Genomic DNA, 59,602 nt, shown 5'->3' with positions numbered 1-59,602 from the left:
TTCTGATATATCACAATGGCATTTTCAAGAATTCTTTAGAAATAATTCACAATAGGCCAAAAATAATATTTTAACCCACATAGCATTTTGTGGCTCCAATGAATAATTCAAACAAATGTTTGCTTCCAAATAATATCTAAACACAACAATAAATATATCTGAAGAATAATGTTACAAGAAGAACATACAAAATATGACTGACCAAATAGTCCAACTCCACGTACTTAAATACAGACATAAGGACTGAAAACTCATTAGCTACTACTCACTACGTGACAATGAACAAATATCCCTAAAAGCTCCGGTGGCCTAGTAATTACAGCGTACGCCTCGGATGCGGGAGTTCGTGGGATCGATCCCCGGCCGAGTCATACCAAAGACTTACAAATATGGTACTAACAGCTGCCTTGCTTGGAGCTCAGCATTAAGAGGTTAGTGTTAGGACTGGTCGGCCGGGTCTCAGGATAAAGTGACTGGGTGGGACATCATGCCACATGTCTGCGGCATGATGCCCTAGTGCTAGCCATCACTATAAACTGCCACACTGCAGACATCGTAGCGATATGACTGACAAATTCTTAAAAGCTACCTTAAAAATACAAATCACATGCACACACAAACACACACACACACACACACACACAAATCTCCCATGTCGTAGAAATAAAACCACCACATCTAACACACACCTTCCGTATTTATGTATTTTCTCCTGTACCGATCCATAGAAGAAAATCACAAATATGTATAGAGAACAATTAATTGGAAGCAAGTTTATCAACTTACAGGTGCTATTTAACTGATTATGTAGTGTGTAAGCATTGCTTTCTCTGGAAACAAAAAATTTCAAGATAGGTGATTTTCACATGTGTAATTAACTGAGAGAAATTAAGGAAAGAATGCGAAGATTTAAGAGAAGAGCAGAAGGATAGTGTTTGTGTTGTCCGGACTGTAAAATCATAACTGTTAACACAAAGAAACAATGACTAGTCTTAACTTTAACAACTTGCTCGGCTAATGACACATTTGTGCATTTCCTTATGCAGCAAAATTTAAATTCCTCCGTGAATGGTTGATTGCCATATAAACTGGATGATTGTTTCCATAAGGGGCTAACATCTAAGATCCAATCAATCCTAGACGCTAGCTATGTGAAGTTGATGAGATAACGATTAACCATGTTGCGCATAACTACCCGAGCCAACATTCGACCATGCATTAACAAGTAGCCCGCCTAGCTCAGTCGGTAGAGCATCAGACTTTTAATCTGAGGGTCGTGAGTTCGAGTCCCACGAAGGGCGTAGAATTTTTAATACCATTACAAATTTATACTACACTTTGTACACGCGTCTATTTAGCTACAAATAGGTGTGATGGTAAATGTCCCACAGAAACGTTTTTATTTTCTCATATAATCATTTTTATGTTGAATTTTGATATCCTCTTTTTCAAATTCATTAGCTTGTCAATGTCTTTCTGGTTTCCACACAGCCCTCAGAAAGGTACTGATTATGGTAGTGACCCTGTATGTACCCATCCAGATAAAAAGTGAATGAAATATGTAAGTTCATTTACATATTCTATATACTTCTATTAAAGCGTTTTGTTTTGTAATTCAATAGTGTTGGGATTTTTCTATCCTATCCTTGTACTGGTGTATATTTTTGTTTGTTATCTAATATTTTCGAGCTCTTAGCGCTTTAACGTCTTAGGCGCTGTACTAAGTCCAAATAATTATTATTATTATTATTATTATTATTATTATTATTATTATTATCATTATTAATATTATTATTGTTATTATTTTTATTATTGTTATTATTATTATTATTATTATTATTATTATTATTATTATTATCAATTGTGGGAATTTCCAAAATACTGATAAACAATTCTTCCGAATTATTTCTTCATTTTGATTTAGCAACTAAAATTGTAAGTCAGCAAAAATTCATTTTTACGACTAACATCTTTCTTTCTTTCCTTTTTTTCTTTTGGTCATTTTTTTTTTATTCTTCTTTTTTGTCTTTTAACCATTAATATCACCGCACCGGATTGCGCGATCCTTGTGGCCACTGCTTTCGAGTGTCCGATAGCCCGTAATCATACTTCCCACAAAACTGTGAACTCATTATTGTAACCTTCATGACTTGATCTAAGATAGGTTTCTTTCACATATGTACTGTGCAGTCTTTATTTTCTCCACGTTGCAAAGTTTCATCTAACTCATCAGAACAGGAAAGAACTGACAGTACCTTGCAGTGCTAGTCTCTTTTCTTCTCTTCTTTTTAAGACATATTAACTTTTAGTCGCAGATTTTAAAATTCCTTTGAGATTTGTGTTACATTGCGAATTACATATTATGTTATTGTTTGAATCGTAAAATTAATGCATTTAATTCTCAAACGATGCATTGCATTCTTTAGCTTACTTAAATCGAGAACTATTATCAAAACTCGCAATTGATAAATCATTTTTAAAAAATCCATATTTTCATTCATTTAGATTGAGCATCCGAAACTGGACGGCAACAATTTAATTTTAAGACTTAGTATTTTCACCAATACAATCATCGCATTCTATACCGCGATGTTGTGACCACCGAATTCAGGTGTCCGAGAGGCGGTGATCGTACCTCCATTAAAACCGTGAACACATCCTGCATGCATATCTCATGCAGTTATTGTTGATTGAAACGAGAAGTGTTTATACGTCTTCACGGTGCATTCTTCGTTTTGTCTCCATTACAACGTTTGAATAAACAATTTAGAACACGAAACAACTGATAGTAGCTTGCAGTGGTAGTGTCTCATTACTTTAAACATATTGTCTGTTAGGTGGAGCTTTTAGACTGGCGTTGACTTTTGTGCTTCTGTCCGTATATTTTAATAATATTCGTATCATAATATGAATGCATTCAATTTGCATATGATATAGTGGATGCGTTAGATTTACTGGAATCAAGAAGAAATGCTGACAGAATGATCAACATCTCTTAGAGTTGATTAAATTGGGTACTCTATCCCCTTCGCATGGACATGTGGATACGCTCTCATTTAGGGACATCTTAGGAAAGGAGAGAAATACTTGCAGGTATATCTATATTCATTTTGACAACAATTGAAAATCAGTGGAAGCTAAATCATAACCACCTACCCTCGGACTTTCACCCATGACCCTTAGATTAAATGTCGGATGCTCTAGCGACTGAGATTGGGGCACTACTCATCCAAATTCTGTCAGTTTGTCAGTCTCGGATTTTGCTGCGTAGCCCTTTCCATTACGTATTTAAAGGGTGCGGCCATATTTGTATCACATGACGTTTAGCAGTTATGGTGCAGATAGATGCCCAGAGCTCGGTTCAAACGAAAATGCTTTTCTTTACATTTCACGTCAATATCATTTCATTGCACAAGTCTTTGGAATTAAGAGTTTTTTGTTATGAAAACAAAATTCAGTAAATGCGTCCCCCACTGCTGCCATCATATTTGCATTTCCAGTAATGCTGCATATTAGTTCGTTAACTGAGAAATGAATGAGTCATAATTACCCAATAGTATTACGAATCTATGGTCATACACTAAAAAACAAACCTAAGCAAAACCAAAACGGTTTGTAATACTGAACAAATAATTCAGTTAACAAAGTTGTAAAATGAAAATGTAAGTGGGACTTACAGCATTATGAATTGCATCCAAAATCATCCCAAAATGTTATCTTCAAGTCCAAAGGAATAGAATTTTCCGAATAAAATCTACATCCTCAAATGCATTGGTCTACCAACAGTTCTGATATATCACAATGGCATTTTCAAGAATTCTTTAGAAATAATTCACAATAGGCCAAAAATAATATTTTAACCCACATAGCATTTTGTGGCTCCAATGAATAATTCAAACAAATGTTTGCTTCCAAATAATATCTAAACACAACAATAAATATATCTGAAGAATAATGTTACAAGAAGAACATACAAAATATGACTGACCAAATAGTCCAACTCCACGTACTTAAATACAGACATAAGGACTGAAAACTCATTAGCTACTACTCACTACGTGACAATGAACAAATATCCCTAAAAGCTCCGGTGGCCTAGTAATTACAGCGTACGCCTCGGATGCGGGAGTTCGTGGGATCGATCCCCGGCCGAGTCATACCAAAGACTTACAAATATGGTACTAACAGCTGCCTTGCTTGGAGCTCAGCATTAAGAGGTTAGTGTTAGGACTGGTCGGCCGGGTCTCAGGATAAAGTGACTGGGTGGGACATCATGCCACATGTCTGCGGCATGATGCCCCAGTGCTAGCCATCACTATAAACTGCCACACTGCAGACATCGTAGCGATATGACTGACAAATTCTTAAAAGCTACCTTAAAAATACAAATCACATGCACACACAAACACACACACACACACACACACAAATCTCCCATGTCGTAGAAATAAAACCACCACATCTAACACACACCTTCCGTATTTATGTATTTTCTCCTGTACCGATCCATAGAAGAAAATCACAAATATGTATAGAGAACAATTAATTGGAAGCAAGTTTATCAACTTACAGGTACTATTTAATTGATTATGTAGTGTGTAAGCATTGCTTTCTCTGGAAACAAAAAATTTCAAGATAGGTGATTTTCACATGTGTAATTAACTGAGAGAAATTAAGGAAAGAATGCGAAGATTTAAGAGAAGAGCAGAAGGATAGTGTTTGTGTTGTCCGGACTGTAAAATCATAACTGTTAACACAAAGAAACAATGACTAGTCTTAACTTTAACAACTTGCTCGGCTAATGACACATTTGTGCATTTCCTTATGCAGCAAAATTTAAATTCCTCCGTGAATGGTTGATTGCCATATAAACTGGATTATTGTTTCCATAAGGGGCTAACATCTAAGATCCAATCAATCCTAGACGCTAGCTATGTGAAGTTGATGAGATAACGATTAACCATGTTGCGCATAACTACCCGAGCCAACATTCGACCATGCATTAACAAGTAGCCCGCCTAGCTCAGTCGGTAGAGCATCAGACTTTTAATCTGAGGGTCGTGAGTTCGAGTCCCACGGTGGGCGTACAATTTTTAATACCATTACAAATTTATACTACACTTTGTACACGCGTCTATTTAGCTACAAATAGGTGTGATGGTAAATGTCCCACAGAAACGTTTTTATTTTCTCATATAATCATTTTTATGTTGAATTTTGATATCCTCTTTTTCAAATTCATTAGCTTGTCAATGTCTTTCTGGTTTCCACACAGCCCTCAGAAAGGTACTGATTATGGTAGTGACCCTGTATGTACCCATCCAGATAAAAAGTGAATGAAATATGTAAGTTCATTTACATATTCTATATACTTCTATTAAAGCGTTTTGTTTTGTAATTCAATAGTGTTGGGATTTTTCTATCCTATCCTTGTACTGGTGTATATTTTTGTTTGTTATCTAATATTTTCGAGCTCTTAGCGCTTTAACGTCTTAGGCGCTGTACTAAGTCCACATAATTATTATTATTATTATTATTATTATTATTATTATTATCATTATTATCATTATTAATATTATTATTGTTATTATTTTTATTATTATTATTATTATTATTATTATTATTATTATTATCAATTGTGGGAATTTCCAAAATACTGATCAACAATTCTTCCGAATTATTTCTTTATTTTGATTTAGCAACTAAAATTGTAAGTCAGCAAAAATTCATTTTTACGACTAACATCTTTCTTTCTTTCCTTTTTTTTTTTTTGGTCATTTTTTTTTTTATTCTTCTTTTTTGTGTTTTAACCATTAATATCACCGCACCGGATTGCGCGATCCTTGTGGCCACTGCTTTCGAGTGTCCGATAGCCCGTAATCATACTTCCCACAAAACTGTGAACTCATTATTGTAACCTTCATGACTTGATCTAAGATAGGTTTCTTTCACATATGTACGGTGCAGTATTTATTTTCTCCACGTTGCAAAGTTTCATCTAACTCATCAGAACAGGAAAGAACTGACAGTACCTTGCAGTGCTAGTCTCTTTTCTTCTCTTCTTTTTAAGACATATTAACTTTTAGTCGCAGATTTTAAAATTCCTTTGAGATTTGTGTTACATTGCGAATTACATATTATGTTATTGTTTGAATCGTAAAATTAATGCATTTAATTCTCAAACGATGCATTGCATTCTTTAGCTTACTTAAATCGAGAACTATTATCAAAACTCGCAATTGATAAATCATTTTTAAAAAATCCATATTTTCATTCATTTAGATTGAGCATCCGAAACTGGACGGCAACAATTTAATTTTAAGACTTAGTATTTTCACCAATACAATCATCGCATTCTATACCGCGATGTTGTGACCACCGAATTCAGGTGTCCGAGAGGCGGTGATCGTACCTCCATTAAAACCGTGAACACATCCTGCATGCATATCTCATGCAGTTATTGTTGATTGAAACGAGAAGTGTTTATACGTCTTCACGGTGCATTCTTCGTTTTGTCTCCATTACAACGTTTGAATAAACAATTTAGAACACGAAACAACTGATAGTAGCTTGCAGTGGTAGTGTCTCATTACTTTAAACATATTGTCTGTTAGGTGGAGCTTTTAGACTGGCGTTGACTTTTGTGCTTCTGTCCGTATATTTTAATAATATTCGTATCATAATATGAATGCATTCAATTTGCATATGATATAGTGGATGCGTTAGATTTACTGGAATCAAGAAGAAATGCTGACAGAATGATCAACATCTCTTAGAGTTGATTAAATTGGGTACTCTATCCCGTTCGCATGGACATGTGGATACGCTCTCATTTAGGGACATCTTAGGAAAGGAGAGAAATACTTGCAGGTATATCTATATTCATTTTGACAACAATTGAAAATCAGTGGAAGCTAAATCATAACCACCTACCCTCGGACTTTCACCCATGACCCTTAGATTAAATGTCGGATGCTCTAGCGACTGAGATTGGGGCACTACTCATCCAAATTCTGTCAGTTTGTCAGTCTCGGATTTTGCTGCGTAGCCCCTTCCATTACGTATTTAAAGGGTGCGGCCATATTTGTATCACATGACGTTTAGCAGTTATGGTGCAGATAGATGCCCAGAGCTCGGTTCAAACGAAAATGCTTTTCTTTACATTTCACGTCAATATCATTTCATTGCACAAGTCTTTGGAATTAAGAGTTTTTTGTTATGAAAACAAAATTCAGTAAATGCGTCCCCCACTGCTGCCATCATATTTGCATTTCCAGTAATGCTGCATATTAGTTCGTTAACTGAGAAATGAATGAGTCATAATTACCCAATAGTATTACGAATCTATGGTCATACACTAAAAAACAAACCTAAGCAAAACCAAAACGGTTTGTAATACTGAACAAATAATTCAGTTAACAAAGTTGTAAAATGAAAATGTAAGAGGGACTTACAGCATTATGAATTGCATCCAAAATCATCCCAAAATGTTATCTTCAAGTCCAAAGGAATAGAATGTTCCGAATAAAATCTACATCCTCAAATGCATTGGTCTACCAACAGTTCTGATATATCACAATGGCATTTTCAAGAATTCTTTAGAAATAATTCACAATAGGCCAAAAATAATATTTTAACCCACATAGCATTTTGTGGCTCCAATGAATAATTCAAACAAATGTTTGCTTCCAAATAATATCTAAACACAACAATAAATATATCTGAAGAATAATGTTACAAGAAGAACATACAAAATATGACTGACCAAATAGTCCAACTCCACGTACTTAAATACAGACATAAGGACTGAAAACTCATTAGCTACTACTCACTACGTGACAATGAACAAATATCCCTAAAAGCTCCGGTGGCCTAGTAATTACAGCGTACGCCTCGGATGCGGGAGTTCGTGGGATCGATCCCCGGCCGAGTCATACCAAAGACTTACAAATATGGTACTAACAGCTGCCTTGCTTGGAGCTCAGCATTAAGAGGTTAGTGTTAGGACTGGTCGGCCGGGTCTCAGGATAAAGTGACTGGGTGGGACATCATGCCACATGTCTGCGGCATGATGCCCCAGTGCTAGCCATCACTATAAACTGCCACACTGCAGACATCGTAGCGATATGACTGACAAATTCTTAAAAGCTACCTTAAAAATACAAATCACATGCACACACAAACACACACACACACACACACACAAATCTCCCATGTCGTAGAAATAAAACCACCACATCTAACACACACCTTCCGTATTTATGTATTTTCTCCTGTACCGATCCATAGAAGAAAATCACAAATATGTATAGAGAACAATTAATTGGAAGCAAGTTTATCAACTTACAGGTACTATTTAATTGATTATGTAGTGTGTAAGCATTGCTTTCTCTGGAAACAAAAAATTTCAAGATAGGTGATTTTCACATGTGTAATTAACTGAGAGAAATTAAGGAAAGAATGCGAAGATTTAAGAGAAGAGCAGAAGGATAGTGTTTGTGTTCTCCGGACTGTAAAATCATAACTGTTAACACAAAGAAACAATGACTAGCCTTAACTTTAACAACTTGCTCGGCTAATGACACATTTGTGCATTTCCTTATGCAGCAAAATTTAAATTCCTCCGTGAATGGTTGATTGCCATATAAACTGGATTATTGTTTCCATAAGGGGCTAACATCTAAGATCCAATCAATCCTAGACGCTAGCTATTTGAAGTTGATGAGATAACGATTAACCATGTTGCGCATAACTACCCGAGCCAACATTCGACCATGCATTAACAAGTAGACCGCCTAGCTCAGTCGGTAGAGCATCAGACTTTTAATCTGAGGGTCGTGAGTTCGAGTCCCACGGTGGGCGTACAATTTTTAATACCATTACAAATTTATACTACACTTTGTACACGCGTCTATTTAGCTACAAATAGGTGTGATGGTAAATGTCCCACAGAAACGTTTTTATTTTCTCATATAATCATTTTTATGTTGAATTTTGATATCCTCTTTTTCAAATTCATTAGCTTGTCAATGTCTTTCTGGTTTCCACACAGCCCTCAGAAAGGTACTGATTATGGTAGTGACCCTGTATGTACCCATCCAGATAAAAAGTGAATGAAATATGTAGGTTCATTTACATATTCTATATACTTCTATTAAAGCGTTTTGTTTTGTAATTCAATAGTGTTGGGATTTTTCTATCCTATCCTTGTACTGGTGTATATTTTTGTTTGTTATCTAATATTTTCGAGCTCTTAGCGCTTTAACGTCTTAGGCGCTGTACTAAGTCCACATAATTATTATTATTATTATTATTATTATTATTATTATTATTATTATTATTATTATTAATATTATTATTGTTATTATTTTTATTATTATTATTATTATTATTATTATTATTATTATTATTATTATCAATTGTGGGAATTTCCAAAATACTGATAAACAATTCTTCCGAATTATTTCTTTATTTTGATTTAGCAACTAAAATTGTAAGTCAGCAAAAATTCATTTTTACGACTAACATCTTTCTTTCTTTCCTTTTTTTTTTTGGTCATTTTTTTTTTTTATTCTTCTTTTTTGTGTTTTAACCATTAATATCACCGCACCGGATTGCGCGATCCTTGTGGCCACTGCTTTCGAGTGTCCGATAGCCCGTAATCATACTTCCCACAAAACTGTGAACTCATTATTGTAACCTTCATGACTTGATCTAAGATAGGTTTCTTTCACATATGTACGGTGCAGTCTTTATTTTCTCCACGTTGCAAAGTTTCATCTAACTCATCAGAACAGGAAAGAACTGACAGTACCTTGCAGTGCTAGTCTCTTTTCTTCTCTTCTTTTTAAGACATATTAACTTTTAGTCGCAGATTTTAAAATTCCTTTGAGATTTGTGTTACATTGCGAATTACATATTATGTTATTGTTTGAATCGTAAAATTAATGCATTTAATTCTCAAACGATGCATTGCATTCTTTAGCTTACTTAAATCGAGAACTATTATCAAAACTCGCAATTGATAAATCATTTTTAAAAAATCCATATTTTCATTCATTTAGATTGAGCATCCGAAACTGGACGGCAACAATTTAATTTTAAGACTTAGTATTTTCACCAATACAATCATCGCATTCTATACCGCGATGTTGTGACCACCGAATTCAGGTGTCCGAGAGGCGGTGATCGTACCTCCATTAAAACCGTGAACACATCCTGCATGCATATCTCATGCAGTTATTGTTGATTGAAACGAGAAGTGTTTATACGTCTTCACGGTGCATTCTTCGTTTTGTCTCCATTACAACGTTTGAATAAACAATTTAGAACACGAAACAACTGATAGTAGCTTGCAGTGGTAGTGTCTCATTACTTTAAACATATTGTCTGTTAGGTGGAGCTTTTAGACTGGCGTTGACTTTTGTGCTTCTGTCCGTATATTTTAATAATATTCGTATCATAATATGAATGCATTCAATTTGCATATGATATAGTGGATGCGTTAGATTTACTGGAATCAAGAAGAAATGCTGACAGAATGATCAACATCTCTTAGAGTTGATTAAATTGGGTACTCTATCCCGTTCGCATGGACATGTGGATACGCTCTCATTTAGGGACATCTTAGGAAAGGAGAGAAATACTTGCAGGTATATCTATATTCATTTTGACAACAATTGAAAATCAGTGGAAGCTAAATCATAACCACCTACCCTCGGACTTTCACCCATGACCCTTAGATTAAATGTCGGATGCTCTAGCGACTGAGATTGGGGCACTACTCATCCAAATTCTGTCAGTTTGTCAGTCTCGGATTTTGCTGCGTAGCCCTTTCCATTAAATATTTAAAGGGTGTGGCCATATTTGTATCACATGACGTTTAGCAGTTATGGTGCAGATAGATGCCCAGAGCTCGGTTCAAACGAAAATGCTTTTCTTTACATTTCACGTCAATATCATTTCATTGCACAAGTCTTTGGAATTAAGAGTTTTTTGTTATGAAAACAAAATTCAGTAAATGCGTCCCCCACTGCTGCCATCATATTTGCATTTCCAGTAATGCTGCATATTAGTTCGTTAACTGAGAAATGAATGAGTCATAATTACCCAATAGTGTTACGAATCTATGGTCATACACTAAAAAACAAACCTAAGCAAAACCAAAACGGTTTGTAATACTGAACAAATAATTCAGTTAACAAAGTTGTAAAATGAAAATGTAAGAGGGACTTACAGCATTATGAATTGCATCCAAAATCATCCCAAAATGTTATCTTCAAGTCCAAAGGAATAGAATGTTCCGAATAAAATCTACATCCTCAAATGCATTGGTCTACCAACAGTTCTGATATATCACAATGGCATTTTCAAGAATTCTTTAGAAATAATTCACAATAGGCCAAAAATAATATTTTAACCCACATAGCATTTTGTGGCTCCAATGAATAATTCAAACAAATGTTTGCTTCCAAATAATATCTAAACACAACAATAAATATATCTGAAGAATAATGTTACAAGAAGAACATACAAAATATGACTGACCAAATAGTCCAACTCCACGTACTTAAATACAGACATAAGGACTGAAAACTCATTAGCTACTACTCACTACGTGACAATGAACAAATATCCCTAAAAGCTCCGGTGGCCTAGTAATTACAGCGTACGCCTCGGATGCGGGAGTTCGTGGGATCGATCCCCGGCCGAGTCATACCAAAGACTTACAAATATGGTACTAACAGCTGCCTTGCTTGGAGCTCAGCATTAAGAGGTTAGTGTTAGGACTGGTCGGCCGGGTCTCAGGATAAAGTGACTGGGTGGGACATCATGCCACATGTCTGCGGCATGATGCCCCAGTGCTAGCCATCACTATAAACTGCCACACTGCAGACATCGTAGCGATATGACTGACAAATTCTTAAAAGCTACCTTAAAAATACAAATCACATGCACACACAAACACACACACACACACACACAAATCTCCCATGTCGTAGAAATAAAACCACCACATCTAACACACACCTTCCGTATTTATGTATTTTCTCCTGTACCGATCCATAGAAGAAAATCACAAATATGTATAGAGAACAATTAATTGGAAGCAAGTTTATCAACTTACAGGTACTATTTAATTGATTATGTAGTGTGTAAGCATTGCTTTCTCTGGAAACAAAAAATTTCAAGATAGGTGATTTTCACATGTGTAATTAACTGAGAGAAATTAAGGAAAGAATGCGAAGATTTAAGAGAAGAGCAGAAGGATAGTGTTTGTGTTGTCCGGACTGTAAAATCATAACTGTTAACACAAAGAAACAATGACTAGTCTTAACTTTAACAACTTGCTCGGCTAATGACACATTTGTGCATTTCCTTATGCAGCAAAATTTAAATTCCTCCGTGAATGGTTGATTGCCATATAAACTGGATTATTGTTTCCATAAGGGGCTAACATCTAAGATCCAATCAATCCTAGACGCTAGCTATTTGAAGTTGATGAGATAACGATTAACCATGTTGCGCATAACTACCCGAGCCAACATTCGACCATGCATTAACAAGTAGCCCGCCTAGCTCAGTCGGTAGAGCATCAGACTTTTAATCTGAGGGTCGTGAGTTCGAGTCCCACGGTGGGCGTACAATTTTTAATACCATTACAAATTTATACTACACTTTGTACACGCGTCTATTTAGCTACAAATAGGTGTGATGGTAAATGTCCCACAGAAACGTTTTTATTTTCTCATATAATCATTTTTATGTTGAATTTTGATATCCTCTTTTTCAAATTCATTAGCTTGTCAATGTCTTTCTGGTTTCCACACAGCCCTCAGAAAGGTACTGATTATGGTAGTGACCCTGTATGTACCCATCCAGATAAAAAGTGAATGAAATATGTAAGTTCATTTACATATTCTATATACTTCTATTAAAGCGTTTTGTTTTGTAATTCAATAGTGTTGGGATTTTTCTATCCTATCCTTGTACTGGTGTATATTTTTGTTTGTTATCTAATATTTTCGAGCTCTTAGCGCTTTAACGTCTTAGGCGCTGTACTAAGTCCACATAATTATTATTATTATTATTATTATTATTATTATTATTATTATTATTAATATTATTATTGTTATTATTTTTATTATTATTATTATTATTATTATTATTATTATTGTTATTATTATTATTATTATTATTATTATTATCAATTGTGGGAATTTCCAAAATACTGATAAACAATTCTTCCGAATTATTTCTTTATTTTGATTTAGCAACTAAAATTGTAAGTCAGCAAAAATTCATTTTTACGACTAACATCTTTCTTTCTTTCCTTTTTTTTTTTGGTCATTTTTTTTTTATTCTTCTTTTTTGTGTTTTAACCATTAATATCACCGCACCGGATTGCGCGATCCTTGTGGCCACTGCTTTCGAGTGTCCGATAGCCCGTAATCATACTTCCCACAAAACTGTGAACTCATTATTGTAACCTTCATGACTTGATCTAAGATAGGTTTCTTTCACATATGTACGGTGCAGTCTTTATTTTCTCCACGTTGCAAAGTTTCATCTAACTCATCAGAACAGGAAAGAACTGACAGTACCTTGCAGTGCTAGTCTCTTTTCTTCTCTTCTTTTTAAGACATATTAACTTTTAGTCGCAGATTTTAAAATTCCTTTGAGATTTGTGTTACATTGCGAATTACATATTATGTTATTGTTTGAATCGTAAAATTAATGCATTTAATTCTCAAACGATGCATTGCATTCTTTAGCTTACTTAAATCGAGAACTATTATCAAAACTCGCAATTGATAAATCATTTTTAAAAAATCCATATTTTCATTCATTTAGATTGAGCATCCGAAACTGGACGGCAACAATTTAATTTTAAGACTTAGTATTTTCACCAATACAATCATCGCATTCTATACCGCGATGTTGTGACCACCGAATTCAGGTGTCCGAGAGGCGGTGATCGTACCTCCATTAAAACCGTGAACACATCCTGCATGCATATCTCATGCAGTTATTGTTGATTGAAACGAGAAGTGTTTATACGTCTTCACGGTGCATTCTTCGTTTTGTCTCCATTACAACGTTTGAATAAACAATTTAGAACACGAAACAACTGATAGTAGCTTGCAGTGGTAGTGTCTCATTACTTTAAACATATTGTCTGTTAGGTGGAGCTTTTAGACTGGCGTTGACTTTTGTGCTTCTGTCCGTATATTTTAATAATATTCGTATCATAATATGAATGCATTCAATTTGCATATGATATAGTGGATGCGTTAGATTTACTGGAATCAAGAAGAAATGCTGACAGAATGATCAACATCTCTTAGAGTTGATTAAATTGGGTACTCTATCCCGTTCGCATGGACATGTGGATACGCTCTCATTTAGGGACATCTTAGGAAAGGAGAGAAATACTTGCAGGTATATCTATATTCATTTTGACAACAATTGAAAATCAGTGGAAGCTAAATCATAACCACCTACCCTCGGACTTTCACCCATGACCCTTAGATTAAATGTCGGATGCTCTAGCGACTGAGATTGGGGCACTACTCATCCAAATTCTGTCAGTTTGTCAGTCTCGGATTTTGCTGCGTAGCCCCTTCCATTACGTATTTAAAGGGTGCGGCCATATTTGTATCACATGACGTTTAGCAGTTATGGTGCAGATAGATGCCCAGAGCTCGGTTCAAACGAAAATGCTTTTCTTTACATTTCACGTCAATATCATTTCATTGCACAAGTCTTTGGAATTAAGAGTTTTTTGTTATGAAAACAAAATTCAGTAAATGCGTCCCCCACTGCTGCCATCATATTTGCATTTCCAGTAATGCTGCATATTAGTTCGTTAACTGAGAAATGAATGAGTCATAATTACCCAATAGTATTACGAATCTATGGTCATACACTAAAAAACAAACCTAAGCAAAACCAAAACGGTTTGTAATACTGAACAAATAATTCAGTTAACAAAGTTGTAAAATGAAAATGTAAGAGGGACTTACAGCATTATGAATTGCATCCAAAATCATCCCAAAATGTTATCTTCAAGTCCAAAGGAATAGAATGTTCCGAATAAAATCTACATCCTCAAATGCATTGGTCTACCAACAGTTCTGATATATCACAATGGCATTTTCAAGAATTCTTTAGAAATAATTCACAATAGGCCAAAAATAATATTTTAACCCACATAGCATTTTGTGGCTCCAATGAATAATTCAAACAAATGTTTGCTTCCAAATAATATCTAAACACAACAATAAATATATCTGAAGAATAATGTTACAAGAAGAACATACAAAATATGACTGACCAAATAGTCCAACTCCACGTACTTAAATACAGACATAAGGACTGAAAACTCATTAGCTACTACTCACTACGTGACAATGAACAAATATCCCTAAAAGCTCCGGTGGCCTAGTAATTACAGCGTACGCCTCGGATGCGGGAGTTCGTGGGATCGATCCCCGGCCGAGTCATACCAAAGACTTACAAATATGGTACTAACAGCTGCCTTGCTTGGAGCTCAGCATTAAGAGGTTAGTGTTAGGACTGGTCGGCCGGGTCTCAGGATAAAGTGACTGGGTGGGACATCATGCCACATGTCTGCGGCATGATGCCCCAGTGCTAGCCATCACTATAAACTGCCACACTGCAGACATCGTAGCGATATGACTGACAAATTCTTAAAAGCTACCTTAAAAATACAAATCACATGCACACACAAACACACACACACACACACACACAAATCTCCCATGTCGTAGAAATAAAACCACCACATCTAACACACACCTTCCGTATTTATGTATTTTCTCCTGTACCGATCCATAGAAGAAAATCACAAATATGTATAGAGAACAATTAATTGGAAGCAAGTTTATCAACTTACAGGTACTATTTAATTGATTATGTAGTGTGTAAGCATTGCTTTCTCTGGAAACAAAAAATTTCAAGATAGGTGATTTTCACATGTGTAATTAACTGAGAGAAATTAAGGAAAGAATGCGAAGATTTAAGAGAAGAGCAGAAGGATAGTGTTTGTGTTCTCCGGACTGTAAAATCATAACTGTTAACACAAAGAAACAATGACTAGCCTTAACTTTAACAACTTGCTCGGCTAATGACACATTTGTGCATTTCCTTATGCAGCAAAATTTAAATTCCTCCGTGAATGGTTGATTGCCATATAAACTGGATTATTGTTTCCATAAGGGGCTAACATCTAAGATCCAATCAATCCTAGACGCTAGCTATTTGAAGTTGATGAGATAACGATTAACCATGTTGCGCATAACTACCCGAGCCAACATTCGACCATGCATTAACAAGTAGCCCGCCTAGCTCAGTCGGTAGAGCATCAGACTTTTAATCTGAGGGTCGTGAGTTCGAGTCCCACGGTGGGCGTACAATTTTTAATACCATTACAAATTTATACTACACTTTGTACACGCGTCTATTTAGCTACAAATAGGTGTGATGGTAAATGTCCCACAGAAACGTTTTTATTTTCTCATATAATCATTTTTATGTTGAATTTTGATATCCTCTTTTTCAAATTCATTAGCTTGTCAATGTCTTTCTGGTTTCCACACAGCCCTCAGAAAGGTACTGATTATGGTAGTGACCCTGTATGTACCCATCCAGATAAAAAGTGAATGAAATATGTAGGTTCATTTACATATTCTATATACTTCTATTAAAGCGTTTTGTTTTGTAATTCAATAGTGTTGGGATTTTTCTATCCTATCCTTGTACTGGTGTATATTTTTGTTTGTTATCTAATATTTTCGAGCTCTTAGCGCTTTAACGTCTTAGGCGCTGTACTAAGTCCACATAATTATTATTATTATTATTATTATTATTATTATTATTATTATTATTATTATTATTAATATTATTATTGTTATTATTTTTATTATTATTATTATTATTATTATTATTATTATTATTATTATTATTATCAATTGTGGGAATTTCCAAAATACTGATAAACAATTCTTCCGAATTATTTCTTTATTTTGATTTAGCAACTAAAATTGTAAGTCAGCAAAAATTCATTTTTACGACTAACATCTTTCTTTCTTTCCTTTTTTTTTTTGGTCATTTTTTTTTTTTATTCTTCTTTTTTGTGTTTTAACCATTAATATCACCGCACCGGATTCCGCGATCCTTGTGGCCACTGCTTTCGAGTGTCCGATAGCCCGTAATCATACTTCCCACAAAACTGTGAACTCATTATTGTAACCTTCATGACTTGATCTAAGATAGGTTTCTTTCACATATGTACGGTGCAGTCTTTATTTTCTCCACGTTGCAAAGTTTCATCTAACTCATCAGAACAGGAAAGAACTGACAGTACCTTGCAGTGCTAGTCTCTTTTCTTCTCTTCTTTTTAAGACATATTAACTTTTAGTCGCAGATTTTAAAATTCCTTTGAGATTTGTGTTACATTGCGAATTACATATTATGTTATTGTTTGAATCGTAAAATTAATGCATTTAATTCTCAAACGATGCATTGCATTCTTTAGCTTACTTAAATCGAGAACTATTATCAAAACTCGCAATTGATAAATCATTTTTAAAAAATCCATATTTTCATTCATTTAGATTGAGCATCCGAAACTGGACGGCAACAATTTAATTTTAAGACTTAGTATTTTCACCAATACAATCATCGCATTCTATACCGCGATGTTGTGACCACCGAATTCAGGTGTCCGAGAGGCGGTGATCGTACCTCCATTAAAACCGTGAACACATCCTGCATGCATATCTCATGCAGTTATTGTTGATTGAAACGAGAAGTGTTTATACGTCTTCACGGTGCATTCTTCGTTTTGTCTCCATTACAACGTTTGAATAAACAATTTAGAACACGAAACAACTGATAGTAGCTTGCAGTGGTAGTGTCTCATTACTTTAAACATATTGTCTGTTAGGTGGAGCTTTTAGACTGGCGTTGACTTTTGTGCTTCTGTCCGTATATTTTAATAATATTCGTATCATAATATGAATGCATTCAATTTGCATATGATATAGTGGATGCGTTAGATTTACTGGAATCAAGAAGAAATGCTGACAGAATGATCAACATCTCTTAGAGTTGATTAAATTGGGTACTCTATCCCGTTCGCATGGACATGTGGATACGCTCTCATTTAGGGACATCTTAGGAAAGGAGAGAAATACTTGCAGGTATATCTATATTCATTTTGACAACAATTGAAAATCAGTGGAAGCTAAATCATAACCACCTACCCTCGGACTTTCACCCATGACCCTTAGATTAAATGTCGGATGCTCTAGCGACTGAGATTGGGGCACTACTCATCCAAATTCTGTCAGTTTGTCAGTCTCGGATTTTGCTGCGTAGCCCTTTCCATTAAATATTTAAAGGGTGTGGCCATATTTGTATCACATGACGTTTAGCAGTTATGGTGCAGATAGATGCCCAGAGCTCGGTTCAAACGAAAATGCTTTTCTTTACATTTCACGTCAATATCATTTCATTGCACAAGTCTTTGGAATTAAGAGTTTTTTGTTATGAAAACAAAATTCAGTAAATGCGTCCCCCACTGCTGCCATCATATTTGCATTTCCAGTAATGCTGCATATTAGTTCGTTAACTGAGAAATGAATGAGTCATAATTACCCAATAGTGTTACGAATCTATGGTCATACACTAAAAAACAAACCTAAGCAAAACCAAAACGGTTTGTAATACTGAACAAATAATTCAGTTAACAAAGTTGTAAAATGAAAATGTAAGAGGGACTTACAGCATTATGAATTGCATCCAAAATCATCCCAAAATGTTATCTTCAAGTCCAAAGGAATAGAATGTTCCGAATAAAATCTACATCCTCAAATGCATTGGTCTACCAACAGTTCTGATATATCACAATGGCATTTTCAAGAATTCTTTAGAAATAATTCACAATAGGCCAAAAATAATATTTTAACCCACATAGCATTTTGTGGCTCCAATGAATAATTCAAACAAATGTTTGCTTCCAAATAATATCTAAACACAACAATAAATATATCTGAAGAATAATGTTACAAGAAGAACATACAAAATATGACTGACCAAATAGTCCAACTCCACGTACTTAAATACAGACATAAGGACTGAAAACTCATTAGCTACTACTCACTACGTGACAATGAACAAATATCCCTAAAAGCTCCGGTGGCCTAGTAATTACAGCGTACGCCTCGGATGCGGGAGTTCGTGGGATCGATCCCCGGCCGAGTCATACCAAAGACTTACAAATATGGTACTAACAGCTGCCTTGCTTGGAGCTCAGCATTAAGAGGTTAGTGTTAGGACTGGTCGGCCGGGTCTCAGGATAAAGTGACTGGGTGGGACATCATGCCACATGTCTGCGGCATGATGCCCCAGTGCTAGCCATCACTATAAACTGCCACACTGCAGACATCGTAGCGATATGACTGACAAATTCTTAAAAGCTACCTTAAAAATACAAATCACATGCACACACAAACACACACACACACACACACAAATCTCCCATGTCGTAGAAATAAAACCACCACATCTAACACACACCTTCCGTATTTATGTATTTTCTCCTGTACCGATCCATAGAAGAAAATCACAAATATGTATAGAGAACAATTAATTGGAAGCAAGTTTATCAACTTACAGGTACTATTTAATTGATTATGTAGTGTGTAAGCATTGCTTTCTCTGGAAACAAAAAATTTCAAGATAGGTGATTTTCACATGTGTAATTAACTGAGAGAAATTAAGGAAAGAATGCGAAGATTTAAGAGAAGAGCAGAAGGATAGTGTTTGTGTTGTCCGGACTGTAAAATCATAACTGTTAACACAAAGAAACAATGACTAGTCTTAACTTTAACAACTTGCTCGGCTAATGACACATTTGTGCATTTCCTTATGCAGCAAAATTTAAATTCCTCCGTGAATGGTTGATTGCCATATAAACTGGATTATTGTTTCCATAAGGGGCTAACATCTAAGATCCAATCAATCCTAGACGCTAGCTATTTGAAGTTGATGAGATAACGATTAACCATGTTGCGCATAACTACCCGAGCCAACATTCGACCATGCATTAACAAGTAGCCCGCCTAGCTCAGTCGGTAGAGCATCAGACTTTTAATCTGAGGGTCGTGAGTTCGAGTCCCACGGTGGGCGTACAATTTTTAATACCATTACAAATTTATACTACACTTTGTACACGCGTCTATTTAGCTACAAATAGGTGTGATGGTAAATGTCCCACAGAAACGTTTTTATTTTCTCATATAATCATTTTTATGTTGAATTTTGATATCCTCTTTTTCAAATTCATTAGCTTGTCAATGTCTTTCTGGTTTCCACACAGCCCTCAGAAAGGTACTGATTATGGTAGTGACCCTGTATGTACCCATCCAGATAAAAAGTGAATGAAATATGTAAGTTCATTTACATATTCTATATACTTCTATTAAAGCGTTTTGTTTTGTAATTCAATAGTGTTGGGATTTTTCTATCCTATCCTTGTACTGGTGTATATTTTTGTTTGTTATCTAATATTTTCGAGCTCTTAGCGCTTTAACGTCTTAGGCGCTGTACTAAGTCCACATAATTATTATTATTATTATTATTATTATTATTATTATTATTATTATTATTAATATTATTATTGTTATTATTTTTATTATTATTATTATTATTATTATTATTATTATTATTATTATTATTATTATTATTATCAATTGTGGGAATTTCCAAAATACTGATAAACAATTCTTCCGAATTATTTCTTTATTTTGATTTAGCAACTAAAATTGTAAGTCAGCAAAAATTCATTTTTACGACTAACATCTTTCTTTCTTTCCTTTTTTTTTTTGGTCATTTTTTTTTTATTCTTCTTTTTTGTGTTTTAACCATTAATATCACCGCACCGGATTGCGCGATCCTTGTGGCCACTGCTTTCGAGTGTCCGATAGCCCGTAATCATACTTCCCACAAAACTGTGAACTCATTATTGTAACCTTCATGACTTGATCTAAGATAGGTTTCTTTCACATATGTACGGTGCAGTCTTTATTTTCTCCACGTTGCAAAGTTTCATCTAACTCATCAGAACAGGAAAGAACTGACAGTACCTTGCAGTGCTAGTCTCTTTTCTTCTCTTCTTTTTAAGACATATTAACTTTTAGTCGCAGATTTTAAAATTCCTTTGAGATTTGTGTTACATTGCGAATTACATATTATGTTATTGTTTGAATCGTAAAATTAATGCATTTAATTCTCAAACGATGCATTGCATTCTTTAGCTTACTTAAATCGAGAACTATTATCAAAACTCGCAATTGATAAATCATTTTTAAAAAATCCATATTTTCATTCATTTAGATTGAGCATCCGAAACTGGACGGCAACAATTTAATTTTAAGACTTAGTATTTTCACCAATACAATCATCGCATTCTATACCGCGATGTTGTGACCACCGAATTCAGGTGTCCGAGAGGCGGTGATCGTACCTCCATTAAAACCGTGAACACATCCTGCATGCATATCTCATGCAGTTATTGTTGATTGAAACGAGAAGTGTTTATACGTCTTCACGGTGCATTCTTCGTTTTGTCTCCATTACAACGTTTGAATAAACAATTTAGAACACGAAACAACTGATAGTAGCTTGCAGTGGTAGTGTCTCATTACTTTAAACATATTGTCTGTTAGGTGGAGCTTTTAGACTGGCGTTGACTTTTGTGCTTCTGTCCGTATATTTTAATAATATTCGTATCATAATATGAATGCATTCAATTTGCATATGATATAGTGGATGCGTTAGATTTACTGGAATCAAGAAGAAATGCTGACAGAATGATCAACATCTCTTAGAGTTGATTAAATTGGGTACTCTATCCCGTTCGCATGGACATGTGGATACGCTCTCATTTAGGGACATCTTAGGAAAGGAGAGAAATACTTGCAGGTATATCTATATTCATTTTGACAACAATTGAAAATCAGTGGAAGCTAAATCATAACCACCTACCCTCGGACTTTCACCCATGACCCTTAGATTAAATGTCGGATGCTCTAGCGACTGAGATTGGGGCACTACTCATCCAAATTCTGTCAGTTTGTCAGTCTCGGATTTTGCTGCGTAGCCCCTTCCATTACGTATTTAAAGGGTGCGGCCATATTTGTATCACATGACGTTTAGCAGTTATGGTGCAGATAGATGCCCAGAGCTCGGTTCAAACGAAAATGCTTTTCTTTACATTTCACGTCAATATCATTTCATTGCACAAGTCTTTGGAATTAAGAGTTTTTTGTTATGAAAACAAAATTCAGTAAATGCGTCCCCCACTGCTGCCATCATATTTGCATTTCCAGTAATGCTGCATATTAGTTCGTTAACTGAGAAATGAATGAGTCATAATTACCCAATAGTATTACGAATCTATGGTCATACACTAAAAAACAAACCTAAGCAAAACCAAAACGGTTTGTAATACTGAACAAATAATTCAGTTAACAAAGTTGTAAAATGAAAATGTAAGAGGGACTTACAGCATTATGAATTGCATCCAAAATCATCCCAAAATGTTATCTTCAAGTCCAAAGGAATAGAATGTTCCGAATAAAATCTACATCCTCAAATGCATTGGTCTACCAACAGTTCTGATATATCACAATGGCATTTTCAAGAATTCTTTAGAAATAATTCACAATAGGCCAAAAATAATATTTTAACCCACATAGCATTTTGTGGCTCCAATGAATAATTCAAACAAATGTTTGCTTCCAAATAATATCTAAACACAACAATAAATATATCTGAAGAATAATGTTACAAGAAGAACATACAAAATATGACTGACCAAATAGTCCAACTCCACGTACTTAAATACAGACATAAGGACTGAAAACTCATTAGCTACTACTCACTACGTGACAATGAACAAATATCCCTAAAAGCTCCGGTGGCCTAGTAATTACAGCGTACGCCTCGGATGCGGGAGTTCGTGGGATCGATCCCCGGCCGAGTCATACCAAAGACTTACAAATATGGTACTAACAGCTGCCTTGCTTGGAGCTCAGCATTAAGAGGTTAGTGTTAGGACTGGTCGGCCGGGTCTCAGGATAAAGTGACTGGGTGGGACATCATGCCACATGTCTGCGGCATGATGCCCCAGTGCTAGCCATCACTATAAACTGCCACACTGCAGACATCGTAGCGATATGACTGACAAATTCTTAAAAGCTACCTTAAAAATACAAATCACATGCACACACAAACACACACACACACACACACAAATCTCCCATGTCGTAGAAATAAAACCACCACATCTAACACACACCTTCCGTATTTATGTATTTTCTCCTGTACCGATCCATAGAAGAAAATCACAAATATGTATAGAGAACAATTAATTGGAAGCAAGTTTATCAACTTACAGGTACTATTTAATTGATTATGTAGTGTGTAAGCATTGCTTTCTCTGGAAACAAAAAATTTCAAGATAGGTGATTTTCACATGTGTAATTAACTGAGAGAAATTAAGGAAAGAATGCGAAGATTTAAGAGAAGAGCAGAAGGATAGTGTTTGTGTTGTCCGGACTGTAAAATCATAACTGTTAACACAAAGAAACAATGACTAGTCTTAACTTTAACAACTTGCTCGGCTAATGACACATTTGTGCATTTCCTTATGCAGCAAAATTTAAATTCCTCCGTGAATGATTGATTGCCATATAAACTGGATTATTGTTTCCATAAGGGGCTAACATCTAAGATCCAATCAATCCTAGACGCTAGCTATGTGAAGTTGATGAGATAACGATTAACCATGTTGCGCATAACTACCCGAGCCAACATTCGACCATGCATTAACAAGTAGCCCGCCTAGCTCAGTCGGTAGAGCATCAGACTTTTAATCTGAGGGTCGTGAGTTCGAGTCCCACGGTGGGCGTACAATTTTTAATACCATTACAAATTTATACTACACTTTGTACACGCGTCTATTTAGCTACAAATAGGTGTGATGGTAAATGTCCCACAGAAACGTTTTTATTTTCTCATATAATCATTTTTATGTTGAATTTTGATATCCTCTTTTTCAAATTCATTAGCTTGTCAATGTCTTTCTGGTTTCCACACAGCCCTCAGAAAGGTACTGATTATGGTAGTGACCCTGTATGTACCCATCCAGATAAAAAGTGAATGAAATATGTAAGTTCATTTACATATTCTATATACTTCTATTAAAGCGTTTTGTTTTGTAATTCAATAGTGTTGGGATTTTTCTATCCTATCCTTGTACTGGTGTATATTTTTGTTTGTTATCTAATATTTTCGAGCTCTTAGCGCTTTAACGTCTTAGGCGCTGTACTAAGTCCACATAATTATTATTATTATTATTATTATTATTATTATTATTATTATTATTATTATTATTATTAATATTATTATTGTTATTATTTTTATTATTATTATTATTATTATTATTATTATTATTATTATTATTATTATCAATTGTGGGAATTTCCAAAATACTGATAAACAATTCTTCCGAATTATTTCTTTATTTTGATTTAGCAACTAAAATTGTAAGTCAGCAAAAATTCATTTTTACGACTAACATCTTTCTTTCTTTCCTTTTTATTTTTGGTCATTTTTTTTTTATTCTTCTTTTTTGTGTTTTAACCATTAATATCACCGCACCGGATTGCGCGATCCTTGTGGCCACTGCTTTCGAGTGTCCGATAGCCCGTAATCATACTTCCCACAAAACTGTGAACTCATTATTGTAACCTTCATGACTTGATCTAAGATAGGTTTCTTTCACATATGTACGGTGCAGTCTTTATTTTCTCCACGTTGCAAAGTTTCATCTAACTCATCAGAACAGGAAAGAACTGACAGTACCTTGCAGTGCTAGTCTCTTTTCTTCTCTTCTTTTTAAGACATATTAACTTTTAGTCGCAGATTTTAAAATTCCTTTGAGATTTGTGTTACATTGCGAATTACATATTATGTTATTGTTTGAATCGTAAAATTAATGCATTTAATTCTCAAACGATGCATTGCATTCTTTAGCTTACTTAAATCGAGAACTATTATCAAAACTCGCAATTGATAAATCATTTTTAAAAAATCCATATTTTCATTCATTTAGATTGAGCATCCGAAACTGGACGGCAACAATTTAATTTTAAGACTTAGTATTTTCACCAATACAATCATCGCATTCTATACCGCGATGTTGTGACCACCGAATTCAGGTGTCCGAGAGGCGGTGATCGTACCTCCATTAAAACCGTGAACACATCCTGCATGCATATCTCATGCAGTTATTGTTGATTGAAACGAGAAGTGTTTATACGTCTTCACGGTGCATTCTTCGTTTTGTCTCCATTACAACGTTTGAATAAACAATTTAGAACACGAAACAACTGATAGTAGCTTGCAGTGGTAGTGTCTCATTACTTTAAACATATTGTCTGTTAGGTGGAGCTTTTAGACTGGCGTTGACTTTTGTGCTTCTGTCCGTATATTTTAATAATATTCGTATCATAATATGAATGCATTCAATTTGCATATGATATAGTGGATGCGTTAGATTTACTGGAATCAAGAAGAAATGCTGACAGAATGATCAACATCTCTTAGAGTTGATTAAATTGGGTACTCTATCCCGTTCGCATGGACATGTGGATACGCTCTCATTTAGGGACATCTTAGGAAAGGAGAGAAATACTTGCAGGTATATCTATATTCATTTTGACAACAATTGAAAATCAGTGGAAGCTAAATCATAACCACCTACCCTCGGACTTTCACCCATGACCCTTAGATTAAATGTCGGATGCTCTAGCGACTGAGATTGGGGCACTACTCATCCAAATTCTGTCAGTTTGTCAGTCTCGGATTTTGCTGCGTAGCCCCTTCCATTACGTATTTAAAGGGTGCGGCCATATTTGTATCACATGACGTTTAGCAGTTATGGTGCAGATAGATGCCCAGAGCTCGGTTCAAACGAAAATGCTTTTCTTTACATTTCACGTCAATATCATTTCATTGCACAAGTCTTTGGAATTAAGAGTTTTTTGTTATGAAAACAAAATTCAGTAAATGCGTCCCCCACTGCTGCCATCATATTTGCATTTCCAGTAATGCTGCATATTAGTTCGTTAACTGAGAAATGAATGAGTCATAATTACCCAATAGTGTTACGAATCTATGGTCATACACTAAAAAACAAACCTAAGCAAAACCAAAACGGTTTGTAATACTGAACAAATAATTCAGTTAACAAAGTTGTAAAATGAAAATGTAAGAGGGACTTACAGCATTATGAATTGCATCCAAAATCATCCCAAAATGTTATCTTCAAGTCCAAAGGAATAGAATGTTCCGAATAAAATCTACATCCTCAAATGCATTGGTCTACCAACAGTTCTGATATATCACAATGGCATTTTCAAGAATTCTTTAGAAATAATTCACAATAGGCCAAAAATAATATTTTAACCCACATAGCATTTTGTGGCTCCAATGAATAATTCAAACAAATGTTTGCTTCCAAATAATATCTAAACACAACAATAAATATATCTGAAGAATAATGTTACAAGAAGAACATACAAAATATGACTGACCAAATAGTCCAACTCCACGTACTTAAATACAGACATAAGGACTGAAAACTCATTAGCTACTACTCACTACGTGACAATGAACAAATATCCCTAAAAGCTCCGGTGGCCTAGTAATTACAGCGTACGCCTCGGATGCGGGAGTTCGTGGGATCGATCCCCGGCCGAGTCATACCAAAGACTTACAAATATGGTACTAACAGCTGCCTTGCTTGGAGCTCAGCATTAAGAGGTTAGTGTTAGGACTGGTCGGCCGGGTCTCAGGATAAAGCGACTGGGTGGGACATCATGCCACATGTCTGCGGCATGATGCCCCAGTGCTAGCCATCACTATAAACTGCCACACTGCAGACATCGTAGCGATATGACTGACAAATTCTTAAAAGCTACCTTAAAAATACAAATCACATGCACACACAAACACACACACACACACACACAAATCTCCCATGTCGTAGAAATAAAACCACCACATCTAACACACACCTTCCGTATTTATGTATTTTCTCCTGTACCGATCCATAGAAGAAAATCACAAATATGTATAGAGAACAATTAATTGGAAGCAAGTTTATCAACTTACAGGTACTATTTAATTGATTATGTAGTGTGTAAGCATTGCTTTCTCTGGAAACAAAAAATTTCAAGATAGGTGATTTTCACATGTGTAATTAACTGAGAGAAATTAAGGAAAGAATGCGAAGATTTAAGAGAAGAGCAGAAGGATAGTGTTTGTGTTGTCCGGACTGTAAAATCATAACTGTTAACACAAAGAAACAATGACTAGTCTTAACTTTAACAACTTGCTCGGCTAATGACACATTTGTGCATTTCCTTATGCAGCAAAATTTAAATTCCTCCGTGAATGGTTGATTGCCATATAAACTGGATTATTGTTTCCATAAGGGGCTAACATCTAAGATCCAATCAATCCTAGACGCTAGCTATTTGAAGTTGATGAGATAACGATTAACCATGTTGCGCATAACTACCCGAGCCAACATTCGACCATGCATTAACAAGTAGCCCGCCTAGCTCAGTCGGTAGAGCATCAGACTTTTAATCTGAGGGTCGTGAGTTCGAGTCCCACGGTGGGCGTACAATTTTTAATACCATTACAAATTTATACTACACTTTGTACACGCGTCTATTTAGCTACAAATAGGTGTGATGGTAAATGTCCCACAGAAACGTTTTTATTTTCTCATATAATCATTTTTATGTTGAATTTTGATATCCTCTTTTTCAAATTCATTAGCTTGTCAATGTCTTTCTGGTTTCCACACAGCCCTCAGAAAGGTACTGATTATGGTAGTGACCCTGTATGTACCCATCCAGATAAAAAGTGAATGAAATATGTAAGTTCATTTACATATTCTATATACTTCTATTAAAGCGTTTTGTTTTGTAATTCAATAGTGTTGGGATTTTTCTATCCTATCCTTGTACTGGTGTATATTTTTGTTTGTTATCTAATATTTTCGAGCTCTTAGCGCTTTAACGTCTTAGGCGCTGTACTAAGTCCACATAATTATTGTTATTATTATTATTATTATTATTATTATTATTATTATTATTAATATTATTATTGTTATTATTTTTTTTATTATTATTATTATTATTATTATTATTATTATTATTATCAATTGTGGGAATTTCCAAAATACTGATAAACAATTCTTCCGAATTATTTCTTTATTTTGATTTAGCCACTAAAATTGTAAGTCAGCAAAAATTCATTTTTACGACTAACATCTTTCTTTCTTTCCTTTTTTTTTTTGGTCATTTTTTTTTTATTCTTCTTTTTTGTGTTTTAACCATTAATATCACCGCACCGGATTGCGCGATCCTTGTGGCCACTGCTTTCGAGTGTCCGATAGCCCGTAATCATACTTCCCACAAAACTGTGAACTCATTATTGTAACCTTCATGACTTGATCTAAGATAGGTTTCTTTCACATATGTACGGTGCAGTCTTTATTTTCTCCACGTTGCAAAGTTTCATCTAACTCATCAGAACAGGAAAGAACTGACAGTACCTTGCAGTGCTAGTCTCTTTTCTTCTCTTCTTTTTAAGACATATTAACTTTTAGTCGCAGATTTTAAAATTCCTTTGAGATTTGTGTTACATTGCGAATTACATATTATGTTATTGTTTGAATCGTAAAATTAATGCATTTAATTCTCAAACGATGCATTGCATTCTTTAGCTTACTTAAATCGAGAACTATTATCAAAACTCGCAATTGATAAATCATTTTTAAAAAATCCATATTTTCATTCATTTAGATTGAGCATCCGAAACTGGACGGCAACAATTTAATTTTAAGACTTAGTATTTTCACCAATACAATCATCGCATTCTATACCGCGATGTTGTGACCACCGAATTCAGGTGTCCGAGAGGCGGTGATCGTACCTCCATTAAAACCGTGAACACATCCTGCATGCATATCTCATGCAGTTATTGTTGATTGAAACGAGAAGTGTTTATACGTCTTCACGGTGCATTCTTCGTTTTGTCTCCATTACAACGTTTGAATAAACAATTTAGAACACGAAACAACTGATAGTAGCTTGCAGTGGTAGTGTCTCATTACTTTAAACATATTGTCTGTTAGGTGGAGCTTTTAGACTGGCGTTGACTTTTGTGCTTCTGTCCGTATATTTTAATAATATTCGTATCATAATATGAATGCATTCAATTTGCATATGATATAGTGGATGCGTTAGATTTACTGGAATCAAGAAGAAATGCTGACAGAATGATCAACATCTCTTAGAGTTGATTAAATTGGGTACTCTATCCCGTTCGCATGGACATGTGGATACGCTCTCATTTAGGGACATCTTAGGAAAGGAGAGAAATACTTGCAGGTATATCTATATTCATTTTGACAACAATTGAAAATCAGTGGAAGCTAAATCATAACCACCTACCCTCGGACTTTCACCCATGACCCTTAGATTAAATGTCGGATGCTCTAGCGACTGAGATTGGGGCACTACTCATCCAAATTCTGTCAGTTTGTCAGTCTCGGATTTTGCTGCGTAGCCCCTTCCATTACGTATTTAAAGGGTGCGGCCATATTTGTATCACATGACGTTTAGCAGTTATGGTGCAGATAGATGCCCAGAGCTCGGTTCAAACGAAAATGCTTTTCTTTACATTTCACGTCAATATCATTTCATTGCACAAGTCTTTGGAATTAAGAGTTTTTTGTTATGAAAACAAAATTCAGTAAATGCGTCCCCCACTGCTGCCATCATATTTGCATTTCCAGTAATGCTGCATATTAGTTCGTTAACTGAGAAATGAATGAGTCATAATTACCCAATAGTATTACGAATCTATGGTCATACACTAAAAAACAAACCTAAGCAAAACCAAAACGGTTTGTAATACTGAACAAATAATTCAGTTAACAAAGTTGTAAAATGAAAATGTAAGAGGGACTTACAGCATTATGAATTGCATCCAAAATCATCCCAAAATGTTATCTTCAAGTCCAAAGGAATAGAATGTTCCGAATAAAATCTACATCCTCAAATGCATTGGTCTACCAACAGTTCTGATATATCACAATGGCATTTTCAAGAATTCTTTAGAAATAATTCACAATAGGCCAAAAATAATATTTTAACCCACATAGCATTTTGTGGCTCCAATGAATAATTCAAACAAATGTTTGCTTCCAAATAATATCTAAACACAACAATAAATATATCTGAAGAATAATGTTACAAGAAGAACATACAAAATATGACTGACCAAATAGTCCAACTCCACGTACTTAAATACAGACATAAGGACTGAAAACTCATTAGCTACTACTCACTACGTGACAATGAACAAATATCCCTAAAAGCTCCGGTGGCCTAGTAATTACAGCGTACGCCTCGGATGCGGGAGTTCGTGGGATCGATCCCCGGCCGAGTCATACCAAAGACTTACAAATATGGTACTAACAGCTGCCTTGCTTGGAGCTCAGCATTAAGAGGTTAGTGTTAGGACTGGTCGGCCGGGTCTCAGGATAAAGCGACTGGGTGGGACATCATGCCACATGTCTGCGGCATGATGCCCCAGTGCTAGCCATCACTATAAACTGCCACACTGCAGACATCGTAGCGATATGACTGACAAATTCTTAAAAGCTACCTTAAAAATACAAATCACATGCACACACAAACACACACACACACACACACAAATCTCCCATGTCGTAGAAATAAAACCACCACATCTAACACACACCTTCCGTATTTATGTATTTTCTCCTGTACCGATCCATAGAAGAAAATCACAAATATGTATAGAGAACAATTAATTGGAAGCAAGTTTATCAACTTACAGGTACTATTTAATTGATTATGTAGTGTGTAAGCATTGCTTTCTCTGGAAACAAAAAATTTCAAGATAGGTGATTTTCACATGTGTAATTAACTGAGAGAAATTAAGGAAAGAATGCGAAGATTTAAGAGAAGAGCAGAAGGATAGTGTTTGTGTTGTCCGGACTGTAAAATCATAACTGTTAACACAAAGAAACAATGACTAGCCTTAACTTTAACAACTTGCTCGGCTAATGACACATTTGTGCATTTCCTTATGCAGCAAAATTTAAATTCCTCCGTGAATGGTTGATTGCCATATAAACTGGATTATTGTTTCCATAAGGGGCTAACATCTAAGATCCAATCAATCCTAGACGCTAGCTATTTGAAGTTGATGAGATAACGATTAACCATGTTGCGCATAACTATCCGAGCCAACATTCGACCATGCATTAACAAGTAGCCCGCCTAGCTCAGTCGGTAGAGCATCAGACTTTTAATCTGAGGGTCGTGAGTTCGAGTCCCACGGTGGGCGTACAATTTTTAATACCATTACAAATTTATACTACACTTTGTACACGCGTCTATTTAGCTACAAATAGGTGTGATGGTAAATGTCCCACAGAAACGTTTTTATTTTCTCATATAATCATTTTTATGTTGAATTTTGATATCCTCTTTTTCAAATTCATTAGCTTGTCAATGTCTTTCTGGTTTCCACACAGCCCTCAGAAAGGTACTGATTATGGTAGTGACCCTGTATGTACCCATCCAGATAAAAAGTGAATGAAATATGTAAGTTCATTTACATATTCTATATACTTCTATTAAAGCGTTTTGTTTTGTAATTCAATAGTGTTGGGATTTTTCTATCCTATCCTTGTACTGGTGTATATTTTTGTTTGTTATCTAATATTTTCGAGCTCTTAGCGCTTTAACGTCTTAGGCGCTGTACTAAGTCCACATAATTATTGTTATTATTATTATTATTATTATTATTATTATTATTATTAATATTATTATTGTTATTATTTTTATTATTATTATTATTATTATTATTATTATTATTATTATTATTATTATTATTATCAATTGTGGGAATTTCCAAAATACTGATAAACAATTCTTCCGAATTATTTCTTTATTTTGATTTAGCCACTAAAATTGTAAGTCAGCAAAAATTCATTTTTACGACTAACATCTTTCTTTCTTTCCTTTTTTTTTTGGTCATTTTTTTTTTATTCTTCTTTTTTGTGTTTTAACCATTAATATCACCGCACCGGATTGCGCGATCCTTGTGGCCACTGCTTTCGAGTGTCCGATAGCCCGTAATCATACTTCCCACAAAACTGTGAACTCATTATTGTAACCTTCATGACTTGATCTAAGATAGGTTTCTTTCACATATGTACGGTGCAGTCTTTATTTTCTCCACGTTGCAAAGTTTCATCTAACTCATCAGAACAGGAAAGAACTGACAGTACCTTGCAGTGCTAGTCTCTTTTCTTCTCTTCTTTTTAAGACATATTAACTTTTAGTCGCAGATTTTAAAATTCCTTTGAGATTTGTGTTACATTGCGAATTACATATTATGTTATTGTTTGAATCGTAAAATTAATGCATTTAATTCTCAAACGATGCATTGCATTCTTTAGCTTACTTAAATCGAGAACTATTATCAAAACTCGCAATTGATAAATCATTTTTAAAAAATCCATATTTTCATTCATTTAGATTGAGCATCCGAAACTGGACGGCAACAATTTAATTTTAAGACTTAGTATTTTCACCAATACAATCATCGCATTCTATACCGCGATGTTGTGACCACCGAATTCAGGTGTCCGAGAGGCGGTGATCGTACCTCCATTAAAACCGTGAACACATCCTGCATGCATATCTCATGCAGTTATTGTTGATTGAAACGAGAAGTGTTTATACGTCTTCACGGTGCATTCTTCGTTTTGTCTCCATTACAACGTTTGAATAAACAATTTAGAACACGAAACAACTGATAGTAGCTTGCAGTGGTAGTGTCTCATTACTTTAAACATATTGTCTGTTAGGTGGAGCTTTTAGACTGGCGTTGACTTTTGTGCTTCTGTCCGTATATTTTAATAATATTCGTATCATAATATGAATGCATTCAATTTGCATATGATATAGTGGATGCGTTAGATTTACTGGAATCAAGAAGAAATGCTGACAGAATGATCAACATCTCTTAGAGTTGATTAAATTGGGTACTCTATCCCGTTCGCATGGACATGTGGATACGCTCTCATTTAGGGACATCTTAGGAAAGGAGAGAAATACTTGCAGGTATATCTATATTCATTTTGACAACAATTGAAAATCAGTGGAAGCTAAATCATAACCACCTACCCTCGGACTTTCACCCATGACCCTTAGATTAAATGTCGGATGCTCTAGCGACTGAGATTGGGGCACTACTCATCCAAATTCTGTCAGTTTGTCAGTCTCGGATTTTGCTGCGTAGCCCCTTCCATTACGTATTTAAAGGGTGCGGCCATATTTGTATCACATGACGTTTAGCAGTTATGGTGCAGATAGATGCCCAGAGCTCGGTTCAAACGAAAATGCTTTTCTTTACATTTCACGTCAATATCATTTCATTGCACAAGTCTTTGGAATTAAGAGTTTTTTGTTATGAAAACAAAATTCAGTAAATGCGTCCCCCACTGCTGCCATCATATTTGCATTTCCAGTAATGCTGCATATTAGTTCGTTAACTGAGAAATGAATGAGTCATAATTACCCAATAGTATTACGAATCTATGGTCATACACTAAAAAACAAACCTAAGCAAAACCAAAACGGTTTGTAATACTGAACAAATAATTCAGTTAACAAAGTTGTAAAATGAAAATGTAAGAGGGACTTACAGCATTATGAATTGCATCCAAAATCATCCCAAAATGTTATCTTCAAGTCCAAAGGAATAGAATGTTCCGAATAAAATCTACATCCTCAAATGCATTGGTCTACCAACAGTTCTGATATATCACAATGGCATTTTCAAGAATTCTTTAGAAATAATTCACAATAGGCCAAAAATAATATTTTAACCCACATAGCATTTTGTGGCTCCAATGAATAATTCAAACAAATGTTTGCTTCCAAATAATATCTAAACACAACAATAAATATATCTGAAGAATAATGTTACAAGAAGAACATACAAAATATGACTGACCAAATAGTCCAACTCCACGTACTTAAATACAGACATAAGGACTGAAAACTCATTAGCTACTACTCACTACGTGACAATGAACAAATATCCCTAAAAGCTCCGGTGGCCTAGTAATTACAGCGTACGCCTCGGATGCGGGAGTTCGTGGGATCGATCCCCGGCCGAGTCATACCAAAGACTTACAAATATGGTACTAACAGCTGCCTTGCTTGGAGCTCAGCATTAAGAGGTTAGTGTTAGGACTGATCGGCCGGGTCTCAGGATAAAGCGACTGGGTGGGACATCATGCCACATGTCTGCGGCATGATGCCCCAGTGCTAGCCATCACTATAAACTGCCACACTGCAGACATCGTAGCGATATGACTGACAAATTCTTAAAAGCTACCTTAAAAATACAAATCACATGCACACACAAACACACACACACACACACACAAATCTCCCATGTCGTAGAAATAAAACCACCACATCTAACACACACCTTCCGTATTTATGTATTTTCTCCTGTACCGATCCATAGAAGAAAATCACAAATATGTATAGAGAACAATTAATTGGAAGCAAGTTTATCAACTTACAGGTACTATTTAATTGATTATGTAGTGTGTAAGCATTGCTTTCTCTGGAAACAAAAAATTTCAAGATAGGTGATTTTCACATGTGTAATTAACTGAGAGAAATTAAGGAAAGAATGCGAAGATTTAAGAGAAGAGCAGAAGGATAGTGTTTGTGTTGTCCGGACTGTAAAATCATAACTGTTAACACAAAGAAACAATGACTAGCCTTAACTTTAACAACTTGCTCGGCTAATGACACATTTGTGCATTTCCTTATGCAGCAAAATTTAAATTCCTCCGTGAATGGTTGATTGCCATATAAACTGGATTATTGTTTCCATAAGGGGCTAACATCTAAGATCCAATCTAATCCTAGACGCTAGCTATGTGAAGTTGATGAGATAACGATTAACCATGTTGCGCATAACTACCCGAGCCAACATTCGACCATGCATTAACAAGTAGCCCGCCTAGCTCAGTCGGTAGAGCATCAGACTTTTAATCTGAGGGTCGTGAGTTCGAGTCCCACGGTGGGCGTACAATTTTTAATACCATTACAAATTTATACTAAACTTTGTACACGCGTCTATTTAGCTACAAATAGGTGTGATGGTAAATGTCCCACAGAAACGTTTTTATTTTCTCATATAATCATTTTTATGTTGAATTTTGATATCCTCTTTTTCAAATTCATTAGCTTGTCAATGTCTTTCTGGTTTCCACACAGCCCTCAGAAAGGTACTGATTATGGTAGTGACCCTGTATGTACCCATCCAGATAAAAAGTGAATGAAATATGTAAGTTCATTTACATATTCTATATACTTCTATTAAAGCGTTTTGTTTTGTAATTCAATAGTGTTGGGATTTTTCTATCCTATCCTTGTACTGGTGTATATTTTTGTTTGTTATCTAATATTTTCGAGCTCTTAGCGCTTTAACGTCTTAGGCGCTGTACTAAGTCCACATAATTATTATTATTATTATTATTATTATTATTATTATTATTATTATTATTAATATTATTATCGTTATTATTTTTATTATTATTATTATAATTATTATTATTATTATTATTATCAATTGTGGGAATTTCCAAAATACTGATAAACAATTCTTCCGAATTATTTCTTTATTTTGATTTAGCAACTAAAATTGTAAGTCAGCAAAAATTCATTTTTACGACTAACATCTTTCTTTCTTTCCTTTTTTTTTTTGGTCATTTTTTTTTTATTCTTCTTTTTTGTGTTTTAACCATTAATATCACCGCACCGGATTGCGCGATCCTTGTGGCCACTGCTTTCGAGTGTCCGATAGCCCGTAATCATACTTCCCACAAAACTGTGAACTCATTATTGTAACCTTCATGACTTGATCTAAGATAGGTTTCTTTCACATATGTACGGTGCAGTCTTTATTTTCTCCACGTTGCAAAGTTTCATCTAACTCATCAGAACAGGAAAGAACTGACAGTACCTTGCAGTGCTAGTCTCTTTTCTTCTCTTCTTTTTAAGACATATTAACTTTTAGTCGCAGATTTTAAAATTCCTTTGAGATTTGTGTTACATTGCGAATTACATATTATGTTATTGTTTGAATCGTAAAATTAATGCATTTAATTCTCAAACGATGCATTGCATTCTTTAGCTTACTTAAATCGAGAACTATTATCAAAACTCGCAATTGATAAATCATTTTTAAAAAATCCATATTTTCATTCATTTAGATTGAGCATCCGAAACTGGACGGCAACAATTTAATTTTAAGACTTAGTATTTTCACCAATACAATCATCGCATTCTATACCGCGATGTTGTGACCACCGAATTCAGGTGTCCGAGAGGCGGTGATCGTACCTCCATTAAAACCGTGAACACATCCTGCATGCATATCTCATGCAGTTATTGTTGATTGAAACGAGAAGTGTTTATACGTCTTCACGGTGCATTCTTCGTTTTGTCTCCATTACAACGTTTGAATAAACAATTTAGAACACGAAACAACTGATAGTAGCTTGCAGTGGTAGTGTCTCATTACTTTAAACATATTGTCTGTTAGGTGGAGCTTTTAGACTGGCGTTGACTTTTGTGCTTCTGTCCGTATATTTTAATAATATTCGTATCATAATATGAATGCATTCAATTTGCATATGATATAGTGGATGCGTTAGATTTACTGGAATCAAGAAGAAATGCTGACAGAATGATCAACATCTCTTAGAGTTGATTAAATTGGGTACTCTATCCCGTTCGCATGGACATGTGGATACGCTCTCATTTAGGGACATCTTAGGAAAGGAGAGAAATACTTGCAGGTATATCTATATTCATTTTGACAACAATTGAAAATCAGTGGAAGCTAAATCATAACCACCTACCCTCGGACTTTCACCCATGACCCTTAGATTAAATGTCGGATGCTCTAGCGACTGAGATTGGGGCACTACTCATCCAAATTCTGTCAGTTTGTCAGTCTCGGATTTTGCTGCGTAGCCCCTTCCATTACGTATTTAAAGGGTGCGGCCATATTTGTATCACATGACGTTTAGCAGTTATGGTGCAGATAGATGCCCAGAGCTCGGTTCAAACGAAAATGCTTTTCTTTACATTTCACGTCAATATCATTTCATTGCACAAGTCTTTGGAATTAAGAGTTTTTTGTTATGAAAACAAAATTCAGTAAATGCGTCCCCCACTGCTGCCATCATATTTGCATTTCCAGTAATGCTGCATATTAGTTCGTTAACTGAGAAATGAATGAGTCATAATTACCCAATAGTATTACGAATCTATGGTCATACACTAAAAAACAAACCTAAGCAAAACCAAAACGGTTTGTAATACTGAACAAATAATTCAGTTAACAAAGTTGTAAAATGAAAATGTAAGAGGGACTTACAGCATTATGAATTGCATCCAAAATCATCCCAAAATGTTATCTTCAAGTCCAAAGGAATAGAATGTTCCGAATAAAATCTACATCCTCAAATGCATTGGTCTACCAACAGTTCTGATATATCACAATGGCATTTTCAAGAATTCTTTAGAAATAATTCACAATAGGCCAAAAATAATATTTTAACCCACATAGCATTTTGTGGCTCCAATGAATAATTCAAACAAATGTTTGCTTCCAAATAATATCTAAACACAACAATAAATATATCTGAAGAATAATGTTACAAGAAGAACATACAAAATATGACTGACCAAATAGTCCAACTCCACGTACTTAAATACAGACATAAGGACTGAAAACTCATTAGCTACTACTCACTACGTGACAATGAACAAATATCCCTAAAAGCTCCGGTGGCCTAGTATTTACAGCGTACGCCTCGGATGCGGGAGTTCGTGGGATCGATCCCCGGCCGAGTCATACCAAAGACTTACAAATATGGTACTAACAGCTGCCTTGCTTGGAGCTCAGCATTAAGAGGTTAGTGTTAGGACTGGTCGGCCGGGTCTCAGGATAAAGTGACTGGGTGGGACATCATGCCACATGTCTGCGGCATGATGCCCCAGTGCTAGCCATCACTATAAACTGCCACACTGCAGACATCGTAGCGATATGACTGACAAATTCTTAAAAGCTACCTTAAAAATACAAATCACATGCACACACAAACACACACACACACACACACAAATCTCCCATGTCGTAGAAATAAAACCACCACATCTAACACACACCTTCCGTATTTATGTATTTTCTCCTGTACCGATCCATAGAAGAAAATCACAAATATGTATAGAGAACAATTAATTGGAAGCAAGTTTATCAACTTACAGGTACTATTTAATTGATTATGTAGTGTGTAAGCATTGCTTTCTCTGGAAACAAAAAATTTCAAGATAGGTGATTTTCACATGTGTAATTAACTGAGAGAAATTAAGGAAAGAATGCGAAGATTTAAGAGAAGAGCAGAAGGATAGTGTTTGTGTTGTCCGGACTGTAAAATCATAACTGTTAACACAAAGAAACAATGACTAGCCTTAACTTTAACAACTTGCTCGGCTAATGACACATTTGTGCATTTCCTTATGCAGCAAAATTTAAATTCCTCCGTGAATGGTTGATTGCCATATAAACTGGATTATTGTTTCCATAAGGGGCTAACATCTAAGATCCAATCAATCCTAGACGCTAGCTATGTGAAGTTGATGAGATAACGATTAACCATGTTGCGCATAACTACCCGAGCCAACATTCGACCATGCATTAACAAGTAGCCCGCCTAGCTCAGTCGGTAGAGCATCAGACTTTTAATCTGAGGGTCGTGAGTTCGAGTCCCACGGTGGGCGTACAATTTTTAATACCATTACAAAGTTATACTACACTTTGTACACGCGTCTATTTAGCTACAAATAGGTGTGATGGTAAATGTCCCACAGAAACGTTTTTATTTTCTCATATAATCATTTTTATGTTGAATTTTGATATCCTCTTTTTCAAATTCATTAGCTTGTCAATGTCTTTCTGGTTTCCACACAGCCCTCAGAAAGGTACTGATTATGGTAGTGACCCTGTATGTACCCATCCAGATAAAAAGTGAATGAAATATGTAAGTTCATTTACATATTCTATATACTTCTATTAAAGCGTTTTGTTTTGTAATTCAATAGTGTTGGGATTTTTCTATCCTATCCTTGTACTGGTGTATATTTTTGTTTGTTATCTAATATTTTCGAGCTCTTAGCGCTTTAACGTCTTAGGCGCTGTACTAAGTCCACATAATTATTATTATTATTATTATTATTATTATTATTATTATTATTATTATTGTTATTATTTTTATTATTATTATTATTATTATTATTATTATTATTATCAATTGTGGGAATTTCCAAAATACTGATAAACAATTCTTCCGAATTATTTCTTTATTTTGATTTAGCAACTAAAATTGTAAGTCAGCAAAAATTCATTTTTACGACTAACATCTTTCTTTCTTTCCTTTTTTTTTTTGGTCATTTTTTTTTTATTCTTCTTTTTTGTGTTTTAACCATTAATATCACCGCACCGGATTGCGCGATCCTTGTGGCCACTGCTTTCGAGTGTCCGATAGCCCGTAATCATACTTCCCACAAAACTGTGAACTCATTATTGTAACCTTCATGACTTGATCTAAGATAGGTTTCTTTCACATATGTACGGTGCAGTCTTTATTTTCTCCACGTTGCAAAGTTTCATCTAACTCATCAGAACAGGAAAGAACTGACAGTACCTTGCAGTGCTAGTCTCTTTTCTTCTCTTCTTTTCAAGACATATTAACTTTTAGTCGCAGATTTTAAAATTCCTTTGAGATTTGTGTTACATTGCGAATTACATATTATGTTATTGTTTGAATCGTAAAATTAATGCATTTAATTCTCAAACGATGCATTGCATTCTTTAGCTTACTTAAATCGAGAACTATTATCAAAACTCGCAATTGATAAATCATTTTTAAAAAATCCATATTTTCATTCATTTAGATTGAGCATCCGAAACTGGACGGCAACAATTTAATTTTAAGACTTAGTATTTTCACCAATACAATCATCGCATTCTATACCGCGATGTTGTGACCACCGAATTCAGGTGTCCGAGAGGCGGTGATCGTACCTCCATTAAAACCGTGAACACATCCTGCATGCATATCTCATGCAGTTATTGTTGATTGAAACGAGAAGTGTTTATACGTCTTCACGGTGCATTCTTCGTTTTGTCTCCATTACAACGTTTGAATAAACAATTTAGAACACGAAACAACTGATAGTAGCTTGCAGTGGTAGTGTCTCATTACTTTAAACATATTGTCTGTTAGGTGGAGCTTTTAGACTGGCGTTGACTTTTGTGCTTCTGTCCGTATATTTTAATAATATTCGTATCATAATATGAATGCATTCAATTTGCATATGATATAGTGGATGCGTTAGATTTACTGGAATCAAGAAGAAATGCTGACAGAATGATCAACATCTCTTAGAGTTGATTAAATTGGGTACTCTATCCCGTTCGCATGGACATGTGGATACGCTCTCATTTAGGGACATCTTAGGAAAGGAGAGAAATACTTGCAGGTATATCTATATTCATTTTGACAACAATTGAAAATCAGTGGAAGCTAAATCATAACCACCTACCCTCGGACTTTCACCCATGACCCTTAGATTAAATGTCGGATGCTCTAGCGACTGAGATTGGGGCACTACTCATCCAAATTCTGTCAGTTTGTCAGTCTCGGATTTTGCTGCGTAGCCCCTTCCATTACGTATTTAAAGGGTGCGGCCATATTTGTATCACATGACGTTTAGCAGTTATGGTGCAGATAGATGCCCAGAGCTCGGTTCAAACGAAAATGCTTTTCTTTACATTTCACGTCAATATCATTTCATTGCACAAGTCTTTGGAATTAAGAGTTTTTTGTTATGAAAACAAAATTCAGTAAATGCGTCCCCCACTGCTGCCATCATATTTGCATTTCCAGTAATGCTGCATATTAGTTCGTTAACTGAGAAATGAATGAGTCATAATTACCCAATAGTATTACGAATCTATGGTCATACACTAAAAAACAAACCTAAGCAAAACCAAAACGGTTTGTAATACTGAACAAATAATTCAGTTAACAAAGTTGTAAAATGAAAATGTAAGAGGGACTTACAGCATTATGAATTGCATCCAAAATCATCCCAAAATGTTATCTTCAAGTCCAAAGGAATAGAATGTTCCGAATAAAATCTACATCCTCAAATGCATTGGTCTACCAACAGTTCTGATATATCACAATGGCATTTTCAAGAATTCTTTAGAAATAATTCACAATAGGCCAAAAATAATATTTTAACCCACATAGCATTTTGTGGCTCCAATGAATAATTCAAACAAATGTTTGCTTCCAAATAATATCTAAACACAACAATAAATATATCTGAAGAATAATGTTACAAGAAGAACATACAAAATATGACTGACCAAATAGTCCAACTCCACGTACTTAAATACAGACATAAGGACTGAAAACTCATTAGCTACTACTCACTACGTGACAATGAACAAATATCCCTAAAAGCTCCGGTGGCCTAGTAATTACAGCGTACGCCTCGGATGCGGGAGTTCGTGGGATCGATCCCCGGCCGAGTCATACCAAAGACTTACAAATATGGTACTAACAGCTGCCTTGCTTGGAGCTCAGCATTAAGAGGTTAGTGTTAGGACTGATCGGCCGGGTCTCAGGATAAAGCGACTGGGTGGGACATCATGCCACATGTCTGCGGCATGATGCCCCAGTGCTAGCCATCACTATAAACTGCCACACTGCAGACATCGTAGCGATATGACTGACAAATTCTTAAAAGCTACCTTAAAAATACAAATCACATGCACACACAAACACACACACACACACACACAAATCTCCCATGTCGTAGAAATAAAACCACCACATCTAACACACACCTTCCGTATTTATGTATTTTCTCCTGTACCGATCCATAGAAGAAAATCACAAATATGTATAGAGAACAATTAATTGGAAGCAAGTTTATCAACTTACAGGTACTATTTAATTGATTATGTAGTGTGTAAGCATTGCTTTCTCTGGAAACAAAAAATTTCAAGATAGGTGATTTTCACATGTGTAATTAACTGAGAGAAATTAAGGAAAGAATGCGAAGATTTAAGAGAAGAGCAGAAGGATAGTGTTTGTGTTGTCCGGACTGTAAAATCATAACTGTTAACACAAAGAAACAATGACTAGCCTTAACTTTAACAACTTGCTCGGCTAATGACACATTTGTGCATTTCCTTATGCAGCAAAATTTAAATTCCTCCGTGAATGGTTGATTGCCATATAAACTGGATTATTGTTTCCATAAGGGGCTAACATCTAAGATCCAATCTAATCCTAGACGCTAGCTATGTGAAGTTGATGAGATAACGATTAACCATGTTGCGCATAACTACCCGAGCCAACATTCGACCATGCATTAACAAGTAGCCCGCCTAGCTCAGTCGGTAGAGCATCAGACTTTTAATCTGAGGGTCGTGAGTTCGAGTCCCACGGTGGGCGTACAATTTTTAATACCATTACAAATTTATACTACACTTTGTACACGCGTCTATTTAGCTACAAATAGGTGTGATGGTAAATGTCCCACAGAAACGTTTTTATTTTCTCATATAATCATTTTTATGTTGAATTTTGATATCCTCTTTTTCAAATTCATTAGCTTGTCAATGTCTTTCTGGTTTCCACACAGCCCTCAGAAAGGTACTGATTATGGTAGTGACCCTGTATGTACCCATCCAGATAAAAAGTGAATGAAATATGTAAGTTCATTTACATATTCTATATACTTCTATTAAAGCGTTTTGTTTTGTAATTCAATAGTGTTGGGATTTTTCTATCCTATCCTTGTACTGGTGTATATTTTTGTTTGTTATCTAATATTTTCGAGCTCTTAGCGCTTTAACGTCTTAGGCGCTGTACTAAGTCCACATAATTATTATTATTATTATTATTATTATTATTATTATTATTATTATTATTGTTATTATTTTTATTATTATTATTATTATTATTATTATTATTATTATTATCAATTGTGGGAATTTCCAAAATACTGATAAACAATTCTTCCGAATTATTTCTTTATTTTGATTTAGCAACTAAAATTGTAAGTCAGCAAAAATTCATTTTTACGACTAACATCTTTCTTTCTTTCCTTTTTTTTTTTGGTCATTTTTTTTTTATTCTTCTTTTTTGTGTTTTAACCATTAATATCACCGCACCGGATTGCGCGATCCTTGTGGCCACTGCTTTCGAGTGTCCGATAGCCCGTAATCATACTTCCCACAAAACTGTGAACTCATTATTGTAACCTTCATGACTTGATCTAAGATAGGTTTCTTTCACATATGTACGGTGCAGTCTTTATTTTCTCCACGTTGCAAAGTTTCATCTAACTCATCAGAACAGGAAAGAACTGACAGTACCTTGCAGTGCTAGTCTCTTTTCTTCTCTTCTTTTCAAGACATATTAACTTTTAGTCGCAGATTTTAAAATTCCTTTGAGATTTGTGTTACATTGCGAATTACATATTATGTTATTGTTTGAATCGTAAAATTAATGCATTTAATTCTCAAACGATGCATTGCATTCTTTAGCTTACTTAAATCGAGAACTATTATCAAAACTCGCAATTGATAAATCATTTTTAAAAAATCCATATTTTCATTCATTTAGATTGAGCATCCGAAACTGGACGGCAACAATTTAATTTTAAGACTTAGTATTTTCACCAATACAATCATCGCATTCTATACCGCGATGTTGTGACCACCGAATTCAGGTGTCCGAGAGGCGGTGATCGTACCTCCATTAAAACCGTGAACACATCCTGCATGCATATCTCATGCAGTTATTGTTGATTGAAACGAGAAGTGTTTATACGTCTTCACGGTGCATTCTTCGTTTTGTCTCCATTACAACGTTTGAATAAACAATTTAGAACACGAAACAACTGATAGTAGCTTGCAGTGGTAGTGTCTCATTACTTTAAACATATTGTCTGTTAGGTGGAGCTTTTAGACTGGCGTTGACTTTTGTGCTTCTGTCCGTATATTTTAATAATATTCGTATCATAATATGAATGCATTCAATTTGCATATGATATAGTGGATGCGTTAGATTTACTGGAATCAAGAAGAAATGCTGACAGAATGATCAACATCTCTTAGAGTTGATTAAATTGGGTACTCTATCCCGTTCGCATGGACATGTGGATACGCTCTCATTTAGGGACATCTTAGGAAAGGAGAGAAATACTTGCAGGTATATCTATATTCATTTTGACAACAATTGAAAATCAGTGGAAGCTAAATCATAACCACCTACCCTCGGACTTTCACCCATGACCCTTAGATTAAATGTCGGATGCTCTAGCGACTGAGATTGGGGCACTACTCATCCAAATTCTGTCAGTTTGTCAGTCTCGGATTTTGCTGCGTAGCCCCTTCCATTACGTATTTAAAGGGTGCGGCCATATTTGTATCACATGACGTTTAGCAGTTATGGTGCAGATAGATGCCCAGAGCTCGGTTCAAACGAAAATGCTTTTCTTTACATTTCACGTCAATATCATTTCATTGCACAAGTCTTTGGAATTAAGAGTTTTTTGTTATGAAAACAAAATTCAGTAAATGCGTCCCCCACTGCTGCCATCATATTTGCATTTCCAGTAATGCTGCATATTAGTTCGTTAACTGAGAAATGAATGAGTCATAATTACCCAATAGTATTACGAATCTATGGTCATACACTAAAAAACAAACCTAAGCAAAACCAAAACGGTTTGTAATACTGAACAAATAATTCAGTTAACAAAGTTGTAAAATGAAAATGTAAGAGGGACTTACAGCATTATGAATTGCATCCAAAATCATCCCAAAATGTTATCTTCAAGTCCAAAGGAATAGAATGTTCCGAATAAAATCTACATCCTCAAATGCATTGGTCTACCAACAGTTCTGATATATCACAATGGCATTTTCAAGAATTCTTTAGAAATAATTCACAATAGGCCAAAAATAATATTTTAACCCACATAGCATTTTGTGGCTCCAATGAATAATTCAAACAAATGTTTGCTTCCAAATAATATCTAAACACAACAATAAATATATCTGAAGAATAATGTTACAAGAAGAACATACAAAATATGACTGACCAAATAGTCCAACTCCACGTACTTAAATACAGACATAAGGACTGAAAACTCATTAGCTACTACTCACTACGTGACAATGAACAAATATCCCTAAAAGCTCCGGTGGCCTAGTAATTACAGCGTACGCCTCGGATGCGGGAGTTCGTGGGATCGATCCCCGGCCGAGTCATACCAAAGACTTACAAATATGGTACTAACAGCTGCCTTGCTTGGAGCTCAGCATTAAGAGGTTAGTGTTAGGACTGATCGGCCGGGTCTCAGGATAAAGCGACTGGGTGGGACATCATGCCACATGTCTGCGGCATGATGCCCCAGTGCTAGCCATCACTATAAACTGCCACACTGCAGACATCGTAGCGATATGACTGACAAATTCTTAAAAGCTACCTTAAAAATACAAATCACATGCACACACAAACACACACACACACACACACAAATCTCCCATGTCGTAGAAATAAAACCACCACATCTAACACACACCTTCCGTATTTATGTATTTTCTCCTGTACCGATCCATAGAAGAAAATCACAAATATGTATAGAGAACAATTAATTGGAAGCAAGTTTATCAACTTACAGGTACTATTTAATTGATTATGTAGTGTGTAAGCATTGCTTTCTCTGGAAACAAAAAATTTCAAGATAGGTGATTTTCACATGTGTAATTAACTGAGAGAAATTAAGGAAAGAATGCGAAGATTTAAGAGAAGAGCAGAAGGATAGTGTTTGTGTTGTCCGGACTGTAAAATCATAACTGTTAACACAAAGAAACAATGACTAGCCTTAACTTTAACAACTTGCTCGGCTAATGACACATTTGTGCATTTCCTTATGCAGCAAAATTTAAATTCCTCCGTGAATGGTTGATTGCCATATAAACTGGATTATTGTTTCCATAAGGGGCTAACATCTAAGATCCAATCTAATCCTAGACGCTAGCTATGTGAAGTTGATGAGATAACGATTAACCATGTTGCGCATAACTACCCGAGCCAACATTCGACCATGCATTAACAAGTAGCCCGCCTAGCTCAGTCGGTAGAGCATCAGACTTTTAATCTGAGGGTCGTGAGTTCGAGTCCCACGGTGGGCGTACAATTTTTAATACCATTACAAATTTATACTACACTTTGTACACGCGTCTATTTAGCTACAAATAGGTGTGATGGTAAATGTCCCACAGAAACGTTTTTATTTTCTCATATAATCATTTTTATGTTGAATTTTGATATCCTCTTTTTCAAATTCATTAGCTTGTCAATGTCTTTCTGGTTTCCACACAGCCCTCAGAAAGGTACTGATTATGGTAGTGACCCTGTATGTACCCATCCAGATAAAAAGTGAATGAAATATGTAAGTTCATTTACATATTCTATATACTTCTATTAAAGCGTTTTGTTTTGTAATTCAATAGTGTTGGGATTTTTCTATCCTATCCTTGTACTGGTGTATATTTTTGTTTGTTATCTAATATTTTCGAGCTCTTAGCGCTTTAACGTCTTAGGCGCTGTACTAAGTCCACATAATTATTATTATTATTATTATTATTATTATTATTATTATTATTATTATTATTAATATTATTATCGTTATTATTTTTATTATTATTATTATAATTATTATTATTATTATTATTATCAATTGTGGGAATTTCCAAAATACTGATAAACAATTCTTCCGAATTATTTCTTTATTTTGATTTAGCAACTAAAATTGTAAGTCAGCAAAAATTCATTTTTACGACTAACATCTTTCTTTCTTTCCTTTTTTTTTTTGGTCATTTTTTTTTTATTCTTCTTTTTTGTGTTTTAACCATTAATATCACCGCACCGGATTGCGCGATCCTTGTGGCCACTGCTTTCGAGTGTCCGATAGCCCGTAATCATACTTCCCACAAAACTGTGAACTCATTATTGTAACCTTCATGACTTGATCTAAGATAGGTTTCTTTCACATATGTACGGTGCAGTCTTTATTTTCTCCACGTTGCAAAGTTTCATCTAACTCATCAGAACAGGAAAGAACTGACAGTACCTTGCAGTGCTAGTCTCTTTTCTTCTCTTCTTTTTAAGACATATTAACTTTTAGTCGCAGATTTTAAAATTCCTTTGAGATTTGTGTTACATTGCGAATTACATATTATGTTATTGTTTGAATCGTAAAATTAATGCATTTAATTCTCAAACGATGCATTGCATTCTTTAGCTTACTTAAATCGAGAACTATTATCAAAACTCGCAATTGATAAATCATTTTTAAAAAATCCATATTTTCATTCATTTAGATTGAGCATCCGAAACTGGACGGCAACAATTTAATTTTAAGACTTAGTATTTTCACCAATACAATCATCGCATTCTATACCGCGATGTTGTGACCACCGAATTCAGGTGTCCGAGAGGCGGTGATCGTACCTCCATTAAAACCGTGAACACATCCTGCATGCATATCTCATGCAGTTATTGTTGATTGAAACGAGAAGTGTTTATACGTCTTCACGGTGCATTCTTCGTTTTGTCTCCATTACAACGTTTGAATAAACAATTTAGAACACGAAACAACTGATAGTAGCTTGCAGTGGTAGTGTCTCATTACTTTAAACATATTGTCTGTTAGGTGGAGCTTTTAGACTGGCGTTGACTTTTGTGCTTCTGTCCGTATATTTTAATAATATTCGTATCATAATATGAATGCATTCAATTTGCATATGATATAGTGGATGCGTTAGATTTACTGGAATCAAGAAGAAATGCTGACAGAATGATCAACATCTCTTAGAGTTGATTAAATTGGGTACTCTATCCCGTTCGCATGGACATGTGGATACGCTCTCATTTAGGGACATCTTAGGAAAGGAGAGAAATACTTGCAGGTATATCTATATTCATTTTGACAACAATTGAAAATCAGTGGAAGCTAAATCATAACCACCTACCCTCGGACTTTCACCCATGACCCTTAGATTAAATGTCGGATGCTCTAGCGACTGAGATTGGGGCACTACTCATCCAAATTCTGTCAGTTTGTCAGTCTCGGATTTTGCTGCGTAGCCCCTTCCATTACGTATTTAAAGGGTGCGGCCATATTTGTATCACATGACGTTTAGCAGTTATGGTGCAGATAGATGCCCAGAGCTCGGTTCAAACGAAAATGCTTTTCTTTACATTTCACGTCAATATCATTTCATTGCACAAGTCTTTGGAATTAAGAGTTTTTTGTTATGAAAACAAAATTCAGTAAATGCGTCCCCCACTGCTGCCATCATATTTGCATTTCCAGTAATGCTGCATATTAGTTCGTTAACTGAGAAATGAATGAGTCATAATTACCCAATAGTATTACGAATCTATGGTCATACACTAAAAAACAAACCTAAGCAAAACCAAAACGGTTTGTAATACTGAACAAATAATTCAGTTAACAAAGTTGTAAAATGAAAATGTAAGAGGGACTTACAGCATTATGAATTGCATCCAAAATCATCCCAAAATGTTATCTTCAAGTCCAAAGGAATAGAATGTTCCGAATAAAATCTACATCCTCAAATGCATTGGTCTACCAACAGTTCTGATATATCACAATGGCATTTTCAAGAATTCTTTAGAAATAATTCACAATAGGCCAAAAATAATATTTTAACCCACATAGCATTTTGTGGCTCCAATGAATAATTCAAACAAATGTTTGCTTCCAAATAATATCTAAACACAACAATAAATATATCTGAAGAATAATGTTACAAGAAGAACATACAAAATATGACTGACCAAATAGTCCAACTCCACGTACTTAAATACAGACATAAGGACTGAAAACTCATTAGCTACTACTCACTACGTGACAATGAACAAATATCCCTAAAAGCTCCGGTGGCCTAGTATTTACAGCGTACGCCTCGGATGCGGGAGTTCGTGGGATCGATCCCCGGCCGAGTCATACCAAAGACTTACAAATATGGTACTAACAGCTGCCTTGCTTGGAGCTCAGCATTAAGAGGTTAGTGTTAGGACTGGTCGGCCGGGTCTCAGGATAAAGTGACTGGGTGGGACATCATGCCACATGTCTGCGGCATGATGCCCCAGTGCTAGCCATCACTATAAACTGCCACACTGCAGACATCGTAGCGATATGACTGACAAATTCTTAAAAGCTACCTTAAAAATACAAATCACATGCACACACAAACACACACACACACACACACAAATCTCCCATGTCGTAGAAATAAAACCACCACATCTAACACACACCTTCCGTATTTATGTATTTTCTCCTGTACCGATCCATAGAAGAAAATCACAAATATGTATAGAGAACAATTAATTGGAAGCAAGTTTATCAACTTACAGGTACTATTTAATTGATTATGTAGTGTGTAAGCATTGCTTTCTCTGGAAACAAAAAATTTCAAGATAGGTGATTTTCACATGTGTAATTAACTGAGAGAAATTAAGGAAAGAATGCGAAGATTTAAGAGAAGAGCAGAAGGATAGTGTTTGTGTTGTCCGGACTGTAAAATCATAACTGTTAACACAAAGAAACAATGACTAGCCTTAACTTTAACAACTTGCTCGGCTAATGACACATTTGTGCATTTCCTTATGCAGCAAAATTTAAATTCCTCCGTGAATGGTTGATTGCCATATAAACTGGATTATTGTTTCCATAAGGGGCTAACATCTAAGATCCAATCAATCCTAGACGCTAGCTATGTGAAGTTGATGATATAACGATTAACCATGTTGCGCATAACTACCCGAGCCAACATTCGACCATGCATTAACAAGTAGCCCGCCTAGCTCAGTCGGTAGAGCATCAGACTTTTAATCTGAGGGTCGTGAGTTCGAGTCCCACGGTGGGCGTACAATTTTTAATACCATTACAAAGTTATACTACACTTTGTACACGCGTCTATTTAGCTACAAATAGGTGTGATGGTAAATGTCCCACAGAAACGTTTTTATTTTCTCATATAATCATTTTTATGTTGAATTTTGATATCCTCTTTTTCAAATTCATTAGCTTGTCAATGTCTTTCTGGTTTCCACACAGCCCTCAGAAAGGTACTGATTATGGTAGTGACCCTGTATGTACCCATCCAGATAAAAAGTGAATGAAATATGTAAGTTCATTTACATATTCTATATACTTCTATTAAAGCGTTTTGTTTTGTAATTCAATAGTGTTGGGATTTTTCTATCCTATCCTTGTACTGGTGTATATTTTTGTTTGTTATCTAATATTTTCGAGCTCTTAGCGCTTTAACGTCTTAGGCGCTGTACTAAGTCCACATAATTATTATTATTATTATTATTATTATTATTATTATTATTATTATTATTGTTATTATTTTTATTATTATTATTATTATTATTATTATTATTATTATCAATTGTGGGAATTTCCAAAATACTGATAAACAATTCTTCCGAATTATTTCTTTATTTTGATTTAGCAACTAAAATTGTAAGTCAGCAAAAATTCATTTTTACGACTAACATCTTTCTTTCTTTCCTTTTTTTTTTTGGTCATTTTTTTTTTATTCTTCTTTTTTGTGTTTTAACCATTAATATCACCGCACCGGATTGCGCGATCCTTGTGGCCACTGCTTTCGAGTGTCCGATAGCCCGTAATCATACTTCCCACAAAACTGTGAACTCATTATTGTAACCTTCATGACTTGATCTAAGATAGGTTTCTTTCACATATGTACGGTGCAGTCTTTATTTTCTCCACGTTGCAAAGTTTCATCTAACTCATCAGAACAGGAAAGAACTGACAGTACCTTGCAGTGCTAGTCTCTTTTCTTCTCTTCTTTTCAAGACATATTAACTTTTAGTCGCAGATTTTAAAATTCCTTTGAGATTTGTGTTACATTGCGAATTACATATTATGTTATTGTTTGAATCGTAAAATTAATGCATTTAATTCTCAAACGATGCATTGCATTCTTTAGCTTACTTAAATCGAGAACTATTATCAAAACTCGCAATTGATAAATCATTTTTAAAAAATCCATATTTTCATTCATTTAGATTGAGCATCCGAAACTGGACGGCAACAATTTAATTTTAAGACTTAGTATTTTCACCAATACAATCATCGCATTCTATACCGCGATGTTGTGACCACCGAATTCAGGTGTCCGAGAGGCGGTGATCGTACCTCCATTAAAACCGTGAACACATCCTGCATGCATATCTCATGCAGTTATTGTTGATTGAAACGAGAAGTGTTTATACGTCTTCACGGTGCATTCTTCGTTTTGTCTCCATTACAACGTTTGAATAAACAATTTAGAACACGAAACAACTGATAGTAGCTTGCAGTGGTAGTGTCTCATTACTTTAAACATATTGTCTGTTAGGTGGAGCTTTTAGACTGGCGTTGACTTTTGTGCTTCTGTCCGTATATTTTAATAATATTCGTATCATAATATGAATGCATTCAATTTGCATATGATATAGTGGATGCGTTAGATTTACTGGAATCAAGAAGAAATGCTGACAGAATGATCAACATCTCTTAGAGTTGATTAAATTGGGTACTCTATCCCGTTCGCATGGACATGTGGATACGCTCTCATTTAGGGACATCTTAGGAAAGGAGAGAAATACTTGCAGGTATATCTATATTCATTTTGACAACAATTGAAAATCAGTGGAAGCTAAATCATAACCACCTACCCTCGGACTTTCACCCATGACCCTTAGATTAAATGTCGGATGCTCTAGCGACTGAGATTGGGGCACTACTCATCCAAATTCTGTCAGTTTGTCAGTCTCGGATTTTGCTGCGTAGCCCTTTCCATTAAATATTTAAAGGGTGCGGCCATATTTGTATCACATGACGTTTAGCAGTTATGGTGCAGATAGATGCCCAGAGCTCGGTTCAAACGAAAATGCTTTTCTTTACATTTCACGTCAATATCATTTCATTGCACAAGTCTTTGGAATTAAGAGTTTTTTGTTATGAAAACAAAATTCAGTAAATGCGTCCCCCACTGCTGCCATCATATTTGCATTTCCAGTAATGCTGCATATTAGTTCGTTAACTGAGAAATGAATGAGTCATAATTACCCAATAGTGTTACGAATCTATGGTCATACACTAAAAAACAAACCTAAGCAAAACCAAAACGGTTTGTAATACTGAACAAATAATTCAGTTAACAAAGTTGTAAAATGAAAATGTAAGAGGGACTTACAGCATTATGAATTGCATCCAAAATCATCCCAAAATGTTATCTTCAAGTCCAAAGGAATAGAATGTTCCGAATAAAATCTACATCCTCAAATGCATTGGTCTACCAACAGTTCTGATATATCACAATGGCATTTTCAAGAATTCTTTAGAAATAATTCACAATAGGCCAAAAATAATATTTTAACCCACATAGCATTTTGTGGCTCCAATGAATAATTCAAACAAATGTTTGCTTCCAAATAATATCTAAACACAACAATAAATATATCTGAAGAATAATGTTACAAGAAGAACATACAAAATATGACTGACCAAATAGTCCAACTCCACGTACTTAAATACAGACATAAGGACTGAAAACTCATTAGCTACTACTCACTACGTGACAATGAACAAATATCCCTAAAAGCTCCGGTGGCCTAGTAATTACAGCGTACGCCTCGGATGCGGGAGTTCGTGGGATCGATCCCCGGCCGAGTCATACCAAAGACTTACAAATATGGTACTAACAGCTGCCTTGCTTGGAGCTCAGCATTAAGAGGTTAGTGTTAGGACTGGTCGGCCGGGTCTCAGGATAAAGTGACTGGGTGGGACATCATGCCACATGTCTGCGGCATGATGCCCCAGTGCTAGCCATCACTATAAACTGCCACACTGCAGACATCGTAGCGATATGACTGACAAATTCTTAAAAGCTACCTTAAAAATACAAATCACATGCACACACAAACACACACACACACACACACAAATCTCCCATGTCGTAGAAATAAAACCACCACATCTAACACACACCTTCCGTATTTATGTATTTTCTCCTGTACCGATCCATAGAAGAAAATCACAAATATGTATAGAGAACAATTAATTGGAAGCAAGTTTATCAACTTACAGGTACTATTTAATTGATTATGTAGTGTGTAAGCATTGCTTTCTCTGGAAACAAAAAATTTCAAGATAGGTGATTTTCACATGTGTAATTAACTGAGAGAAATTAAGGAAAGAATGCGAAGATTTAAGAGAAGAGCAGAAGGATAGTGTTTGTGTTGTCCGGACTGTAAAATCATAACTGTTAACACAAAGAAACAATGACTAGTCTTAACTTTAACAACTTGCTCGGCTAATGACACATTTGTGCATTTCCTTATGCAGCAAAATTTAAATTCCTCCGTGAATGATTGATTGCCATATAAACTGGATTATTGTTTCCATAAGGGGCTAACATCTAAGATCCAATCAATCCTAGACGCTAGCTATGTGAAGTTGATGAGATAACGATTAACCATGTTGCGCATAACTACCCGAGCCAACATTCGACCATGCATTAACAAGTAGCCCGCCTAGCTCAGTCGGTAGAGCATCAGACTTTTAATCTGAGGGTCGTGAGTTCGAGTCCCACGGTGGGCGTACAATTTTTAATACCATTACAAATTTATACTACACTTTGTACACGCGTCTATTTAGCTACAAATAGGTGTGATGGTAAATGTCCCACAGAAACGTTTTTTTTTTCTCATATAATCATTTTTATGTTGAATTTTGATATCCTCTTTTTCAAATTCATTAGCTTGTCAATGTCTTTCTGGTTTCCACACAGCCCTCAGAAAGGTACTGATTATGGTAGTGACCCTGTATGTACCCATCCAGATAAAAAGTGAATGAAATATGTAAGTTCATTTACATATTCTATATACTTATATTAAAGCGTTTTGTTTTGTAATTCAATAGTGTTGGGATTTTTCTATCCTATCCTTGTACTGGTGTATATTTTTGTTTGTTATCTAATATTTTCGAGCTCTTAGCGCTTTAACGTCTTAGGCGCTGTACTAAGTCCACATAATTATTATTATTATTATTATTATTATTATTATTATTATTATTATTATTATTAATATTATTATTGTTATTATTTTTATATTATTATTATTATTATTATTATTATTATTATTATTATTATTATTATTATTATTATTATCAATTGTGGGAATTTCCAAAATACTGATAAACAATTCTTCCGAATTATTTCTTTATTTTGATTTAGCAACTAAAATTGTAAGTCAGCAAAAATTCATTTTTACGACTAACATCTTTCTTTCTTTCCTTTTTTTTTTTTGGTCATTTTTTTTTTATTCTTCTTTTTTGTGTTTTAACCATTAATATCACCGCACCGGATTGCGCGATCCTTGTGGCCACTGCTTTCGAGTGTCCGATAGCCCGTAATCATACTTCCCACAAAACTGTGAACTCATTATTGTAACCTTCATGACTTGATCTAAGATAGGTTTCTTTCACATATGTACGGTGCAGTCTTTATTTTCTCCACGTTGCAAAGTTTCATCTAACTCATCAGAACAGGAAAGAACTGACAGTACCTTGCAGTGCTAGTCTCTTTTCTTCTCTTCTTTTCAAGACATATTAACTTTTAGTCGCAGATTTTAAAATTCCTTTGAGATTTGTGTTACATTGCGAATTACATATTATGTTATTGTTTGAATCGTAAAATTAATGCATTTAATTCTCAAACGATGCATTGCATTCTTTAGCTTACTTAAATCGAGAACTATTATCAAAACTCGCAATTGATAAATCATTTTTAAAAAATCCATATTTTCATTCATTTAGATTGAGCATCCGAAACTGGACGGCAACAATTTAATTTTAAGACTTAGTATTTTCACCAATACAATCATCGCATTCTATACCGCGATGTTGTGACCACCGAATTCAGGTGTCCGAGAGGCGGTGATCGTACCTCCATTAAAACCGTGAACACATCCTGCATGCATATCTCATGCAGTTATTGTTGATTGAAACGAGAAGTGTTTATACGTCTTCACGGTGCATTCTTCGTTTTGTCTCCATTACAACGTTTGAATAAACAATTTAGAACACGAAACAACTGATAGTAGCTTGCAGTGGTAGTGTCTCATTACTTTAAACATATTGTCTGTTAGGTGGAGCTTTTAGACTGGCGTTGACTTTTGTGCTTCTGTCCGTATATTTTAATAATATTCGTATCATAATATGAATGCATTCAATTTGCATATGATATAGTGGATGCGTTAGATTTACTGGAATCAAGAAGAAATGCTGACAGAATGATCAACATCTCTTAGAGTTGATTAAATTGGGTACTCTATCCCGTTCGCATGGACATGTGGATACGCTCTCATTTAGGGACATCTTAGGAAAGGAGAGAAATACTTGCAGGTATATCTATATTCATTTTGACAACAATTGAAAATCAGTGGAAGCTAAATCATAACCACCTACCCTCGGACTTTCACCCATGACCCTTAGATTAAATGTCGGATGCTCTAGCGACTGAGATTGGGGCACTACTCATCCAAATTCTGTCAGTTTGTCAGTCTCGGATTTTGCTGCGTAGCCCCTTCCATTACGTATTTAAAGGGTGCGGCCATATTTGTATCACATGACGTTTAGCAGTTATGTTGCAGATAGATGCCCAGAGCTCGGTTCAAACGAAAATGCTTTTCTTTACATTTCACGTCAATATCATTTCATTGCACAAGTCTTTGGAATTAAGAGTTTTTTGTTATGAAAACAAAATTCAGTAAATGCGTCCCCCACTGCTGCCATCATATTTGCATTTCCAGTAATGCTGCATATTAGTTCGTTAACTGAGAAATGAATGAGTCATAATTACCCAATAGTATTACGAATCTATGGTCATACACTAAAAAACAAACCTAAGCAAAACCAAAACGGTTTGTAATACTGAACAAATAATTCAGTTAACAAAGTTGTAAAATGAAAATGTAAGAGGGACTTACAGCATTATGAATTGCATCCAAAATCATCCCAAAATGTTATCTTCAAGTCCAAAGGAATAGAATGTTCCGAATAAAATCTACATCCTCAAATGCATTGGTCTACCAACAGTTCTGATATATCACAATGGCATTTTCAAGAATTCTTTAGAAATAATTCACAATAGGCCAAAAATAATATTTTAACCCACATAGCATTTTGTGGCTCCAATGAATAATTCAAACAAATGTTTGCTTCCAAATAATATCTAAACACAACAATAAATATATCTGAAGAATAATGTTACAAGAAGAACATAGAAAATATGACTGACCAAATAGTCCAACTCCACGTACTTAAATACAGACATAAGGACTGAAAACTCATTAGCTACTACTCACTACGTGACAATGAACAAATATCCCTAAAAGCTCCGGTGGCCTAGTAATTACAGCGTACGCCTCGGATGCGGGAGTTCGTGGGATCGATCCCCGGCCGAGTCATACCAAAGACTTACAAATATGGTACTAACAGCTGCCTTGCTTGGAGCTCAGCATTAAGAGGTTAGTGTTAGGACTGGTCGGCCGGGTCTCAGGATAAAGTGACTGGGTGGGACATCATGCCACATGTCTGCGGCATGATGCCCCAGTGCTAGCCATCACTATAAACTGCCACACTGCAGACATCGTAGCGATATGACTGACAAATTCTTAAAAGCTACCTTAAAAATACAAATCACATGCACACACAAACACACACACACACACACACAAATCTCCCATGTCGTAGAAATAAAACCACCACATCTAACACACACCTTCCGTATTTATGTATTTTCTCCTGTACCGATCCATAGAAGAAAATCACAAATATGTATAGAGAACAATTAATTGGAAGCAAGTTTATCAACTTACAGGTACTATTTAATTGATTATGTAGTGTGTAAGCATTGCTTTCTCTGGAAACAAAAAATTTCAAGATAGGTGATTTTCACATGTGTAATTAACTGAGAGAAATTAAGGAAAGAATGCGAAGATTTAAGAGAAGAGCAGAAGGATAGTGTTTGTGTTGTCCGGACTGTAAAATCATAACTGTTAACACAAAGAAACAATGACTAGCCTTAACTTTAACAACTTGCTCGGCTAATGACACATTTGTGCATTTCCTTATGCAGCAAAATTTAAATTCCTCCGTGAATGGTTGATTGCCATATAAACTGGATTATTGTTTCCATAAGGGGCTAACATCTAAGATCCAATCAATCCTAGACGCTAGCTATGTGAAGTTGATGAGATAACGATTAACCATGTTGCGCATAACTACCCGAGCCAACATTCGACCATGCATTAACAAGTAGCCCGCCTAGCTCAGTCGGTAGAGCATCAGACTTTTAATCTGAGGGTCGTGAGTTCGAGTCCCACGGTGGGCGTACAATTTTTAATACCATTACAAAGTTATACTACACTTTGTACACGCGTCTATTTAGCTACAAATAGGTGTGATGGTAAATGTCCCACAGAAACGTTTTTATTTTCTCATATAATCATTTTTATGTTGAATTTTGATATCCTCTTTTTCAAATTCATTAGCTTGTCAATGTCTTTCTGGTTTCCACACAGCCCTCAGAAAGGTACTGATTATGGTAGTGACCCTGTATGTACCCATCCAGATAAAAAGTGAATGAAATATGTAAGTTCATTTACATATTCTATATACTTCTATTAAAGCGTTTTGTTTTGTAATTCAATAGTGTTGGGATTTTTCTATCCTATCCTTGTACTGGTGTATATTTTTGTTTGTTATCTAATATTTTCGAGCTCTTAGCGCTTTAACGTCTTAGGCGCTGTACTAAGTCCACATAATTATTATTATTATTATTATTATTATTATTATTATTATTATTATTATTATTGTTATTATTTTTATTATTATTATAATTATTATTATTATTATTATTATTATTATTATTATTATCAATTGTGGGAATTTCCAAAATACTGATAAACAATTCTTCCGAATTATTTCTTTATTTTGATTTAGCAACTAAAATTGTAAGTCAGCAAAAATTCATTTTTACGACTAACATCTTTCTTTCTTTCCTTTTTTGTTTTTGGTCATTTTTTTTTTATTCTTCTTTTTTGTGTTTTAACCATTAATATCACCGCACCGGATTGCGCGATCCTTGTGGCCACTGCTTTCGAGTGTCCGATAGCCCGTAATCATACTTCCCACAAAACTGTGAACTCATTATTGTAACCTTCATGACTTGATCTAAGATAGGTTTCTTTCACATATGTACGGTGCAGTCTTTATTTTCTCCACGTTGCAAAGTTTCATCTAACTCATCAGAACAGGAAAGAACTGACAGTACCTTGCAGTGCTAGTCTCTTTTCTTCTCTTCTTTTTAAGACATATTAACTTTTAGTCGCAGATTTTAAAATTCCTTTGAGATTTGTGTTACATTGCGAATTACATATTATGTTATTGTTTGAATCGTAAAATTAATGCATTTAATTCTCAAACGATGCATTGCATTCTTTAGCTTACTTAAATCGAGAACTATTATCAAAACTCGCAATTGATAAATCATTTTTAAAAAATCCATATTTTCATTCATTTAGATTGAGCATCCGAAACTGGACGGCAACAATTTAATTTTAAGACTTAGTATTTTCACCAATACAATCATCGCATTCTATACCGCGATGTTGTGACCACCGAATTCAGGTGTCCGAGAGGCGGTGATCGTGCCTCCATTAAAACCGTGAACACATCCTGCATGCATATCTCATGCAGTTATTGTTGATTGAAACGAGAAGTGTTTATACGTCTTCACGGTGCATTCTTCGTTTTGTCTCCATTACAACGTTTGAATAAACAATTTAGAACACGAAACAACTGATAGTAGCTTGCAGTGGTAGTGTCTCATTACTTTAAACATATTGTCTGTTAGGTGGAGCTTTTAGACTGGCGTTGACTTTTGTGCTTCTGTCCGTATATTTTAATAATATTCGTATCATAATATGAATGCATTCAATTTGCATATGATATAGTGGATGCGTTAGATTTACTGGAATCAAGAAGAAATGCTGACAGAATGATCAACATCTCTT

General features: G+C 35.1%; 14 non-coding genes across 14 annotated transcripts; all 14 read left to right on the top strand.

The window, feature by feature from the left end:
- Positions 1-5,012: 5,012 nt before the first annotated feature.
- Trnak-uuu (transfer RNA lysine (anticodon UUU)) lies at positions 5,013-5,085 on the top strand. The gene has a single exon. It is a non-coding gene; the product is annotated as a tRNA-Lys (tRNA).
- Positions 5,086-12,569: 7,484 nt separating this feature from the next.
- On the top strand, positions 12,570-12,642 carry Trnak-uuu (transfer RNA lysine (anticodon UUU)). Its single transcript has one exon. It is a non-coding gene; the product is annotated as a tRNA-Lys (tRNA).
- Positions 12,643-16,361: 3,719 nt separating this feature from the next.
- On the top strand, positions 16,362-16,434 carry Trnak-uuu (transfer RNA lysine (anticodon UUU)). Its single transcript has one exon. It is a non-coding gene; the product is annotated as a tRNA-Lys (tRNA).
- A 3,710-nt stretch (positions 16,435-20,144) lies between these two features.
- Trnak-uuu (transfer RNA lysine (anticodon UUU)) lies at positions 20,145-20,217 on the top strand. Its single transcript has one exon. It is a non-coding gene; the product is annotated as a tRNA-Lys (tRNA).
- A 3,711-nt stretch (positions 20,218-23,928) lies between these two features.
- Trnak-uuu (transfer RNA lysine (anticodon UUU)) lies at positions 23,929-24,001 on the top strand. The gene has a single exon. It is a non-coding gene; the product is annotated as a tRNA-Lys (tRNA).
- A 3,711-nt stretch (positions 24,002-27,712) lies between these two features.
- On the top strand, positions 27,713-27,785 carry Trnak-uuu (transfer RNA lysine (anticodon UUU)). The gene has a single exon. It is a non-coding gene; the product is annotated as a tRNA-Lys (tRNA).
- Positions 27,786-31,481: 3,696 nt separating this feature from the next.
- Trnak-uuu (transfer RNA lysine (anticodon UUU)) lies at positions 31,482-31,554 on the top strand. The gene has a single exon. It is a non-coding gene; the product is annotated as a tRNA-Lys (tRNA).
- Positions 31,555-35,259: 3,705 nt separating this feature from the next.
- On the top strand, positions 35,260-35,332 carry Trnak-uuu (transfer RNA lysine (anticodon UUU)). The gene has a single exon. It is a non-coding gene; the product is annotated as a tRNA-Lys (tRNA).
- Positions 35,333-39,025: 3,693 nt separating this feature from the next.
- Positions 39,026-39,098, top strand: Trnak-uuu (transfer RNA lysine (anticodon UUU)). Its single transcript has one exon. It is a non-coding gene; the product is annotated as a tRNA-Lys (tRNA).
- Positions 39,099-42,777: 3,679 nt separating this feature from the next.
- Positions 42,778-42,850, top strand: Trnak-uuu (transfer RNA lysine (anticodon UUU)). The gene has a single exon. It is a non-coding gene; the product is annotated as a tRNA-Lys (tRNA).
- Positions 42,851-46,532: 3,682 nt separating this feature from the next.
- Positions 46,533-46,605, top strand: Trnak-uuu (transfer RNA lysine (anticodon UUU)). The gene has a single exon. It is a non-coding gene; the product is annotated as a tRNA-Lys (tRNA).
- A 3,696-nt stretch (positions 46,606-50,301) lies between these two features.
- Positions 50,302-50,374, top strand: Trnak-uuu (transfer RNA lysine (anticodon UUU)). The gene has a single exon. It is a non-coding gene; the product is annotated as a tRNA-Lys (tRNA).
- Positions 50,375-54,052: 3,678 nt separating this feature from the next.
- On the top strand, positions 54,053-54,125 carry Trnak-uuu (transfer RNA lysine (anticodon UUU)). Its single transcript has one exon. It is a non-coding gene; the product is annotated as a tRNA-Lys (tRNA).
- A 3,720-nt stretch (positions 54,126-57,845) lies between these two features.
- On the top strand, positions 57,846-57,918 carry Trnak-uuu (transfer RNA lysine (anticodon UUU)). Its single transcript has one exon. It is a non-coding gene; the product is annotated as a tRNA-Lys (tRNA).
- The last annotated feature ends 1,684 nt before the right edge of the window (positions 57,919-59,602 follow it).

Source organism: Sinohyriopsis cumingii, unplaced genomic scaffold (genome assembly GCF_028554795.1).
Source record: "Sinohyriopsis cumingii isolate HCF-2022 unplaced genomic scaffold, ASM2855479v2 utg001656l, whole genome shotgun sequence".
NCBI classification, from domain to species: Eukaryota; Metazoa; Mollusca; class Bivalvia; order Unionida; family Unionidae; genus Sinohyriopsis; species Sinohyriopsis cumingii.
The sequence above is the reverse complement of the archived record's forward strand: the minus strand, read 5'-3'. Positions and strand labels throughout refer to the sequence as shown.